A 72,089-nucleotide genomic window follows, 5' to 3' on the forward strand; every position below is an offset into this window, starting at 1 on the left:
TTGTTGAGTCAGTTCACCTATTTCTCTCCATCCCAAGAAGCAAACACTTGTGTGAACTGTGCATTGATTCCTACATATTTGCATATTGCACTTGTTATATTACTCTATGTTGACAATATCCATGAGATACACATGTTATAAGTTGAAAGCAACCGCTGAAACTTCATCTTCCTTTGTGTTGCTTCAATGCTTTTACTATGAATTATTGCTTTATGAGTTAACTCTTATGCAAGAATTATTGATGCTTGTCTTGAAAGTACTATTCATGAAAAGTCTTTGCTTTATGATTCAGTTGTTTACTCATGTCATTACCATTGTCTTGGATTGTTGCTTTCATTACATATGCTTTACAAATAGTTTGATCAAGGTTATGATGGCATGTCACTCCAGAAATTATCTGTGTTATCGTTTTACCTGCTCGGGACGAGCAGAACTAAGCTTGGGGATGCTGATACGTCTCCGACGTATCGATAATTTCTTATGTTCCATGCCACATTATTGATGTTATCTACATGTTTTATGCACACTTTATGTCATATTCGTGCATTTTATGGAACTAACCTATTAACAAGATGCCGAAGTGCCAGTTCCTATTTTCTGCTGTTTTTGGTTTCAGAAATCCTAGTAACGAAATATTCTCGGAATTGGACGAAATCAACGCCCAGGTTCCTATTTTTCCCGGAACCATCCAGAACACCCGAGAGTCGCCAGAGGGAAGCCCTGGGGGCCCCACACCACACCCCGGCGCGGCCAAGGGGGGGGGCGCCCCCTATAGTGTGGGCCCCCCAGAAGCCCTCCTGCGCCGCCTCTTCGCCTATATAATGCCCCCTGGATCGAAAACCACGATACGTTCGACGAAAACCACAGAAACCTTCCAGAGCCGCCGCCATCGCGAGGCCAAGATCTGGGGGACAGGAGTCTCTGTTCCGGCACGCTGCCGGAGCGGGGAAGTGCCCCCGGAAGGCTTCTCCATCGACATCGCTGCCATCTCCACCGCCATCTTCATCACCGCTGCTGCTCCCATGAGGAGGGAGTAGTTCTCCATCGAGGCTCGGGGCTGTACCGGTAGCTATGTGGTTCATCTCTCTCCTATGTACTTCAATACAATAATCTCATGAGCTGCCTTACATGATTGAGATTCATATGATGATGCTTGTAATCTAGATGTCATTATGCTAGTCAAGTGAGTTTTACTTATGTGATCTCCGGAGACTCCTTGTCCCACGTGTGTAAAGGTGACAGTGTGTGCACCGTGTGGGTCTCTTAGGCTATATTTCACAGAATACTTATTCACTGATGAATGGCATAGTGAGGTGCTTATTTATATCTCTTTATGATTGCAATGTGTTTGTATCACAATTTATCTATGTGCTACTCTAGCAATATTATTAAAGTAGTTCTATTCCTCCTGCACGATGTAATGGTGACAGTGTGTGCATCCGTGTTAGTACTTGGTTTATGCTATGATCATGATCTCTTGTAGATTATGAAGTTAACTATTGCTATGATAGTATTGATGTGTACTATTCCTCCTACATATGCATGAAGGTGACAGTGTGCATGCTATGTTAGTACTTGGTTTAGTCTTTTGATCTATCTTACACTATAAGGTTACTTAAATATGAACATTTAATTGTGGAGCTTGTTAACTCCGGCATTGAGGGTTCGTGTAATCCTACGCAATGTGTTCATCATCCAACGAGAGTGTAGAGTATGCATTTATCTATTCTGTTATGTGATCAATGTTGAGAGTGTCCACTAGTGAAAGTGTAATCCCTAGGCCTTGTTCCTAAATACTGCTGAGTTACTGCTGCTTGTTTACTGTTTTACTGCGTTACTACTGCTGCAATACTACCACCATCAACTACACGCCAGCAAGCTATTTTCTGGCACCGTTGCTACTGCTCATATATATTCATACCACCTGTATTTCACTATCTCTTCGCCGAACTAGTGCACCTATTAGGTGTGTTGGGGACACAAGAGACTTCTTGCTTTGTGGTTGCAGGGTTGCATGAGAGGGATATCTTTGACCTCTTCCTCCCTGAGTTCGATAGACCTTGGGTGATCCACTTAAGGGAAAACTTGCTGCTGTTCTACAAACCTCTGCTCTTGGAGGCCCAACACTGTCTACAGGAAAAGGAGGGGGAAGTAGACATCACCCCTTAGATCAAATCATCTCTACCCAAAACAAGGTTTTAACAAAGTCACTTTGAGGTTTATAGCGCTTGACTTGGTGAGCTACTTCAATTCCACCAAGATCAAGTGAAACTTCAGTTACTGTGACTGTTTTACTTTAAAGCGCGAAAATTCCCCAGATTTTCTATGCATGAATGCAATGCACACATCTGTTTCCTCTATTTTTGTAACCCCATTACCTGGGATATTACAGTCTCTACCCCTTAAACTAAACTTCGTCCTCGAAGTTTGATCTCTCTCACGTTTCCGAAGTGTGGTTCTGACTTATGCAGGCTTAAACTTTTCTAGAACTCCGTGGTGATCTCACTGGATATAATTGAATATATCCCTTGTCCAGATTCTTCCTGGAATCCATTAGTGTTTGACATCAAACAACTATTACTTCCTTTACTTCCATGATTTCCTCAAATATTATAAGCTTGTTTCCTTTCTCATTGAATATTCAATGATTGGGACTTCTTCTTGTCCTGACAGTCTTAATTGAGGACTAATTGGATAACATTCTCCTATTTGATAAAATAGGTCTTTGTTTTTCCCTTACTACCAAAACTGCAATAATGGTACTTGGTAAGGTACTTACCATGGAAATGATCATGATGGTTTATTCCTCTAAGAATGGATTAGACTCATTTAGTCCATCCAATCATGGTTTATAATTGGTACCTATAACTACTTTGGGTTATTTAGGTTCCATGAAAGGAATCATTCTATTAGTCTTTGATATTGGTATGTTCAATCTTCTTCGGTCTTTGGCCTTTTTGAACTGTATTTGGTCTATGGTCTTTCCTTCATCCAACTTCTTTATGCTTGACTTCCTTGAGCTTTCGTACTTCTGAGTAATTATTTCTCACTTTCTCAAGTTATAGTCCACTTCTTACTTCCTCGAGGTATGAACCTCGGCTTCTGGTCTGACATCCATCTGAAAGTAATGTCCAAAAATCTTATGAAAATAAGATAGACTTCCTCTCAGTTCAGACCTTCATCATCTATCTTGTTCAAAGTATTGAGTCATAGTACATCCAACTCAATCTTTACTCTACCCCTTAGAGTTTTCTTATGGTCTTCAACTCCTTTTCTTCCAACCATTGGATTTATGGTTAGAATTTTGTTCTATGTCTAGCTTATGGTTTGTACTTCTTCTAAGGTCTTGCGAAGAATTTTGTGGTGTATCCACTCAATTTGTGGACATCCCACATGAATCCTTCGACTAAATGATTATAGGTCATTGCTATTTGGCTAACAAAATTTTATTTGTTAACAACTTCTTGGTACAATTAATCCAATGATGGACTACTTGATACTAATTGTGGATATTTGTTATCTAAAAATGTACTCTATTATAGTTTTTTTATCAACTGGTCGAGACATCTTCTACTCTATCTCGCAGTATTGATCCTATACCAATTGTGGTCTTCTGATATCAACTATGGCCTTCTTATATCTGCTATGGTTTCATATATCATCTTCTTTCCTTCAGGGTTTATTTTGCAAGAACACCATTAGTTGACACTATGAATATAGTATCCTAAGTGATATCCCATGCATTCCCTCTTCCATCTTGACTATGGATCTGCTTCAGCTTCACCATAATCACAAGATTTCTCACCTTCATGCTTCTTCCGTACTAAAGTACTCCTCTGTTGAGGCAAAGCATGAGTTTTGATTGGTTCTATCTTCAGAGTATTGTGGTTACTTCCCACAACTTTGCTTCCTTTCTCTGATGAACCTTCATCTTGTCTTCGGAATCTTCCAGAGTTCGTCACTTCCACACACGGATACCATTACCCTCTAGATCTATAGCATCAAGTAAAAACTTGATATTGCAACATGCATTTGCATATCAAAGTCAAACTTCATGTATGGATCTAGTCAAACAACGAAAATCCAATAAAATCCAAGAAGATTCAGCTTTGTGTTTATAATACACACCATCATAAGCCTGAATATACTAGTTGAGTAAGACATCTCTAAACATCAGGCTGAGATGTGTAGTATATAACACCACATAAGATAGGTTTATATTGTGATACTTAGCACGAATATATTGGATTCTATGATTTGTCTCAACTTTTACCTTAATTGCACAATTGCAATGAGATAAACTTGAAACAAAATGGTTTGGAATGGTTAAGGTTTAACCTAATTTTCTTTGGAAGTACTACTTAACTTTCATTTTATTGAGGATTATCTCACATGATATGTCTAGTTTCTAACATTGCTACTCTGATCACCTAACTATGGAAATATAGCTCATATACTTCCATATGTTCTTACCATGTAACTAGGGTTCTGATGTACTTGACACAGTTCCCATGGTTTTGGAACACAATTCTTACTTACACAGTTCCCATAGTTTTGGAACACAATTCTTACTTTATTGTTTCGCGTCTAACTTCTTATTAAACTCCTCCTAAGTATTTATGATATTCTAGTACATCACATAATGATTCTCAGATGAATCATATATGATTACTACCTCTAATCTGTAAGTAGACATGTTTTATTTCTATCTCTATTCCTTACTTCCCATGATTGACTCATCATGGTCTATATTAGCTCATATGACTCATAGTTATCACTTACTATCAATTGTTTCACATGTCTAGATAATTTTAATTACTCATTGCTTAACTTGGTCTACATCTTCTATTAGGATTTCTTAATTATCTTCATTACTTGATTTACTCCTATTACAGGTCTGGATAACTTTTACTTAATCATAACATATGTTGGTACACATCTTCCAATAGGATAGCTTCCTTATGGTTGTATCCTCTCTTTGGACTACCTTGTATTGTATACCAACTGTGATCTACCCATCTATTGTTTTAAGGACCTAATGGTATGCTACATGTTTGGGATTAACTAACTAATTTCCCTTAGGAAGGATAGGTAGGAATTGTTGACTCAAGTGTGTCAGGATTATTCTCAAGTGAATATTCATCTCAAGTCATAAGAAGATTTGGTTCAACTAAGACAACTTCCTATAGACACTACCAATCCTATAGGTCTCATTTAAAGGGTTTTAATCCTAAGGTCGAAGCATTTGCTCTGATACCAACTGTGGTGACCCGGCATACCACTGCATGGTGTAGTATGCAAGTCTGATATAACACCAATGAAACACCGTTCCACTAGTATTATATCGCTCAGAGAGGTACAACAGAAACATATGCGGGTCCAAGGCATGTCTATAGAATTACAACATTGACTCTGTTACATAAGATCATCACAGCCTCCAACTTTACAATGAGGTAAATCTGCACATAAACTCCAGAAGAACGACTCGTAGTCTAATCCTATCACGACCTCTATTTGTAGAGTATTTGACTAGCTATAGAGGCTATAAATAGATTCTAGCTAAGTAGGAGCTAGGTTTAGGAAGCTAGTCCCATTCAATGGCTAAACTAGGTTTTCTCCTTGTTGGATGTGGTATCTGACTCCTCTGACAGGGTCCTATTTCTTGAAGTAGTTGTTGACTCTTCGGCCTTCGAGTTGCACTGTAGATCCTCTGTCGATGCCTTCATATCTAAGCAGGGGATTTAAGAGTGGGATGAGTACGAGCGTACTCAACAAGTTCATTATAGGAAAGAGGTGTTTAATGCACTAGCTACGGCATTAGACCAGAAAATCTAATACCAATGCAGGTTTTCATAATCATTTCTTCAAGAGGTTGCTTTTATTCAGAAGAACTATGTCCGTCAGCCTTCACCGGTTTACTAGAACTTCATGGAGCTCCTTTCCGGCCGCGTTCGCAGTTCCATATCCCGGAACAGGGAGTGACATGTCACGATTCATTACACTCTGCAGAGGTGTGTTGCTTTACCCATAAGAGATCTTAACCTTGGTGCCAACCGAGTCTAGTTCTCGTCCACACTTCCTTTGGTGTGAGGCCCAGTATAAGGTCATAGCCAATCATATTCCTCCGCTACCTCATACACCCACCCGTTGATGCAAACTCCGACCCTGGGTCCTCGCCGGTGCTCTTATACCAAATAAGGACGGCCCCCGACCACGACAACAGTTCAGGTCTCTACCATGAACTCCTTCGCCGACAGCTGCAACCCATCATAGACCGCAATTACCGTGGGGACTTCATCGGGACCCCCACCCTACCACTTGTCCTCTCTTGGATCAAGGGTCTACGGTAAAGCGCATCCGTTGATGTACAAGAGGTGGAAATACAATTGACTATTCCGTCCAACTCCAGATCTTATGGTTAACACGGGTATTACGGCACAAGAATCACTGGACGACATTTGTTGTTTAATCCTAGATGGATATAAACCCTTGCAATGGAACCTCCACCATATCAACACAATCCATGGTTCCATTGCCCACCACATAGTCATATTCATAGTTATGAAAATAGTGGTTTTGGTTTTTATGCAATAGTGATAATCATAGTACTTTGCAAGTAATTTGATAAAGATACTCAAATGACATGAGCAAGTGATGAACTTGCCTTTCTTGACTGCAAGATTATGCAGGCAAGGTCTTCGATACGCAATAACTCCATATTCTGAAATAGCATCATCGTCCGGTAAGGACGATGTTTAAAAGATTGGCAAGGATGCAGTAGTGCATAAGTATGAGATGCAATCGTTCTAAGCGTGACCTAACCCCGATGATTTACGATCAGTGAGTTGTAATGATTGGTTCAGGGTGTGCTGCACTTTTAGAGTGATTCACAACAAGGTTCTTATTAAGGATTGATTGATTGGTATCATAAACAGGTGTTGTAATATATAATAATAATCACACTAGTAGCACACAACAATAACATTTGGTATATTCCTAACATGTAATGAATAGTGGTTGGTTTTAGCACTACATGGCATGGTTAATGATTAATTATCATCTACTTCAAAAGAATAACTTTTGAAGAACATGTTCTTTAATAAAGAACAAGTATGATAATTAGGTTGGTGGGGTTCTATGGTTGACTATGGTTTCATCTAGTTTCTGGAGTAAGTATCAAATGGATCCTAACAGGGTTGGATTTATTAATAACTAGGGCTTGTATGGTTTTAGTGAAGCCTAAGTCTTAAGCAATTAATGGTTGCTATCATGGTGGTATATCTTAGTGGTAATAGATAGTTATTGTTTATAGGTCCTATTAAGCAGGGTTGATGATGATTCTCTGCTTACTTCAAAAGAATAACTTTTGAAGAACATACTTCTTAAGTAATAAGAAGTATCCCAATTAGGTTTAAGGTTGTCTAGGGTTTGCTATTGGATTTACTAGGTAAGAAATAGTTGACTCCTAAGTAGGATGATTATTAATTATCTTACACTAATAGGGTTTAGGAGAGTATGGTTAGGTAATGCAAGATAATAAGCATGGTTGCTATTTGGGTTCATCACAATGGTGTGATGCTAAGCATGGATGAATAAGGATGATGGTCTTGACAGTAGAAGCTAGGGTTTAAACTTGGTTGATCCTACTTGATCAACTAGGTTTAGTGATATGCATACAAGGAATACTAAATTGCTAGTGATAGGGTTCTACATTTTATGTGGACATAGGTATGTCTTTTAGTTGCTAATGATGGCTCTATGCTTTGAAATAAAGTACCATAATCACATGTTCTAACCTAGGGTTTAGGTTAGAAGCAATTTAGGTTTCATATTGATTATTGGAACTAGGGTTTGGTGCATAGTTGAATTAGGGTTTTAGGGTTCCACATGAAATGATAAGGTTGTAACATCATTTCATAATGAATTAGGGTTCTTGTTTACCCTATGGTTCAATGATTAATAACTTCATGGTAAAGTTGAAGTTATTAGTAACTTGGAAATAAAAATAATATTGAAATTGGCATTCTATTCTTTTTAAACAATTAATAATAAGGTAATTATTAATTAGGGTTTAAATCTCTCTAATAAAGATTTAACAAATAATAAATAAAGAAAATTAGATTTCATGTTTTTCTTTATTTATTTATTGGTTTTTATTTAATTTGGATAGTTTTCCTAATTTCTGAATTTTAATTGTATTAAGAATTAAAATAAAAAACTTAAATAACAAGTATTAAATAATTGAATTTTTATTAAAAATAAAAATTTCATTTTATATTTTTATCGGATAGAGTTTACTTTTCTAAGAATTTTGATATATTATTTACCTTTTTCTGAGTTATAATGAATTTTATATGAATTGGCAAAGTATCAGATATTTCCTGGATTTAAATTTAAATGAAAAACCTAAATCTACCCGGACAGCTCCCACCCACCGAGACTGACTGGTGGGCCTTAGGCCACGCCAGCTGCCACGCAGCTCTGACCAAGTCAAATACTCCGGTGGGGTCCCTGGACACGTCATCCCGCCGGTCAACCATCGCCGGTCGGGTCAGCGATCAACGGCGACGGCGATTCCGGGACTTACAGGATGCGCGAGAGGGTGCGTTAGAATCCTCTCCTCAGGGCGAGTACGATGGTGGTGTCTCCGCCCTCTATTGGTCACCGGAGATAGCTCCGGCGATCCCTACTGCGGCGGCGCACTCCGGCAAGACCACAACTACGAGCTACAGGCGGCCCTGGGATGCAATAGAAGGTGCTATAGATGCGGAAAATCACCCTGATTCTTCCTAGGGGATCGATGGCGTCGATCGAGAGCGGAAACGAGCTCGATTTCCCCTATGCCGGCGATGAACTGCGAAAAGGGAATCGTCAAATTGGGCTTCCCCAATGCTTCCCTGGATGCTATCTTCCTCCTGGAGGCTCTACTCGACACGGCGCATCATCAGAACTGCTCGGTTTGCTCGGGGGTGACCCCTATTGTCGGGTTCATGATGAACTCCGACGAGGTGCCGCGGACGATTTCGAGTGTTACAGGGCATTAGAGGATGTGAGTGGAGAATTAGGAGATCAAGTGCATCACAGCGCTCCTCCGTGTGGCTTTATAGCTCAAGGCTATGCTGGACCTGGCGTTCCACCGGCGGCAGCGGCCCTGATGAAGACGGCGATGTAGGTCCTGTTCTGGGCGTGAATCTTGGCGCATAGGGATATGCTTGAACGCGGTCGACTTGCAGCACACTCCCGGATGACCGTGTGAGCTCGACGTCGTCCAATGCGGTGGCGCGGGACGTGGCCGAGTTCCTCCTGTGCGTTGTCGACGTTGGGGAAGAAGAGGGGCTCGTTTTTCTTCCTCAACGGATCGGTACGAGGTTTGGGTTGGCTTTAGTCTTGGGCTGGGCTTCGCTGGTGGGCTGCTGCTAGGCAGCGCCACGGGCTGCACAACCAGGTAAGGTCTGGTAAGCCTCTCCTTCTCTCTTTTCCATTTTTTTCTGTTTTGTATTTTGTATTTTCTTTTTCCATTTTGAATCTGGTTTAGTTTTGTAGATCTATTCCTGGTTTAATTCATTAAAATATCTCAAGTAATAATTGCCTTGGTGATTTAATTAACATATTATGTTATAGTATTTGGCGTTAACTCTATTGAAAATGAGAAGAAGATATTCTCCATGGATATGAATTATGTTGTTAAATTTTGATGTGTTCATATTATTTTTATATAATTTTGTAAAGTCACCTGGTGATGATTAAGTATTTTCATTTAGTATTTCTATGTAAGAAATAATTCACATAGGAAGCTTTATTACTTAGGTTCTTATTTAAGATGGGAATCCTAGAGATATGAGTTCATGTGGTTAATTATTTCCATGGCTTTGGAACTATAGTTTTATTTTAATCCAGAATTAGAGATATGGTTTTCTTAAACCCTTGGTTTTGAAATATTTAGGGTAGATCCTATTCTTCTCTGGATTTATGTATTAGCTCAAGATGGATATTTGGGAGTATAATTTAAGTTTATTACTTGGAATCATCAAGTAATGCACAAGTTAATTTGAGCTATGGACATAGGTTGTGTATATAATTAACTACCATATTAATTTGGCTAGGATGATTCTCCCTTATCAATCATAGGTGGTTCCTCTCAAAATATGATTAAGATGGCCACAAGTGCTTGGCTTAAACAAGGTCTTGGTATAATGCAATTACTTCTCTACTCAGGATATTGGAAATGGTTTTAGGGTTGCTACTGATATCCCTATGATTTCATGCGGTGAATGATATCTACTTATCCTATTAGGATTTAACTTATCCGCACCTACCTCAAGAGCATGATCATGGATTAGGCATGATCAACTTGTTCTTAATCTCTTCACCTCAAGTTCTTAGGGTTTATGATCATTACTCAATTTATAATGATCAAGGTTTGGCTTCCTAAGTTATCTCTCATGGAATGGTTTCTCACTTCCATGATCAAGCATTGTCTTGATCAACTAGGATATAACACTTCTATTTTACTTTCCTGGATGGGACTACTATGGTTGCCTCAATAATTTATATCCTAGGAGAATACCTGAGATCTTCTACTAAGGTTCTACTTAAACAATGATGATATAATCATCTGGTATATGGAGAGTTCTCTCCCTCAAATCTAGGTGTTGCCTCAACTATATTGAGTGTAACTCCATATCTTGAGTTCTCTCATGTAGGAATGGTTTATTCTAGGGTTTATGGTGTACTCCTAATATCTACTTAGGTATCTAGGCTAAGATTCCACTTGGTTAGCTTAGTTGGATTATTCTCTTCCTCACCTTATCAATTCATGGATATAGTATTACTCCATGTGATATTAGGGTATCTCACCATTCCAAGGGAAATGGTTTACAACCTAATACTTTAGTTCAAAGGTTGTCTTTTATTCATGAATAGGTAGAACTAGGTTTAGTATGACTGGTCTCTCTCATTTGGGAAGGACTTTAATACTAACTTAAGTTTGGGCTCCATAGAGAATGATGTGATCATCAATATCTATGTTTAACATAATTGGGTTCTCTCTCTAGGGATGGTCTGGAATAATATTCTAGGGTTTCTCTTTAAAGGTGATGGTTTGAATATATGGATGTATATCCAAGGTTCAGTTCAAGGTTTATCATTGATCCTCTAATAAGTAGTATAGAACTCTCACTTCTCTAGGTTTGATGCTTACTATTTGGAATAGAGAGGGATATATATTTCTAGAGTTGATCTCCTTGTCATGTTTCCAAGAATGTAGTAAAATGAATACCATGAGGTTCATGGTAGGATCATGGATTAGTTTTAAGACATGGAGAAGATAAGTGAAGAATAGTTTCTCCAGTTATTGTTACTTGATTTCCAATTAAATGGATGTTCATATGTTATGGCAAGGAATATTATGTTGTGATCTTTAATAAGATCAAGTAGTTGATCATTGAGTAAAGTGTTGTTGTGTTGATTATTAGTTCCATTTGGTCTAACCCCTTAGATCAAATCATCTCTACCCAAAACAAGGTTTTAACAAAGTCATTTTGAGGTTTATAGCGCTTGACTTGGTGAGCTACTTCAATTCCACCAAGATCAAGTGAAACTTCAGTTACTGTGACTGTTTTACTTTAAAGCGCGAAAATTCCCCAGATTTTCTATGCATGAATGCAATGCACACATCTGTTTCCTCTATTTTTGTACACGAGAGAGAAGGGGCGCCGCGCCGCCGGCCAGAGAGAAGGGCGCCGCGCGTATACGGAGGGGGCAGCGCTCGTCGCCCCCTTCGTATAGCGCGGTGTTTTTTTGGGATCGAGAGGGGGCGTCGAGGGTTATGTGTCCTCGGCACCGCCACCGCCCTTTCGCCACCGCCTTTTCGCCACCGCCACCGGTCTCTCGGTCACGCGGTCACTGCGTCCCCCCTCTCGCCTCCCTCGTCGCCCTCTCTCTTTATATGTAGAAGAGATGTGATAATGCATATACACAATTAATTTGTTTTTACTACATGTTTTCAGGACTGACATATGGCGGACGATAGAGCTGACCCGATTTTGGACAACTATGATCCGGACCTTGAAGACCATATGTTCGGCATCATAAACGGCGATATTCTATATGTGCCGACCGGACAAGAAGAAGATGATATCTCTTCTTATCTGAACCTTGAGGGTGAAGATGAAGGGCGCCGTCAGTAAGATGATGCCGAAGAAACGTCGATAAACGACGATCTTCAATTGGAAGTAGCAACCACCTCCGGCGCCGAGGTATATATATACATTGAGCCTCTGGTGATACAAACTAACTGATCGATTTGAATAAATATGCGTGTACTAACGCGCGCGACTCTCTTTCTTATTTTAGCCCTCGGCCGGATCGTCGAAACAATCGAGTACGTCGTCAAAGCGTGGCGCAACCAAGACGATGAAACCAGGAGAAACATGCACCATCGAGGTTGTCGAGGAAGCAACCGGCAGGCCGCTGGAGCCCCGCAAGAACGCCACCAAGTTTATCAGCCAATGCGGAGCCGTTGTTAGAGACAACGTCTCGATCACCGTCTAGGAGTGGAATGAGCCAAAGAAGGCACGTCTTGGTTTCACTTTTGTCGATAAGAGAACAAAAAAAGATTGCTTCAACAAGCTTATGGAACATTTCGTTCTACCTCCGGAATACCGCAAATACGATGAGGAGGGTAACAAGATTGAGGAAAACAAGGAGAGGTGCAAGCTAGTCAAACAGTTCGCTCTTTCTAAGATGTCCAACGCATTCCGGAAATACAAGCAAAATCTAGCCCATGACTTTGTCAAGCAGGGCAAGACTCCGGATTTCAAAGGACAATATGAGAAACTGCAACATGATTGGCCAGAATTTTTGAAGCAAAAGAAATCGGAGCAGTTCCTTGAAATATCGAAAAAAATAAGGATAATGCGGCCAAGAAGGAGTACAATCATATTATGGGGCCAGGAGGGTATCGCTTTTGGCTGCCTAGGTGGGAGAAGATGGAGAACAAGCTGAGGGCGCGAGGAATCCGTCCAGGTACGGAGGGATGGGACCCAAGGGCCAAAAGCTGGTGGTACGGGCATGGGGGATCGCTGAACCCGGAGACAGGGGAGTGTGTTTACCAGGGCAAAATAATTAAACCCACCCAAAAGCTTATTGAGGCAATGAGGGATGCTCAAGAGGGGAGGATCAAGTTCAACAGAGAAAACGACGCCCTGACAAAAGCCCTCGGGAATCCTGGACACGGAGGACGTGTACGAGGCATGGGGCACATTCCGTGGAAAGTAGGGTTCCCCCAGAACGATGACCCGTACGGTTACAGAAGCCGTAAGAGAAAGATGGATCGGGAAGCAGATGTTGTGGCGCGGTTGGCATTGGAAATGGATGTCATGAAGAAAACCGTGAGTGTACTAGTAGCCGAAAGAGATGTAGCTCGGGCGCAGCATGAAGATCATCCATTGGATCTCGGAAGCCAGCAGCGGAGAAGCAGCGTGGCTTCCACGGAGGCCCCACCGGCTGGTGCACCGACGATCGAAATTACTGCACCGGAGCCTCTGGTGGTCGAAATTACTGCACCGGAGCCTCCTCGCTACCCCGTGGACGATATAAAGGAGATGAAAGCATGTCATCTGTATTATCCTATCGGGAACATGTCCATGAAGGTAGCCATCGGCAGTGCTTTACCACCTGGAGCACTCCACCACAACAACCCCATTCAAGATGGCTATGCTCGTGTCACGGTGGAGGACATAGTCCAAGGGTTTGAGGACCTGGACATTGACATTGCTACACCTGAAGGGGCGACAAGACTTGGAGATGTCAAGCGCCAGTTCATTCTATGGCAGAAGAAGTTTATCAAGTTTCCAGGCGAGGCGCCAACAAGTCCACCCCCCTACGGTGGTGGTGGTGGCGGCGGTGGCGGCGGTGGTGGTGGTGCTTCACCTACACCTCCTTCACGTCAGCCGATGCCGCCCCCCAATTCACCTCCGGCGGGTAAGCAGCCGCCGCCCCCTAGTCCGCCCCGGGCGGGTAAGCAGACGCCGCCCCCCAATCCACCTCCGGCGAAGAAGCAGAAGCAGCAGTCCTGGATTATTAACCCGGACCCTTACGTACCTAAGAAAACAAAGGTACCGGAGCCATCACTGAAGCCTTTCCCCACGAGGCCTTGGGAACGTAGTGCCGAGGAAGTCGAGGCGGCCGCGACTGCTGATTTAGAGAAATGGAAGGCGGGCTGCAAGAAGAAAAGAGAGCCCGAGCCCAAGCCAGTATTTTCTGATGAGCAAAAGAAGTGGGCTATGTCATTTTTGAACACACCGTCCCAAGCCGCAAAGAATCTGCCTGACGACTATGCACGTGAACTAAAGAATCAGGCACGCATATTCAAGGAGAAGAAAGAGGAGGCCGATAAAGCGGAATTACAAAGTGCACAAAGCGGGAAACGAGTTGTTGCCCAGCTCGGGGAACAAAGTAAACAATCGATTGCCCCGCTTATAGTGACAGCCGCCGGTCCGGATGCCCCGAAATCATAGAAGGCTGCGGCAGCACGAGGGATTGAGCGTAACGAGTGCCAGAGAACAAGCGGCCAACTTAGGTATTACTCTTCGTGAACTGTTAGGCCTTGATGAGGCGCCAATGAAGGAGGTAGTACTTACATATGTGAAGAATGGGCCTCTCGTCGAGCCTGCGCAGGAAGAGGATCTACCTCCACAAATGAAAGGTCTGCTGAACTGGTACAAGGGTTACATAAAACATAAAAACGCCAAAGATTATATTTATGCGGAAGTTGGATATGAGCATCACTTCAAACAATACTCTGTACAAATTCATCTGAGTGAATTGTTCCAGCTTTTCAATCTGCGCGAGCTCGACAAATCTATCATCAGTTGCTACATTCTGTAAGTGATTTATTTCTACCCCATCTCGTTCATATTGCCTGCACTATATATATATGTCCTAACTATATTGTTGTGTCCGCTATTATACATACAGATTGAAGATTAAGGAATGCAGAGTAAGGAGCATCCATGATGTTGGGTTCATTGACCCACACATCGTTAATGGATATACGTTAAAGCATCACCCCGCCGACGTGGAGAAAGACCTGTGGCGGTTTCTTGAAAAGCAGGAACTCAAAAGTGATATTCTATTTCCTTACCATTTTGGGTGAGTGTTTATGTCTTGAGCACATTCTCTTTTGTTTACTCCATGCATGGTATGTGGCCGGCTAATCGATGAGTTATGCATGACGTACGGTGCATGTATCCTTTCCGCAGGTTCCACTGGATTCTGCTAGTAATTAAAGTTGACAAATCAGAATGTCTCGTCCACGACTCTCTGAATATGGATAAGGCGGAGTGGGCCGACATGAGACAAATGATTCAAAAGTAATTGTTTTCATTCATTTGCGCTCTATATCGATCGGCCTATTTCGTTCATTTCCTAATTAAGCTTCAAGTAATTAACTAATAACTCTCTTGTTCATTTAATTTTCTTTGCCTCGTAGGGTTTGGAGACGGTTCGCAGATACAAAGGTCGGTGAATTCAAAAAAGAGCTAAATTTCATGCGGTCAAAGGCTAAGAATGGTGGCGATATGCAGCCACCGGGAACCAATCTGTGTGGATACTATGTTCAGAGATGATCCGGAGATACACCTCTGAGCGCGTTCCGAGTGATCTCAATGCTCAGAGGAATAACCTCCGGATGATGCTTAGTCCAGAAGCTCGCTTCCGACCACTTCAAGAGGAACTAGCTGGATGGTTCAGGAGGGAAGTCCTCGATCCTAAAGGAGAACACCATTGCGAGGATGTAGAACTATACATGCATTAAATTATGTATGGAAACTTGTTCAAACTTGTATATGGTCATCCGATGATATTCAATATATATTGTATATTCCTCTTGAATTCTTTTTGGTTCTAATTTCAAATTTGTTTGAAATTGTACATTCATATGCATGTATATATGTAGTACCGTAGAATATGTGAAACTCCTTCAAAATTACAATAAAGCACAAAAGAAATAAAACAATATACAAATTAAACAGAAAATATGTTTAGGGGGGGCAGGTTTAGGGGGGACCTAATGAAGGAGATATGCCCTAGAGGCAATAATAAAGTGGTTATTATTTATATCTTTATGTTTATGATAAATGTTTATATATCATGCTATAATTGTATTAACCGAAACATTAGTACATGTGTGATATGTAGACAACAAAGAAGTCCCTAGTATGCCTCTTAACTAGCTTGTTGATTAATAGATGATTAGTTTCATAATCATGAACATTGGATGTTATTAATAACAAGGTTATATCATTATATGAATGATGTAATGGACACACCCAATTAAGCATAGCATAAGATCTCGTCATTAAGTTATTTGCTATAAAGCTTTCGATACATAGTTACCTAGTCCTTATGACCATGAGATCATGTAAATCACTTATACCGGAAAGGTACTTTGATTACATCAAACGCCACTGCGTAAATGGGTGGCTATAAAGGTGGGATTAAGTATCCGGAAAGTATGAGTTGAGGCATATGGATCAACAGTGGGATTTGTCCATCCCGATGACGGATAGATATACTCTGGGCCCTCTCGGTGGAATGTCGTCTAATGTCTTGCAAGCATATGAATGAGTTCATAAGAGACCACATACCACGGTACGAGTAAAGAGTACTTGTCAGGAGAAGAGGTTGAACAAGGTATAGAGTGATACCGAAGATCAAACCTCGGACAAGTAAAATATCGCGAGACAAAGGGAATTGGTATCATATGTGAATGGTTCATTCGATCACTAAAGTCATCGTTGAATATGTGGGAGCCATTATGGATCTCCAGATCCCGCTATTGGTTATTGGTCGGAGTAAGTACTCAACCATGTCCGCATAGTTCACGAACCGTAGGGTGACACACTTAAAGTTGGATGTTAAAATGGTAGAACTTGAATATGGAATGGAGTTCGAATATTTGTTCGGAGTCCCGGATGAGATCCCGGACATCACGAGGAGTTCCGGAATGGTCCGGAGAATAAGATTCATATCTAGGATGTCATTTTATATGAATTAAAATGTCGCGGAAGGTTCTATGGAAGGTTCTAGAAAAGTCTGGAAGAAACCACCAAGGAAGGTGGAGTCCACATGGGACTCCACCTCCATGGCCGGCCAACCCTAGTGGGGGAGGAGTCCCAAGTGGACTCCCCCTTAGGGGGCCGGCCACCCCCCCATATGGGAGGTGGAACTCCCACCTCTAGTGGGAGTCCTAGCTTGGCTAGGTTTCCCTCTCATATGGAAGGTTTTTGGTTCGGGTCTTATTCGAAGACTTGGACACCAACACTTGGGGATCCACCTATATAATGAGGGGCATAGGGGAGGGGGCCGGCCACCACAAAGCCACAAGCTGGCCGCCCCCCTTGAGTGGCCGGCCACCCCCTCCCAAACCCTAGCCGCCCCCCTCTCCTCCATATAGCCCGCGTAGCTTAGCGAAGCTCCGCCGGACTTCTCCACCGCCACCGACACCACGCCGTCGTGCTGTCGGATTCAAGAGGAGCTACTACTTCCGCTGCCCGCTGGAACGGGGAGGTGGACGTCGTCTTCATCAACAACCGAACGTGTGACCGAGTACGGAGGTGCTGCCCGTTCGTGGCGCCGGAACCGATCGTGATCAAGATCTTCTACGCGCTTTTGCAAGCGGCAAGTGAACGTCTACCGCAGCAACAAGAGCCTCCTCTTGTAGGCTTTGGAATCTCTTCAAGGGTGAGACTCGATACCCCCTCGTTGCTACCGTCTTCTAGATTGCATCTTGGCTTGGATTGCGTGTTCGCGGTAGGAAAATTTTTGTTTTCTATGCAACGTTATCCTACACCTAAAACCCTAAACCTGCGGCGGCCTTTAGTCGCGGTTGGCCAGAAGAACCGCGACTAAAGGTCCTCCGCCCCGACGGTCGCCTGGCGCCCACGTGGACGGGCCTTTAGTCGCGGTTCGTAAGCAACCGCGACTAAAGGGGGGGCCTTTAGTCGCGCTCATTTGGTCGCGGTTGCGCAACCGCGACTAATGGCAGTTGCGAACCGCGACCAAAGGCCCTTTTTCCACCAGTGGATGCACCTATCTATGGCTCCTCTCTAGAAGAAACAAAAAAGACTATTCATGTGCTTCAATAATTGTGACAACCAAACAAATAAAATAATAATTTTCCTAAATAATTGATCCCCTGAGTTACTTTCTTTTACTTTACTTCCTTTTACCTTTATAATCATTTCTTTACTTGCAGTAGTTTACTTTCTTTATTTACTTTCAGCACTTTACATTTTCTAGTTAATAGTAAAGACAACCTTACACACTCTAGCACATTGCTTGGCACGAAGAGCCACATAAGTGGGTTATAGGGCCTTAGAGAATATATAGTTTACCTTTAGCTTCTAAACATTCAAGAAATGTCATTGACATATACTAGATCACCGTCCTAAACATTCCAGTGGAGGTCCTGATGTAAATTGATAGCATCCGAAGAGCTTGTCTATTGGAGGCATGCCACAAGGTTACCGGAGGAAAATGCAAAGCGAAATGGAAGTGCTTTGCAAGTCTTAAGAGTATGGGAAAATTGGCATCCTCAACCTTGTGAAATTCGATTCGTCTCTCCGAATGATATGGCTTTGGCATCAATGGAACGATGAGTCTAAACCTTGGATCGATCTTGGCAACCCCACTACCGGAAGAAGGCTTATGAGTGACTGGTGTGTTTTCCGCACTTCTGACGGCAATGGTGTTCATAACGTCTCTACATTACAGTCGAGGCGGGGGGGGGGGGGGGGGGTAGAAATGTGCTAATTAAAAACATTGGAAGAACTAAAAAGAAAGGGTCAGGATCCGGTCAGAGCTTCCTTGACATTATGCCTATGAACCATCAAATCATTTTGGAATCTAATTTTCCAATGAACTAGTGAAGCAGGTATTTCTCTGAATATAACATCATTACGAAGCTTCGAAATATTCCAAATAGAGCAGGCCATTATTTCCGTAAATAGGGACCAAGGAACGTAGTTCTTGCAGAAAGAATTCTGTCAGACAAAGAGAGGGATATGTTCCATTGATCATATATAACCAATTCAACCATCTGGGATCAAATCCCCCATTCAAAGACTCTCTTGATTGCACTATGATCCGGTGTATCAAATGCTTTAGCAAAGTCTAACCTGGGAATTACTGTTTCAGCTCCACTTTATTTGCATTGATGAATATATTCATACGTCCACTCCATACAATCTTGGATATTTCTTGAGTGAAGGAAACCATATTGATTAATATGCACTAGCTCAAGGGTTGTTTCTTGCAAATGGTTTGTTAGATATTTTGTGATAAGCTTCAAACAAATATCCAACAATGAAATAGGTCTATAATCTCGCACTCAAGCATAAGACCATATGTGATGGAGAGCCTATAGTTGCGACGAATCATCCTCTGGTGGATCTAAAGCATCCAGGCATGAACCACAACTATGATGGAAGCAATGTCATCAAAAAGCTTCAACCGCTTGCCTAAATATTTTGGTTGGATGTAATAATAGCTTAATTGGATAGAAGTTGAAACAAATTAAAGAAGATACATAACTAAAGTTAGACGCACAAGTGGGTTGTAGGTGCTTACAACCTTGTTTGAAGGCAGTGTAATGCTACCGGAGCTGGAGTCGGAGACAGACGTGAAAAAAAGGATGCTGGAGATGACGAGTGCTCGCCAGTGCGGCGGATAGACCCGCCGCAACTGGCGACAGTGATCTTCTAAGGCGGAGAAGCCCCAGATCTAAATCACCGCCGCCACCACCTTGGTTGTCCGATACGAAAAGTGTGGATATAATTTGTTCTACAGTAGGGCCATAGGGGTGACCTACTAAGTGGGTGGTGATGCTACTTTTCGTGCATAAACGTGGAGCTAAAATTCTGATTTCCATCGTCTCGATCCTTCTCCCTCGTGAACGACGAGGGTGGTGGAATCGAGCGCTGCTCCAAAGCCAATGAGTGCTTTAAACTTCGCGCTAAACAAGAAGGCGATAACGATTCGCAACTAAACTGCTGGTTTTTTTGCATCCTAAAAAGAGAAACAACTTTGTGAGTATCCAAATAGGCTCTGGATGGAAAGGATCCTAGAGATCCTCTGACGTGGGCAACCTTGCCGTGCCTTGACTCGCTCTGGGTACACTGGACCAATCTGGTCCCGCCGACGAGTTTCATTAGTTGCCATGCATTTTACTCTTGGGGAAAACATGTGATTAGTCCCGTTCGTTGTACCCGGACGGTAACCGAGAGGCAGCACGTACTACGCAGCAACCCGCCGTGGCCCTGCTCTGAATCTCACAACCTGCTGCCGAACGTCCCCAGCTTTTGGTTCCAGATTCTTTCACAGGAAAAAAAGATCTTGCTTTCAGATTCATGGAATCAGCAGGGGACTAGGAGCCTCACATCTGGCTTGTCGACGTAAGTACTTGCGTTGGCAATGACACGCGGGGGTCACACGAGAATTACAGTTTCTCCGGCTACCGCCGGCCACGGAATTTCCTCTGTAGCGGAGTGCCCTGCGCCTCAGAAAATTTGGTTGGTGTCCGTCGCGGCCAAGCCAGCCACGACTAGGAGAAAAGGCAAAGGAGGAACAGCGGTTCAACACCACCTCTTCTTCTTCCTCCTCCTGCCACTTGGAATTCTCGGTTGCTTAGGACTACTATATACTGCGCCCGCGGGCGCAGCCCGAGCTGAAGAAGCTTTAATTTAGCTGAGCTCAATCAAGAAAGCTTTCGTTAGCTAGCTGGTCATCTGTTCCATTTCTGTTGCCTTGGCTTGGAGATCATGGCCGGAGTTCAGGTGATGCCGGCGGTGGGCGCCGTCGACGTCGGGCTAGGGAGGAGGCGGCTTGCCGCTGCGTCTGGGTCAGGGGCGGGAATTTTCGTAGGGGACAGCAGGAGGAGGTCTCGCCGGCCGGCGGCCTGCTCAGTCAGGCTCAGGCAGAGCCGGGGAAGGAGGGGCGGCCTCGCCATCGTCTGCAACCTCGGGGGCACGTACGAGGACGACTTTAGCGACGTCGACAAGGTACTCCGTAATTAATTGTATAACCTTTATACTCATCTACACCTTATATATGCACATGCGAGAGCACCTATGGGGAATTTTCATGGAACATCTCTTCACAACAATTTCAATTCCCGGCTGATAGATTCGTCAGAATTTTTTATAATTGTACTGCATATATTCAGGAGTACTAGTTCTTGACATGTAATTTTCCCCTTCCATGTTCATGTTTGTGCAGCAACTGATGAATTACTTCACCTACAAAGCCGTCAGGACCGTGATGACCCAGCTCTACGAGATGAACCCGCCCAGCTACCGCTGGTTCTACAAGTAAGTCAGAGAGAGATACATACATACATACATACACCAATAAGATAATTTCTTCTTTTGAAATCTTTGTACTAATTCAGTTCTTCTTGTTTCCCTGGCAGCTTTGTTGCAGTGAACAAGCCTACTGAGGGCAAGTTCTTCCTGCGCGCTCTTGTAAAGGTAAGCAACTGATGCAGCACAATCTTTAAAAGATAGCATGCATCGTGTTCCTCTTGCAGAGCTACAGATTTAAACATGGCATATATTTCCTCACATGGATATCTGTTTTTTCCTCTTGTCGCTTGCAGGAGAGGCAGGAGCTTGCGGAGCGGGTGATGATAACAAGGCTTCACCTGTACGGGAAATGGATCAAGGTAAATACAGCCCACTAATTTCGGCTATGCGGCCCACTAATTTGCCATCTTAGCCGAAATTAGTGGGCGAACAAAAACACGAAATCCTATTTTATATTCGTATATGCAAAAAATTGGTCCCGGTGGGGCTTGAACCCACGACCGACGGCATATTAGACCGTCGCTCTGACCAACTGAGCTACAGGACCTTTTTATTTAATATAGTGCTAAAACATTTATATTATTTTAATAACAATAGATTTTTCTCATGTTTAATTAACTGACTATCAGAAATGCGACCACGCGAAGATGTACGAGAAGATCTCGGACGAGAACCTGGAGCTGATGCGGGAGCGGCTCATGGAGACCGTCATCTGGCCCACCGACGACACCAGCTCCGAGAAGATCGGCTGATCTCATTCATCCGCGCATGCAGTTCTGCTAAACATAATTAGCTCATCATCAAGCCTCCTAGTTAGGTAGAGAGAGCATTGTGCACCAACATGTCAGATATGTATATATATCTACGATCTAGCGCAGAGCAGAGGATTGTTCGGTCTTTCGGTGAAGATGCTACCAAAGTGTGTATAATGTGCCTGTTCATACATGATCGAATTAGCTTGTTAAATAGTCTTGCACTGGCCTCTGACGAGCAAGGAACTATATAATGCTCATGCGTTCTCTCTGCCTCTCTCTACAGCTAAGACACTGCATGCCCCCTGTTTATACTAGCGTCAGATTTGAGAGTTTTGCTTCACACGGACAATTTATCCATATAAGCGAACACTACGTTTTCTGAAAAATAAGAAGAAATTAAGACAACATACGGCATATCGTTGAATAACGACATGTACAATAATGCAGGGTGCTTAGACATATGTGTAGTAAAATAAAATAAACATACTTCCATTCGATTATATTAAACAACTCACGCATCGCCCAGAATTGATACAAGAATCAACCAGCGAAAAACAGAAAGAAAAAAAAAAGATAACTACACATCAAAGTAGCCACCTATTGTGCCGCCAGCAGCCTGGCACAAGATATCCTGAGCGACCGTCTGGAGCCGTGTACATCTAGAAGTCATAGCATCCCGCTGCTCCTCCGGTGACAGTAGAGCACACAGCTGAACCCAATGTGACATCATATGGATAACCTACAAAAAGTGAAAAGATTGTTTTTTGTTAAAAATAACATCATTCCTCACCCTCCATAGACCAACATAAGGCAGAGACCCTAATACGGATGAAAGGTTTAGATTGTCTATCGACTCCATTTAACCAATTACCAAACATATTCGTAATATTGGTTGGAGGTGGAAGATTATACGTTAAATTAACCGTGCGCCAAAGAATTTTAGCTAAAGGGCAATTTATGAAGAGGTGTTCAATAGTCTCCTGCTCTCCACAAAAAACACATTGCGTACACCCATTCCATCGTCGTTTAACTAAATTGTCCTTGGTAAGCAAAATCTTATTACTGAGAAACCACATAAATATTTTAATCTTAAGAGGGACTTTTACTTTCCATAGATATTTTCTCAAAAAAGGTGTGTGGTCATTCATAAGATCCTCATACATAGATTTCACCGTAAACAATTCATTGTTTGTCAACTTCCATACAAAACGATCTTTGTCTCCATTTAAATTAACCATCATAAGTTTTTGGCATAACTATAACCATAAAGTTCAATTGTTACCCACTAACAGCCATCTAAAACTGATATTCAGAGGTGTTTGGGCTACATGGAAGCAAGTTATTTACATGGGGACCTCCGTGCGAGGTCAGACATATAAAAAAGGAACGGTAACTGGTGATAGTTATTTTTTGCTCAAGCACTATTGTTTACTTATACATGAAAAATGCCTAACTAGACACCGCTCCTGTAGATATTAATCATTCATACGAACATTTTTGCTCAAGAGAATATTTGGTTCGTTTTTATTAGCATCTTGGATTGTAGATGGCCTAAGATGGTTCTTGATGAGATGGTTGGGTTTCTGCAACCGCTTTTCGTGACATGAGAAGATTTCCATGTCAAGAAATATTATATTGTTTATTTTTACGCACCCATATATAGCAATTAGTTTCAAATGTTCGAGAAAATATAAGACATCATCTAGAGAGTTTAGGCAGGGCAAAAAAGGAGAGAACTAAGAATAGAAAACAAGAATATACAGCGACCTATACGAAGATCAGGGACAACTAGCAGCATGAAATCATGATGCAGAAGCCGGGGTTAAACTCCCCATTTCGAAAAAAAAATTAGCAGCATGAAAAATATTGGTAATCTAACCAACAACACAGATAAAACAACAAAGAAATCGTCCGCAACAAGCATTACGACAAGGAGCAAGCTGATGGGATTCCTTGCTCTTTTTGTGTGTGTGTGTGTGTGTGTGTGTGTGTGTGTGTGTGTGTGTGTGTGTGTGTGTTTTGGCATTTCTTGCTCTTTTCATTGTTTTCATCTTGCGATGGCTGATGGGATTAGCAACATAGAACACATTTACGATCACCCAATTACGAAGTGATGTTTCATGTTCTCAAAGCATTCTTCCGGTACAGGGGAGTAGCAAAATCTCATAGCCTAAGGATTGATATATTTGACATTGGAAAGCTACAACAATTAAATGACATGGTTGTATTGCTTTACTTAGTTAGGTCTTGTCCATCATGTCATTCTTCCAATAACATGACCCCATTTTTAGTTGAGAACACATGTCTATGATTAGGAAACCTTAATCATCATCAACCAACAAACTAGTCTAGTACATGCTTACTAGGGACACAGTAATATTTACAAACCACAAAAATATTAATATTTTCGCTTAATACACTTCTAGCATGCAGTATATACATTTATCATGAACAAGGAAATATGATAATAACTTCCTGCTTAACAAGGGCATATTTCTAACAACAACAACATCTTGAAGCATTTATATCGCCACCCAAACTAGCCTCATTTCTCCAAATCAGCATATCGTAGCGCCTAGTTTGCTCCATCCGAAGAGTACTTCAAATCCGGCAATCGACATTTTCTAGTCTATTTTTATGAAGACATGCCAAGTAGTTAAAATACTTTAACATAAAAAATTAGCTCAGCAAACCGTATAATCCATTATGTGTTGAAACATGCTCTATTGCGAATTTTCCAAATGATCCTACAAATGGCACTTAGCATGTACTTTATAATCTCATGTCAAACATGATCTATTATGAAATATCTTTTTTCACTTGATCACCCAAGCTCGGTCCAGATTAATTCTGGATGCAGGGCAAACTAAAATGTATTTTATACTAAACTTTCATACGTATTATAAATATTCTCATAAAGCTTGTTCTCATGGGTACAATTTTCTATTATTTGGGCCACATATTTAACCCATAATTAACAAAACTTTTATTTGTTGTATATTTTCATTTATACCACTAAATTTAGTTTGGCCGTGTTTCTGTAATAAACCTTCTTGCTTGACTTTATGGTAGCATAAATTATATTGTATAAATATGTATTTGTGTGCATGTACGTTTGTTTGTGTATATATTTTAATATCCTCAAATATTATTACAGGGATCATGTAAGATTATATTATTAGGTAAGTATAATTATAGAAAATTTCTTCATTATAAATAGAACCATTGACATATAAGCAAATGTACCTTGCAAGTTCAATAATAAGTTCGCATCATGTGCATATCTGCACTTGGCATTGAAATACCATTTTATTTACTCCCTATGTTTCTAGATATAAGGTGTATTTTGTTTTTGAGGAAAAATCTAGAATAAAGGGCGTATTGCATTGCACCACTCGTCAAGAAAAAATTTGAAATATGTTTAGTACCTCATGCAAACTTTCTATTTTCTCACATCAATTAACCAAGTGTAATCCGATCCAAAACTGGTGTAATTTTTCCTATATGTGTTTTAGTCGTAGATCCTAGTTAGCATATGTATGATTATTATTATTATATGCTCGTCTTGAACGCACTTGGTTTCATGTGTTGTATAAAAGAACTTCTGCAAATTTCTCAAATAAAATTTTGTGGACAAAATGAAACATGAAATCTACTTAGAAATTTTAGGGCGTCCATTAGAAAACTTGCACTTTAACTAAACCCACTATTTTCGACCAGGTTTGCCTTTTCCTGTATAGTGTAAGTCATCGGTCCATTGTATGGACCTGCTAATGAAAATTGGGGATTTTTTCACAGATTCAATAATCTATTGGAAGAAAATGACAATAGTGCAGTTGTTGGCTTGTTGCTGGTTCAAAAAATAGGTGCACTTGCAAACTAAGAGATTTTTTATAACATACCTAGGGTTAATCCATCTAAATACAGAGATTTATTACTCGGGAATCATTTATCACTGCATCTATTTATTCATGTGTAATAGAAGCTTCAAGAAAAGACGTATCAATATCATTGTGCAGCAGTCCCGTCGAAAATTGCCAATAGGTGTAGAGGAGTCAATCTTCCCTAATCTCACCTTGTAAGCATGAAGCAGCAAATCAGCTTTCTCTGCATGTTCACTTGCAATTTGGCCATCTGTCTTGGCTAAAGATTCAATATGATTTCTCTTTCTCTAGCTAGTTGTCATGGTATGGAACTCCAGAGTTACCCATTTAATTTTACGCCGCTGCTTCCAATATGCTAATTTTTGATTCAGGAGCACTACCAAGTGGTTCTTCAGAGCTAATAGAAACCCTCTCTCCATGTCAGATAAATCTAAATTCTCAATGACATCCATAAGGACAATTGATGAGGGGATTGAGATCTCCAGTGTCTTCCTTGATAGAGGATAGTTTCCTAGGCCATTTATTTAAAACCTTCCTCAACAACTTAAATTTAGTTATATCCTCTTAGTTGCATCTGCATAGTGTGGGAGTGAGTCCATGCAGTTTCAATCAGTGGCAGAAAAATTTCCATGTCTAGCAATTTGTTCTCAAACCTGAACAAAGAGAATCTAGGAACGGACATCTCAATTGAGAGGACACATTAAACATTGTCTGAAATTGTCATTGCTACAGGAAGAGCCATTGTATTTTAAAAATTAGTCGACCATCAAGCCTCTGAAGTAGATGATTATTTTGCATATTACTCCAAGTGAACCTTCTGCCTTTAAGAGGAATATCTACCAAACCAATGTCACTAATGGCTTCATTTAACAGTAACATATCATTGACATTGCCCTCTGGCCTATTCCTGTCTTGTGGTGACCTGATGAGATTAAAAAACCTTAGTAGTAGCCAATTTTCATCTGCGGAGATGTGAATATTGTGTATCCATTGAAGATACTCTAATTGCTGATCATTCTGATATGGCGCATAGATATTTGTCGAAGTCCAATATATATCAGACTTGGTGGAGTGCAATTCTAACGAAAGAGCATATCTATTATGAAACACTTGTAACAATTCTGAGGAGGGTATGTGGCAACAGCTCATATGTAACAAATATCTTAAGAACAAAACTCTAGCTCAAGTAGAGGTTAAACCAACTGATTCACCGTTTTGGAAGGGTCTTATGCATGTGAAAGAGGAATTCTTCAAGAGAGGTTTTTTCAAAGTAGGGGATGGGAAATCTGTGAGGTTCTGGGAAGATGTGTGGTTGGGGGATACGCCATTGTCCAACCAATATCCGGCTTTGTATAATATTACTCAACATAAAAATGTGTTAGTTTCCACTGTGCTTGCTTCTCAACCTATCAATGTTACGTTTCGAAGAAGTTTGAATGATAGTAAGTGGTTGCAATGGTTACATCTTTGCCAACGTTTAATTACAATAAATTTGACTTCTGAGGCGGATAAGTTTATTTGAAAACTAAACGACTCGGGTATTTTTTCAGTCAAGTCTATGAATCTTGACTGGATGAATGGGCATACTATTTACCTGCGCAAATATTTATGGAGGTTAAAGATTCCATTGAAAATTAAAATCTTCATGTGGTTCCTCAATAGTAAGGTTTTGTTAACTAAGGATAATTTGGTTAAACGGAAGTGGAAGGGTTGTCAAAAATGTTGTTTTTGTGATTCCATGGAAACCGTTAATCATTTATTTGTTTTTTGCCCATTTGCGAAGATAATATGGCGTATGGTATATCTTACTTACAACATTCCCCCGCCAGCGAATATTACTAATATGTTTGGTAGATGGCTGAATGGAGTGGGGAAAAAGGACAAACAAAAGATTCGAATAGGAGTTTCAGCCCTGTGTTGGGCTATTTGGAGGACTAGGAATGATATGATCTTTAACAATCAAAGTGGAACTAATTTTTTGCAGGTTATCCGGCGAGCTGCTCATTCAATTCAACAATGGGTTTTCCTACTCCCAATGGACCAGCGGGAGGATATGGTTATTGGATGCAACCGGATGTTACTGGTTGCTCAGGACTTCTATTTTCAGGCTACTGGGTGGCGACATCATAATAGAATAGCAAATGCTTAGCTTTTCTGTTTGCCATATTTTCATTTGGTTGATTCATGTTTCGACCTTAGCTTTCCCGTGATTGTAATAAGTGACTTTGGATACTTTGTGTTTTGATACTTAACTTTTTAATAAAGCAAGCCGTGTGCATCTATTGATGCAGAGGCTGGGGCTGTGCTCCTTTATCGAAAAAATTATGAAACACTTGTATGACCAGTAAAAACTGTGTTGTCCCAAACAGTGATAATGCTTCCTGATCGACCAATAGATGGCACAAAAGCAAATGTGCCAAAGTTTCTTTGGCAGAACGGTCTAAGCAAAATCAAATCCACATGCTCTCTCTTAAACTCTTGGAAACAGACAACATGACAACCACTCTGAGGAATTTTTTCAAATGTAAGCGTCCACTCGGTTGGATTTTTTAATCAATTAATCCTCTTACGTTCAAATTTAGAACTTTCAAGCAGATTTTATGCTTTGTGATAGTTTTAAGGCAGGAAAACACAGTGACAGTTCACAGGCAAGCAACCAGTTCTTGACATAGCAGTGCATACATGGCACTACTATATATAAGGTCCATAACAGATAACTTGAGCAGTTCAAGCAGCATATAAAAAACATGTTTACAATTATCCATAAAGTACTGGAAACGTACAAGAAAATAAAAGGACCAAAAGGATTCCTGATACTGAACTGGAAAAATAAATGCACCAATGGCATTACTTCTATCGTGCTCTTCTTCTGTGATTTATTATCATCTTTCTTTCTAGGACTAGGAGAGGCTGTTGCTTCTTGCATGCTGGTTGAGCTGGCACATCATCAGTGTGTGCATCTTCACTTCTTCAGGCTCTGTCATTTTGAATTTCTCACATAAACTCCTTACCACAGATTTCTTGATGTGAGGAGGAGAGGAGGCACAGGCTAGACATATATAATGCGTAATTAAACTGACTAACACCGTAATTTTTTCAGAAAATACATGCATGCATGAATTTTTTGTATTGTTTCGCAGCTCAACAATGCACCTAGCAGAAGTTTCAAAAAAACATGCTAAGAAGACAGAACTAAAATTATGATTTGGGCGTTAGTATGATCACCTTTAAGGTAAGGAAAAGTTCCCGGCGTAGCATTAATTTCGCCAAACTCCAGGCTCGCTTGCCAGCTGAAGGCGTACCCTGTAGCTACAGACACAGAAAGCATGTGGTGATCAAGTTCCCCGAATTTTACTGAGTCGATTGTACGGTTTCAAAGATCAATTACCAGATCAAAACGTGACAAATTAATGGAGTACTACCATCTAGTACTTGTAATCCAAGTTAATGGTACATATGCATGGATCGAACGGCTTCGATCAATTAGTAGCCGCCATGGCCTAATTAGAGCTTGTGTACCTTCGGTCAGTACTTGCGTACGTGCAAACGACGCGCAATGTGTCACGTCCAAGTTAGATTAATTAGCTTCAACCAGACTACCAACACTCCAACAGCCTCTGCTGGTGATACAAACGTACAGCAGCACGACGTGCGCTACCTAAACCTTTTGCTAACTGAATGCCTTTTCGTGTTCTGGAAATAAAAATGGCTGAGTGGCTGGTTGATGGATGCACATGTGCCATCTGATGAATCAACAGGTCCATGGATTGCACTGCATTGTGTACGTTACCAACGAAACGTTGAGGAAGATGAAGAAGAAGAACGTGCATCAGTGCATTGAGCACGGAGTTACCTGGGAGGGAGATTGAACGAGCGAGATTTTTGCCGTGGGAAACATATGCAACTCTCTGCGAATTGTGCCACATTTATCTCCTGGCCTTACATGGAGAGACCAAACACGCATAGCATGGTGATGCAAACTGCAGCAATGCGCCAATCTGGAGCTAGCACTTCGCACCCAAAAACACGCGTACGTCGAGCTGCCTAACTCCTCCTCAGCCAAGCACCTATAAATACGCCTCGCCGGTGCCCATCGATCCATCACTCACACCCAACTCTTCTTCTCCCATCGAAAACAAAGTAAATCACAAGGCTTCTCCAGTTCATTCTCAGTCCAAATTAATGGCGTCGGCAACGACTGCTAAGCTCTTGTGGTCTCCCCTAATCGCGCTGCTCTTGCTGTCCGTCTGCGATGCTAGTTCAGTGAAAGAGCCTGAGGGCACCTCCGTTGTGTTCAGCATCGAAAACTATGGGGCCCGGGGCGACGGGAAGCATGACGACACGCAGGCCCTGGACAAGGCGTGGAGCGCGGCGTGCTCCTCTTCCCGGCCGGCCGCCCTGCTCGTTCCGAAGGGCAAGAACTACTTGCTCAAGTCCACCACTCTTTCTGGCCCATGCAAGTCCACCGTCGTCTTCATGGTAAAAGGCACGCTGGTGGCCCCTCCGAGCCGGTCTGACTGGAGTGAAGACAACATCAGCCACTGGATCATGTTCCAAGGAATCTCCGGTCTCACAGTCACCGGTGGTGGTGTTATCAACGGCAACGGCGAGGTTTGGTGGAAGAACTCATGCAAGACAAACGAAGCTCTACCGTGCACACAGGCTCCGACTGCTTTGACGTTTCACCTATGCGATAATCTGAAGGTGGACTACCTCAAAATTGTCAATAGCCAACAGATCCACATGTCGGTGGAGGATTGCACCGATGTGCAATTAACCCGTCTATCTATCACGGCGCCCGGCACGAGCCCGAACACCGATGGCATCCACATCACACGCTCTAAAGATGTGCAAGTTAGAGACTGCGTCATCAAGACCGGAGATGACTGCATGTCAATTGAGGATGGAACTCACAATCTTCATGTGACTAAAGTCGTGTGTGGTCCCGGACATGGCATCAGCATTGGAAGCTTGGGAGACGACAACTCCAGAGCCGAGGTTTCTGGTATTACAATTGACTCGGTACAGTTATATGACACAACTAACGGTGCCCGAATCAAGACATGGCAGGGTGGAAGTGGGTTCGCGAAGGATATCATATTTCAGAACATTATCATGGACAACGTGCAAAACCCAATTATTATTGATCAGAACTACTGCGACTCTGCTAAGCCATGCAAGGATCAAGAATCGGCAGTGGAGATCAGCAACATCATCTTCAAGAACATTAGAGGGACTACCACTTCCAACGATGCCATCAAGTTGAGTTGCAACAAAAATGCCCCGTGCTCCGATATTTTCCTGGAGAACATCGAGTTGAAATTAGAGGGTAGCAAGGGTGACACCGAAAGCACATGCCAGAATGCAAAATGGAGAAAATCTGGAAATGTTGTGCCATCGCCTTGCAAAGGCAACAAGTAGATGTGCTAACCATAGTATAAGTTTGCGTGAAAATGTATATAGAATGTGCATGAATCAAGGAAGAACTAGCCATTTTGTAGATACATGGGTCACATGTTTTTATTTAGTGGTTATGCTAACATCATTCAATTCATTGGATCTATGAGTGTATTTGTCATTAATCAATATATTGAAATGCAAATTTACTTCGCACTTCAAGCATATTTTCGATTTGATGCAGCGAGATATTTCTAAACTAAATGTAGTCAATATCATCATATCTTGCTCTATAAAACAAGAGAAAAATTCTACAAGTAAAAAACAATCATTGTGCAACTAGGAGCACTAGTGATCCGAGATGGGTAATTGGTGTTCGAGTAAGTCTACCCGGGTTGTTCGGTCATGTCTATGCTCTTATGAACATATATAGCATCGTACATTAAGTGTTGGTACCAACTCGGGCTATATCATGCTAGCTATTGGCATAGTAGATAAGCCTCTAGTGTAGGAACCCATCATGTGGTGAATACAAGAACTAAGGGAAAAACCAAGAAGATACCTCTAGTCTAGGTCTCGTGAACATTTTCCATTCATTTTTTTGGGTTGGATGCTTGACAATTCAAAAAGTGGGAGATTATTTTTTACTGGCCTAAATTGTCATAATTAATGTGACGGAAAAAGGCACATTATCTATAATAAAGAAAATATAAGCTAACCAGAGGCAGGTTCCCTCATGACCTAAAATTATCCTTGTTGGTTTTGCCAGTTGTAGTTTGGATGAAAGGGAAAAAAAATGTGTTTCTCAAGAAACTCCACTTAGTATTGTCTACCACAAGAAGTTAATTTTTTTCATGTTTGCAATGAGATGATATTTGAATTAAATTTCATGGACTATGTTTTACCCTTTAAGGGAAAATAATCAAGTGATTTTTTTCAATTGTTGATTTTGGCGTGTGACAAAAAAAGCACTTTTCAATGCTTGAAATAAGCTGAGTTGATCCGGGTAAATCAGGCCAAGGTGGGTTGGCCAAGGTAATAATATCTTTTGCTAACCGGTTAATCCCTTTATTCCAAAGTATAAGACCTAATTTTACTGCCTAACACCGTAAATTTCTCATAAAATAAATACATGCATGATTTTTTTTATTGTTCCAGATCTCAACAATGCACTTAGCAAAAGTTTTTTAAAAAATTGTTCAAAATTTATTACTCCCTCCATCTATAAATAGATGTCTGCGACTTGTCTAAATTTGGATGTATCTAGACACTAAATGGTATCTAGATATATCCAAATTTAACAAATCTCAGACATCAATTCATAGACAGAGGCAGTAGGATTTATAAGTTCGCCCGGCCTCGTCAATTCATGTCATTTTTGCAACAAAAAAAAAATATTACCATGCCATAAAGAAATTTTGGTTCTGCTAAATCTAAATTTTCTGAGAGTCCAATTCGACACGTAGAGCATCGAAGTAGAGATAACTGAAATTATGATTTGGGCGTTACTATGATCACCTTTAATGTAAGGAAAAGTTCCAGGTGTGGCATTTCGCCAAACTCGAGGCTCGCTTGCCAGCCGAAGGCATACCCAGTTCGGTAAAACGCTTGTGCAAGCTACGGACGCAGGACGCATGTGGTGATCAAGTTCCCCGAATTACCAGACCAAACCGTGATCAATTAACGTAGTACTAGTACCATCTAGTACGTACTAGTCATCCAAGTTAATGGTACATACGTATGCATGGATCGAACGGCTTCGATCAATTTAGTAGCCGCCCTGTCCTAGCTTGTGTCAGTATGTGCAAACGACGGGCAACGTGTCACGTCCACGTTAACTGCCGTGGAGGATGAGCAAGCTTAATTCAACCAGACTACCAACAGCATCTGCTGGTGATGCGAACGAACGCCTGCACGCGATACCTAAACCTTTTGATTAACTGCCTTTTCCTGTTCAGGACGAAGTGGTTTGTACTACAGAGATCTATGGAAATAAAGAGGGCGAGTGATTGGTGATCGCTGCGTCAATCGATCTGCCAATGATCAGCCACACTGAAGATGGATGCACACAGGTCCATGCATGGATTGCCGTTCCCATTGTCTACATTACCAAACGTTTAGGAAGTAGAAGCACGTGCATCAGTGTATTGTGCATGGAGTTACCTGGGAGGAAGATCGAACGAGCGAGATTTCTGTCGTGAGAAACATGCATCACTTTGAGAATTGTGCCACATTTATCTCCTGGACTTACATGGAGACAAAGCATGGTGAGGCAAATTGCATCAGAGCACTTCGATCGCACCCAAACACACGCGTCGAGCTGCCTAACTCATCCCAAGCCAAGCAACATACGCCGCACCTATATATACGCCTCGCCGGTGCCCCTTGGCAGTCATCCATCCATCACTCGCCCAACTCTTCTCCTCCCATCGAAACCAAAGTAAATCACAAGGCTTCTCCGGTTCATTCTCACTCCAAATTAATGGCGTCGTCAACGAGTGCTAAGCTCGTGTGGTCTCCCCTGCTCGCGCTGCTCTTGCTGTCCGTCTGCGATGCTAGCTCAGTGGAACAGCCTGAGGACACCTCCGTTGTGTTTAGCATCGAAAACTATGGCGCTCGGGGCGACGGGAAGCACGACGACACGCAGGCCTTGGCAAAGGCGTGGAGCGCGGCGTGCTCCTCTTCCCGGCCAGTCGTGCTGCTCGTTCCTAAGGGCAAGAGCTACCTCACCAAGTCCACCACTCTTTCTGGCCCATGCAAATCCACAGTCGTCTTCACCGTAAAAGGCACGCTGGTAGCTCCTCCGAGCCGGTCAGACTGGACTGAAAACAACATCAGGCACTGGATCATGTTCCAAGGAATATCCGGTCTCACTGTCACCGGTGGCGGCACAATCAACGGCAATGGCCAGATTTGGTGGAAGAACTCATGCAAGACCAATGAAGCTTTGCCATGCACACAGGCTCCCACTGCTTTGACATTTCACCTATGCGACAATCTGAAGGTGGACAACCTGAAAATTGTCGACAGCCAACAGATCCATATGTCGATAGAGGATTGCACCGACGTGCAATTAACCCGCATGTCTATCACGGCGCCCAGCACAAGCCCGAACACCGATGGCATCCACATCACGCGCTCCAAAGATGTGCAAGTTAGAGAGTGTATCATCAAGACCGGAGATGACTGTATGTCGATTGAGGATGGAACTCAGAATCTTCATGTCACCAAAGTCGTGTGTGGTCCCGGACATGGCATCAGCATTGGAAGTTTGGGAGATGACAACTCTAGAGCGGAGGTTTCCGGCATTACAATTGACTCGGTGCAATTATATGGCACGACCAACGGTGCCCGAATCAAGACATGGCAGGGCGGAAGTGGGTTCGCGAAGAATATCATATTTCAGAACATTATCATGGACAATGTTCAAAATCCAATTATTATTGACCAGAACTACTGCGACTCAGCTAAGCCATGCAAGAACCAAGAATCAGCAGTGGAGATTAGCAATATCGTGTTCAAGAACATTAGAGGGACTACCACTTCCAAGGATGCCATCAAGTTGAGTTGCAGCAAAAATGCACCGTGCTCTGGTATAACCCTTGAGAACATTGAATTGAAGTTAGAGGGTGGCAATGGTGACACCGAAAGCACCTGCCAGAATGCAAAATGGACAGAATCTGGAAATGTTGTTCCATCACCTTGCAAAGGCAACAACTAGATAGGTGATAGTAGACTTTTGTATGAAACATGTAGATAAAAATGTGCATGGATCGAAAAAGAACTAGGAATTTAATGGATACATAGGTCAAAGATTTTTTTTCCTGAGGGTTTATGCTAACATCATTCAATAAAGTGCATATGTGAGTGTATTTATCATTTGTCAATTTATTTGAAGTAATTATTTTCATAAATGTCGACTTACTATTGCGACAAGTTTTTGAACTAAATGTATTAGATGTCATCATATCCTCCTCCATAAAGTGATAAAACTAGAAAGCTCAATTATTATTTGAGCTTTAGGGGTAGCGCCGAATCCATCTCCCTATGACCTCGGCTCCTCCGGTAAAACTCCATAAGAACAAATATAATCAAATAGGTTATATCTTATGTTTTCTCATGCAAACCATCGTTGCGTGGCAACACCTTGCTCAGTCTCCATAACTAGCCGGCTCTACCACTGCTAACATTGTGTATGGAAAATATAACTTACTGATGGTCCAATATCGAAGAATATTGTGTTAGTTTTGATATAGGACTCACTGATAACTTAAAGTACAACAATAGCACATATTTCATAGGTACTCTTGTGCCACTTCTACCAACTCATGGGACCCCTTCGAGGGGGGGGGGGGGGGGATTAGTTGTACTTTGATAGACTGAGGGCGATGTCGATGGTGTTTCCATTCTTGAAGGGGTTGCTTCGCACGAGGCGCTTTCGGGTGCTTGGAACGTGGTGGATCAAAGACCGAGGGCGCAACGGTTACGGGTCATCATCGTTTTCTTCGCTTCGCCATTGCCTTCTTTTCTTTTCTTTTTTATCATGTTGTTGATGTTGTCCCAGCATTTTCTTTTGTTTCGAACTATTGTATCGGTATGGTTGTTATATTAAAATATAGCAGGGCGAAAGCCTACTTCGAGAAAAATATGTGTCCCAAGGTTTTCATATATTAACAAAAGGTTCCCACGTAACTTAGTTCGGCGATGTCCTCATCGCCTATTTACTCTTTGGAATCGTTGTGTGTGGATGTTAAGTCGCCAAGTTGTTTATTCATTATAAAATATTGTTTAATTAGTCGCCACGAAGCTGCTTCTCCCAACACAACTTGAAGTTTGAAATTTGACATGAATAAAAAAGGGACAAGTATGCCTCTTGAAGTTGCTCGGCATAAAAAAAAAATCCAAGCAGTCTACTTAAATGCACTCATGGAGTCATGGGAAACATCAATAACGAGTTGTCCACTGTTAGAGCCTCCTTGGATTGTATGATTCTCATAAGAATTTTGTAAGATTTATATCGTAAGGATTTTTTCCTACGGAATGCCCTTGAGCTACCAAATGCATATGCAATCCATTCTTATGCCCCTATTCCATAGGAATGTCAACATGAGCTCAAACCTCATTTTACCTCAAAGAAGTCCAATACACTTACACTATCTCTCTCTGTACTCTCTCCTCAATCCTATGAAATTCCTGTGTTTGATTCATGTGCACCATCCAAAGACACATCAAAATATTCATGTGTTTCCAAATCCTATATGAATTCACCATATGTGGTAGCTCAATCCTTTGTTTTTTTTTCTGTTCCTACGTTTCTAAATTCCTGCAATCCAAAGAGGCCCTAACGCGAACTATCATCCTCATATGATTCAACCAGCATCCAAGTGGCATGTTTACACTTTACACCAATCACTTAATTCACAAATCGAAATCACAAACAAGATGTCAGTAAAACTGAACGTTATATCTTCACAGCTAGACAAATTCCTAACCACAAAATTCCTTTCTCCAACAAGCTTCCGGAATCGATGAATCTGATGAAAATGAATAGAACTGTCAGGCAAAGCAGCGCTGGTAGCATCGCTGCTGTCACACTCCAAACGAGCCGGCAGATGTGACCATTGAAGGGCAAGTTGCAAACCCTCCTGGAGGTCGGCCTCCAAACAATCAAAGAGGACATGGCACGGCAGAAATAATAGCTCCATTGTGATATATAGCACAGGACTCTGTACATAAACCCAAAGTTCCATTTGTCAGGAGTAGTTTTTTTGGCGAAAGCACATCTGCTCACACTAATTGCATCTCAAAAAATAGACTGCTTCGAAGCTGCTCCCACCTCTCCCCCTCAGGTACATGGTCCCCACGGCACCTTCCTTGCCAGCACTCCGGCTTGGTGTTCAGACACCGTTGTCGGTACATTAATCGCTGACAAACCAACAAACAGTTCAACAGGGTTCTAAGTTCTAACCTCTTCTGAGATAGGAAACCTGAGAAACGGCCAACATAGAGAACATTCAGTATGCCGCTCTTGCCGAAGAGACTGAACAAACTGTAAGAAATCTCCGGTCGTCTCTAGTACTAACTACAATAGCTTACCTGCCCAGCGGATACAGAAGGAACTCCATTTGTCGACGCTGCTGCACCTTCTTGATGGTCACCACCGAATACTGGAAAGTTGAGAAAATCTTTCTATTCACAATTACGAATTATAATAAGAGCAGCCGAGTATTTGGCGCACATCAATGTTTCCATCAAAGCATGTAGCGAATCATGATTTCCTACTTTCCTTCATAAAGAATACATGTCTGTTACTGGTGGCCTCTTTTGTGTGTACTGTGTTCATTCAGGTTAGAAGAGCCGTTGTGTTAAGCATAACTATGCTCTTTTTTTCACTGCCAGGTGCACTCATGAACCTAGCTAACATCTGCTTTCCCTTTCTCTAGAGTAATCGTGCTCTGTCCAAAACACCAATACTGGCAGCGTCGGTCATACCACACCTCAACTCCAGACTCCCATCACCGGCAACCACAAGCAGCAAGCAAGTTTTCTAAAGATTTTTAGAAATGATAATCTTGAGCATAATTTCCAAACTTGTTTTGCAGTCAACTACCTAAATGAACGTCTTTGTTTTGAGGCAGACACGTTTAAAGTTACTGTTTCAAACTGTGAAAATCACAATGGATTCATCCAACTATTATGCCATCAGACACCATATCTTCACCCCATATCTATCTCCATCCCGGCTCCAGAAACCATCTCCTTCCTCTCACTCCTTCGTGTCCTTCGGCGTCCTTTCTTTCTCTCTTCACGGCAGGCGAGACAGCGGCACCAACCTCCAATAGCGAGTGCAAGGTTGCAGCTTCCATCTTTGATCCGCATCTAGCTGCACAGAGAGCAATCAGAGACAAAAATTCCATGCCTCAATTGCCGCCGTGAAGGATATTGATCACTTCAGTTAAAACCGAGACCAAAACGAATTTGTGGGAGACCGAATACCTCACATAGTTGTTTTCTAGAGCAGAATGCCCAGCCCTAACTGGCACGGCTACAACAGACGAAAGTAGAATCGAAGAATTTTGTTTTCAATGTTCAGCAGGTTGGCATCGGCTCCATTGCAATATTTCTCACCATGTGGTTATTAACTTATTATGCAATATATATGCAAGGCTGTATTGCTCATGCTAGGACCGCACGTGCTACGCTGAACTTGAGGAGAAAACCTACATTTCTCACCAGTACAGAAGTTTCAGCCAATGTGCAGGCAGGAAATAGAGCAAGTACTCGATTATATGAAAGCCAGGTATAGTTATTTACCTTCAGCAATGCTTAGTAAGTTATCCTAAAAGCAGTGGAAATAAATCTTTGATGTGAGAGAATCACTGAGGAGAAAGGCCATAATGGCGTCATGATAAAATTTAGATAAAATCCATGTCATCACCGGTAATTTATCACCTCTAAGAATAAATATTCTGTCAAACCAGATTTTTTTTTGCAAGTTACCTGTTGATGCTGCCATGCAACTTTTTACACAGAATCCTTGAATCCTTCTCTGCAGAATCGGAAACTCTTTAATTAGCTTAAAATTCATGGATATGAGCATCTGTATCCTGTGAGTGATTAAGAGATGTCAAATATGATCATCAATGTATGATAAGAGTTTTTTTATATGTTGTGCTAACCAGACTTAAAGCCTTGAAGAAATGAATACATATATGTCAGGCAATGCAACAATCTGTCCCAAACAGTAAGAAACTGTCACAACGGAATGTAAAGCACATGAAGTCACAAACCAAGCCCAGATTGACGCATATGAAGTCAAGAAACAGCCACACAGTCAAATATTAATGCATGTCTGTGTGAACATAGAAAAATGGATAGTGAAGGAATATGATCCTATAATGTCCCAGAGCTTAAATACCTAAACTAAAGTGCTTAGAAATTTGAGCCATATATGAACATGTACCAGTTGGTTATCATTGATAGTTCTATGGGAAGAAAGATTAATTAGACTTCGTTACTTACCTTTTAGTGTTATCTCGTGTCACTACTGCAGGTCTCATGGTTTGATCAAGAAAAGACGTTGCTATAAAGAATTCCTCTCATGAGAAAATCAAACATTATGTACTGTACAACAATTGCTTGATGCAGGATAAGGATTATTAACATCGATTGGACAAGTTCCAAACAAATAAGCTACTCCCTCCGTTCCTTTTTAATTGACTCAGATTTAGTACAAACTTGTACTAAATTCGAGTCAATTAAAAAAGAACGGAGGGAGTATAATATGTTACTAATTAACCATAATCATATCCAAAGCACACATTTTTTTCAGAGCGGGCCAACTCCTGAACCAACCTGAGGAAAACTGTGTAGAAAACTTGCATATCTATCTATACCTACTAATAAAGGAAGTAAGGTTTCTCCCCAAAATTTTCGTCCGTTTTTCAATTACCCTTTGTTTTCAGTTGAATTTACGGACAATGCCACCGCTCATGTTATGTATCGGTTCGTTTGGTCGTTGAAAAGAAAACGAGTTCGATCTCTCCGTCGTCGCGTTCGATCTCTCTGTAGCGTGGTTGTCCTGGGCTCCAGCAGCCCAAACGGTTCCCTGCAGGCTGCATGCATGGGCTTCTCATATGGGATGGTCATCTTATTATGGGCTTTCTGCTGCTGGACGTATGCATTAATTGTTCCGACGGCTGCCGACGGGGGCGCACAAAGAGATCCCCTCGGTGTTGAGATCGGAGAGATCCTAGACGGGCCCCGCGCGGGGGCGCTCGGCGGCGGCCGTTCCTCTGAAATCCACGCGCTGCAGAGAGGAGTTGGAAGGAGAAAATGCATGTTCCGTCGTGCATGAGTAAATTTCTCCTTTCGTCTCCTCAAGTACAAGGGACATGTCATAATTAAAGCTGCACATTGCATGTGGATTGTGGGATGCAGATGCATCGCAAAGATGAGTTCAGAGGGGCAGCAGCTTTTGATATAGGGATGGGATGGAACGTGCATAAGATAAACCTGCTGCATGATTAAAACTGCAGAACATTCAGTGAGCAGGATAGGGATCGTTCGCAGTTGAGCTCAACATTTTTCATGCACGCTGAGCCCATGCATATTAGGCAGGTAAGCTAGGTGACCCACGGTTACTAACAAAGTATACATGGAAAAAATAAGATGCAAAATTTATGAAAATTTAGGTTATTGGTGATATACTTTCTAATCGAGTTGTGACTTAACGTGACGCCGTAGCAACACACGGGTATTTGTGCTAGTACTTCATCAAGTATTAACACAAGCAGGCAACGTGCCCTGCGCTTACCATGTTAGGAGCACAAATATGCAAGTTGAAATTGGAATCACCATGATAGTGAGAGATATGGCAGTTACGGCATCATCAGCAACTGAGAAGTTTGATAGCTTTTGAAAATGATAAAAAAAAAATATGCACAAGAATGGTACAGGTGGTCATGCCACCTGGCTTAGAGCTGCTTTTCTCACATTAAACGACTAAAGGAAAAAACTAGCTCAACAAAAATTAGGAAACTATAGTACAAACGCAGGGGAGACTAGGGGCACAAGAGGAGGCAAGGAGGGTGCAGGAGGAGCACGGGGTGGAGACCGGAGTGAGGCAGAGTAGCAGCATTAGTCAGGGTGAAGAGGGAGCGGGGCGGGAGGAGGCAGCACGCCAGCACGTGAAGAGCGAGCGAGAGAAGCTAGGGTTTGTACGGTGCACCATCTTAAACTATGTAGGAGAACTGCAAGAATAGAAAGCAAGATTCCACAGTGGACCAACTGCTGTTTTATGAACATGCTGTAGAAAAAGCAACAAACCTTGAGAAAATGAAGCTTCTTGGGTTTGCATGCACAGCTTAGCAAAGAGATATTAAATATCAAAGAATGCAAATCTAGATGACAAAACACCTTGAGAATCACATGTGCAGCAGATATTAGTCCAGTCTTAAGAAACAACTAAGAGAGTCAGGGTTCAAGGAAGTATTATGGTGGCGAAAACTTAATCTTGACTTCATTTAAAATATTAATCAAGAAAACAGCTACACAAAGTTCAGATGAAGAAAACTTGGTCAAACAGGGTCACACTCACAAGCTTCAAATATAACAGCAGGACAAGGATAGAGTGCACAACCCTAAGCCTGTTCTCAGAAGCTCTACACATGCTTATCAACGGAAGAAGAAACTAAGCATCCAAGTATGTTGCACTGATGCAGAATATGAAGGGCATCATACATCTGGTGGATTGACAAGATGACCAAACAATAGAGCACTCTGCTCTACGTCATTTAATGGCAAGCAGTCTAGGACGCCTGATCATACTGATATTTAGCGACTGCTTGCCGTAGTTCATAATCAAACTGATCTGTCCACCTGATCTAAGAATATTTTTTCTACAAATACATTGCCAACAAATTCGAAATATATTTTTTTATTAGTGAACCTTACAAGTACTCCCTCTGTTTCATACTACTCCACATATAAGGGTTGGTCAAAGTCAAACTTTACCAAATTTGACTAATTTTATGTAAAAGTATATTTTTATTTAGAAAATAAAAATAATATCATTAGTACCATAATGCAATGTACTGTCACATCATTTACATTTGATTATGTATATATTGATATTTTATCTTGGATAATTGATCAAAGATTACAAAGCTTGAGTTTGACCAAACCTTATATGCAGAGTAATATGATACGGAGGGAGTATTGAAGAAGATAAGCATGGTGCCAAATAATTGCTGCTAGACCATTAACTATTTCCACAATGACATTAGTATCCAGCAGTCCTGATTTCCATAGAACAACATAACAGCTTAGTACATTTTTCAACAAACAAAACAGCTTTAGAAGTTCAAGAAAATCTGAAGAGGGCAGGTAGAAAATGTTCAGCTGTACCTTAAACTTAAACTCTGATTGATCTGTCTGCAGCACAAACTTGCACTAGATGTGCAACTGGACAGCATGATGAAGTTACTGAGAAAGAATCCACGTGGTTTTTATACCCTTACGCAGTCCATTAAATATAAAGATGTACAGGCCAAGAATTCAGCTATCTACTCTCTCCTCGCTAACTACAGAAGCTAGAAGCATCTTATGATCTTAGACTTCAGAAGGTCAAACACCAGAATTAAAGGACAGGAGGATATTCAATTCCAGTATAATATCGATAATAGTGTTCTTATCATTTTGTACAAAGTTCAAACACCATGTACTTAAATACAATGTAAAAGGTTCGGTTTGTAGGAAATAAACAATGTGTAAGGCTGGAGCATGCTGATATGAAGCCGTATCTTGTTTACTGAACTACCTAGTAAATCAATCTGTTGACAATGTATAAGGCTTGGATGCTCAAGAGTCAAGACTGCATGCTCACAAATTTGTTGCAAATGAACATTGATTACCACAAGTTGCTCTTTTGTCTTTTCACAAATCGACATGAAAGAAAACCTCAGATTTACATAGCTGGTGGAAATAGCATATAATGGGAACTTAATAAAAGGGTATAAACAATTGCATATTCTTGATGATGATCAATGAACAAAACTGCCCTCTCCCCTGGAAATTACACTTCTGAACCCGCAAAAAGAATGATGCTCCAACGCTCATGGTACAATACAGAAAAAGAAACCCCCCAAAAATGAAAAGAAACACACTATCTCGCACTAGTATGCTCTTTAATCTTACATAAGGTACGAAACTGAAAACTCTTGGCCAAGACCTTCCCTGTTAAAGCAATGCTTCCAAATATTCATCAACATATGCCAAGCATGGCCAATGGTCTGTTCTTATCCTGACCAGTGTGGAGGAGTAGCCTACTTCCATTAAGAAGAGGAGGTGGTACCTAGGTGGCAGGAATATCAGAACACGCACGACACCCATATCTCTCTTGCTTATATGAGCATACCTTGCCAGACCAATCCCGATTTCGTCATCATCAATGTGCTGAAGCTGGAGATTGTTCTCCATGGAGTATGGGACCAATGCATCAGCACCAACAGTACCATTTGAGTCACTTTCTTCCCATACAACATTTTTAATGACTCCATTACCCCTTAGAATGGTGATGAGTGAATTCCCAGCGACACCGACAACAAAAGGAGCAAGGTATCTCTCAACAGCTCCAATCAAAACCTTTGGAGTCACCTCAAGAAGCTTAACAGAGCGGGTTCCACTAATTGCAGCTAACCCTTTCCCTCCACTCAAAGGGAAGGTCTCACGGCCTGTGTTAGAGGAACTGTTACAGGCCTCCCATAGAGCATGAAACAGGTCCTGGTAATATTCAGCTATACCATCTTCCGGAGTATCGGGAGGTAAGCTAGCCTTCAAAAACATGTCCTCGATGCCAACTGTAATCGGTTGAAGAGAACCAGATACAACTTGGCAGTTCTCTGTATTTGCTGCGATGTCAACATCAATAAGACCAGGTGACGGCTCTCGAGGCTCCAATTCTATCAGCACCGATGCACGGTAACTTGATTCTTCCTGGTGGCAGTTATCTACAGGAACAATGTCCACACCGGAACTTGGAGGCTCACCCAAAAGGAAAGGCACGTGACATGAGGGAATCTTCCCAAACTGTGCACTGGATGAGAAGGTAATTGTCACTGCATAAAGGGCAGGCAACTCATCTTCCCCTTCAGGACATGAAACAGCTGAATCAGATCCCCAAGCAGTGTTAAATGGCTCGGAATCAAATCTAAACGTGCAATGTATTTTGATCTTGAAACCAGATGAGTGCAGGTAGTCAGGAATGCATGAAAAGTGCCTTCTAAGGATTTCCAAAGTTTCAGCCCCCCTTGAATCCATCACGCGTAGTGTTTCCTGTGTATAGCCAATTCTCTCCATGGTAGGTTGTGGTGGCTTTTCTTGCTCTGGGGGAGTGGCAGTCACATCCTGTATACTTAAAATGTGGCCAGATGCTCTGCTCTGGACACTGAAATTAGGCAATGTGAGGGCCCATGACTGCTTCACAACCAACGGCACAACTCTCTCGAGATGAATGTATGATGCCAAACTAGGCATGCTATTAGGATCTTGAGAAGGATGTGGTGATGGGACATCAAACATGGAACCCGGATGCGAGGGTGTGGGCTGCTCTCCAATTTCCATGAGATTCCTCAGTTTTTTGCCAGGAATGCAAGATAACATCCGCAAACATATCCTAGGCGAATCATTTAAAGAGGTAAGAATGCAATAAAGAAACAGATAATACAAACCAATTTCCAAGTAATGTCAGAATTCTACTTGCGTGATTAATAAGAAGACGAAGATACCTTGCGTGGTCCCTGATCTCTAGGTCTGGGAATGACTCGATGGTGCGCACAAGTAGGTGGGAGAGGGGAAGGAATATATGGGAGCTGTGATGGTGCTTCAGCATGATGCGACAAATACCCACAACCTTGCTGCCCTGAGACCAGGACTTGAGTTCTGTGTCGGGGTCATGCGTCTTGGCAAGAGAAACCATCTGCTTGGTGAGCAATTCGATTAGGCGGAGCTGAGGGACTGCCTCATTCTGTGCAATTTTCTCAAAAAGAGGGTAGTAAGACGCAAGCTGGTAGCCGGGTTCAAGCCTCGGAAGCAGGGACTCATCAATGGTTCGAAGCAACTGTTCCCCCACCCACCGATGTGTGGTGCATACTAGCAGGCGGTTGATGAAATCAGCGATCACTGGGACTAAACTCCGATGTTCGGATGCCATATCAACCAACATAGCCTGCAAAAAGAAAGACACAAACACTTAAGAATCACTAAATTTAACTTCAGTGGGATGGAATGAGGGTCCTTTGCAAGTTGATGTGTGTGCCTATCATTGACTTTCTCGATAAATTCTACCTGAAAATGGTGGAAGGTAGTAGAATTCAGGAGCTCACCAGCTCCGGCGCCACCTGTGTCATTGGCGCTGTGAGGGGCAGCACCAACCAAAACCATGTGCAGCGCTCGGAATGCAACACCCGTCTCAGTACTCCATGCCGGGAGCCACCTGAAGGCCGAAACGCTGACTAGGCCATCGTCGATGAGCTCAGTTGTCTGCTGGCCTCCTCCAACCTTATCAGTGTCAACGCTAGCAGCAGCAAACCCAAGGCAATCCAGCTTCTTGGCCTTGAGAGCGAGGGGGTCGAACATTCCAGGGTAGAACCATCGGGCGAGTCCAGGCACCGAAACTCTGAACCTCTCGGAACCAAGCAGCCAATGCAGAGCCAGCAACCGCACCAGGAGCGGCCGGTGCGCCTCGCAGGCGGCCAGCGCAAGGCGGCGCGCCATCTTGCGCTCATCATCAGCCCCGAACGCTGCGGGAAACTGCACGAAGAGCATGAGCAGCGAGTGCAGCAGCAGCGGGCTGGACGAGTACCCCATCCCGCCAAACTGCACCTTGACCTGCGCCGCGATGGCTGGCGCCCACTTGAGCACCGCGGATGCGACCTCCGCGACGACCGCTGCGACCTCCATGGCCGCGGCGGGGGTCAGCACCTGCGGCCGCTCCATGATCAGGGCCAGCACCTTCCGTATCTCCCTCACGTTCTGCTCGGACGGGCGGGCGGGCGTGGAGGCGGGTGGCGAGGAGGAGAGGAGGTGAGCCGGCACGGAGAAGGGGGTGGGCGGGCCGGAGACGGCGAGGATGGAGGCGGGGGATCCGAGCCTGCCGAGGCGGACGACGGCGCGGGCGGCGGAGGCGAGCAGGAGGATGTAGGACTGCGCGGCGGGGGAGCGCTCGGCGGAGGCGAGCGCGTAGGCGTGGCCGAGCACGTCGGCGAGGAGGCCCGGCAGGGCGTGGTCGAGGGCCCGCAGCGCGTCGCAGGCGAGGGCGCGCGCGGCGCGGTCGGTGGCGTGGTTGGGGCGGTTGGCGGCGGCGAGGAGCGCGTCGACGAGGCCGGCGAGCGGCGGGGCCTCGTGGTCCGGGGACGCGAGGGGCGCGGAGAGGGCGGAGGCGAAGGCGGAGGTGACGGTGAGGAGGAGGTGGTCGTGGAGGGGATGGTCCGGGGGGAAGGAGAGGAGGGAGGAGAGGAGGAGAGGGAGGGCGGAGGTGGGGGGCGGGAGGAGGTGGTCGTCGATGAGGGAGAGGAGGAGGGGCTTGAGGTGGGAGGGGAGGTCGCGGCGGGGCAGGGAGGAGAGAGCGAGGTCGAGGAGCGGGAGGTGGAGCCAGCGGTCGCGGCGGGGCGGCGGGGAGGAGAAGTCGTCGAGGAGGTGCTCCCACTCCTGCGCGGAGAGGGGCGGCGGCGGCGACGGGCGGGGCTGCTCCATCGCTCAGCCGGCGATGGGGGAGACCGACGACGACGACGACGACGAGATGCGGTGGTGTCGGAATCGAATGGGAGATGCGGAAGTGGAGATGTGGGCTTTTGGTTGGGTTGGTGCGGCTTTCACTTGGGCTCCTGCAGCATCTTACTACTAGTGGACTGGGCCAAGTAATGAGTACTCCGTACATGATAAAGCATTCTATCTCCCACTTTGCGGTTTCTTCTCACTTCTACTCAACTTGTTATATTTCTCCATCTTCCCTCTACTACTGAGTGATGCTGACCCTGTCTACAAAATGATGATGCCATGCAACAATGTTTCACTGAACAGATATTTTTCAAAAGTATTTAAATGAAAAAAGGTTGTGTCAACTGCAAACATGGAAGGTGAAAAGGGTTAAGAGCTCTAATTGTCAAAGTTAGCAAGATTTTTGGTTCTCCCGTACGACGGCGAGAGTTGATAAGTTTTAGTCCTAGTAATAAAAATCAAAACCATTTCTATTTCGTTCTGTGGTTTCCGCCTTCTACCGAATTTCGTGGTTCATACAATTATCTATGGCAATCTACGTCGAAATCACCAATAAAAAGTAGGCTTAGAGAGAACTACATGGGAGAGCGGGTTGTCTTAATTCTTTCCCTTTTTTCAAGATTTGTTTTTTTTCAAAATGAAAGATCTTGAGAACTGTTCGTCCAGATTACGACCCGTTTCACTTTTGAGATCACCTCGTCGAGATCTTCAAAACTAGATCATATATTGATAGTTAGATTCCGGAAGTGCTTGGCTTTCAAGTGCACTTCAGGTTCCTAACGCACGTTGTACTTGGGGTTTCAGCACAGTTGTACTTCGGTGCCTTCCGGGTTTCACTATGGGACTGCTTGGTGTACTTTTTGTTTCAATATAATTGTACTTGGTGTCCTTGGAGTTTCACTACAGATGTACTTTGATTTCAGTACAACTATGTATACTTCGGGTTACATTATGAATGTACTTATACTTCGGTGTATTGCGATATAATTGTACTTTGGTGTACGTGACCAGGTGCGTCGCCGACGTGGCTGAAAAGTAAAAGTACATGACGAGGTTCATGTTTATATATAATTCACGTGGTTCTGAAGATTAAAAAATAGTGCAAGACCGATAGGGAGGCCATATAGTTGAGGTGTAGTAAAGTTGAGCTGGCCAATATCCGTGGAATTCATTCAAATGGTTATTCGTTGCCCATGGAAATTTTGATGTAACTCATGTGATTTTGAGTCGGTCATCATTTGGCGGCACAACTATATCTAGTATAATGATGACTTATAAAGAGGTAGTTATATATCATGCATTGATATTTTTCGAAATTTGGTGGTTTAGTTCTGGTGATATCGGTGACCGGCGAATATAAGCATGCCACGTGTGAGCCCAGACATGGAGCCCAAACACTGCGAAGGTAGCATTAGAGTCGTTTGTGGTATATTTTATGTATACTTTCATAGCCGTATTTTCACTCCGAATAATTCTGAATGAACTGGACGGGCTGCTCGACAAACTGCAAAGTGAGGTCACCAAGTCGTGAAGGAATGGAAACTCCACTTATCGTCTCACTTCTTTTTTCAAAATGGAGAGGTGTGACCCCGATCTCTGCTTCAAATAGACGCATATGACCTTTATTGCATTTGTCTCACTTCTCCTATGGTTGAATCCGATCCGATTTGATTCGGATATATATGTATACGTTGAGATTGATTTCAGAGATAGGTTATAAGCAATGCATTGTTGGATAATTAGGCACAATTTTCATGATTAATTCCAGAATATAAAACATAATGACAGCAACTACTAACATGTGAAACTCGAACATACTAGATGTATTAATCAACATGAGTAGCAGCAGCGCAAACGGTAAAGCATCCATCGCTAAACAGATCGAGATATGTCGCGCGTACCGATTTGGTGGAGGTGGCGGTGGAGGTGTAGCAGATGATGTCGCAGCAGTAATGTTGTTGATGACAACGTTGTTGACGACAGGGATGACGGGTCGAAGCAGACGGCGTAAGACGGCGGTAGGCAGCACCGCCCGACTTGGACAGAAGGCGACCCGTGATGAAGAGCTTGAGCAGTCGCGCAGAGCGCTTCCCAAAAAACCTAATTCACCCTCTCCCGTACAGGCTCGCAAGGACGAGCGGTTCCGGAGACATGCTCTCCCGTTCATCGATGCACGTCGGCACGAGCGATGAGTAGGCTACGATGGCGGCGCAAGCAGAGAGGGGTGGAAACCCTAACTCGTGTATTCAGTATGTTTCTGCGGTAGCCGGGCAAGAGATTATATAGTCTCGGGAAACCCTAGGCAACGTGGGCCACGCCCACGTCGCACGAAAGTTTCGAGTCGGCTACAGATAGCCCACGATCAGGGAGCGACCCGAACCGACTAACTGCGACGCGTCCGTCTAGGACGACGAGCGAGCGAGGAGGAGGAGGAGCGCGCGTGTAGCACTTCTATTCTCACTCACTTACTAGTTGTGGAACAACCCACCTTATAAGGTGGTCTAACTTCCTTCCAACTTTCCATGTGGGACTAAACTTCTCACATCTTGCCACTCCCTAGTGAGCTGCCACCAACTTGGGCTCAAACTCACAAGGCTGTCACTAAGTGGGCTTTGAGATTTATATGGAAAATCTGAAATCTAGTATGGGCCACCAAATGTGGGCCCAATATTTCAACAATCCCCCACCAGATCTCAAAAACCCATTTAGAGATTTACCAATACTCACTGCTTGTTTATATACCAGTGTTTCAGCGGAGACTGTTAAGTTGAACTTCCACCTAGAATCTTAAGCTACATCCATTCACACTTGAACAATGGACTAAGCCTTGAATTGCAAGTTTTGCGTGAACAAGGTTTCACTCAAAGTCATGACCAGTACATGGCTGCCAGTAGCCTACCCCGCGGGTGAAGCATATGCGTCATACTTCGTGGTCTCTTCATGAGTTTACTAGAGATCACCCAAATCTCATAGATTGCAACGTTTAACAATCGAACTCATATAGGTGTGTTATTTCAAGAATGCTCTGTAGGACAGCATCATTGCTAAAATAGCCAACATAAACACATTAATGCTTGTTGTCAACCTGCCTTACAGCAATTGAGAGTTGTTCATCACATAGAAAGGGTTACATAATACTCAATTAAACCACTAGTTTGTTCTTCCCAGGTCCTAATTCACGGGATCTCTGATCACAAAGGTTGGGTTACCACTATGGCGTAACATCAACAGGTCTCAAACCCATCTCACTCGATGCACTTTCTATCACATTACGTGATAGTCCCTTTGTAAAGGGATCTGCCATGTTTTTGTCTGTTTGAATATATGTAACAGTTATTACTCCGGAGTTTCGCAATTTCCTGACAGACTTCAAACGTCTCTTGACGTGTCTTGATGATTTTGCGTTATCCTTAGAATTGTTCACTTTGACAATTACAGTTTGATTGTCACAATTCAAAAGGATTGCCAGAACAGGTTTTTCAACCACAGACAAGTCCATCAAGAGCTCACGCAACCATTCAGATTCAACAGTGGTTGTGTCTACAGTAGTAAGTTCTGCTTCCATAGTTGACCTCGTCAATATGGTTTGCTTGCAAGATCTCCATGACACTGCGCCACCTCCAAAGGTAAATACATACCCACTTGTGGCGTACAGATCAGCTACATCTGAGATCCAATTCGAATCACTATATCCTTCAAGCACAGCTGGATGCCCTGAATAGTGAATCCCATAAATCATTGTACTACATAGGTAGCGCATGACCCTATCAAGTGCATGTCAATGATCAGTACCCAGGTTTTACATGAACCTACTCAACTTGCTAACAGCAAAAGAGATGTCCGGTCTAGTCGCGCTCGCTAAGTACATGAGTGAGCCAACAATCTGAGAGTATCTCAGTTGATCTACGGCAATCCTCCGGTTCTTGCGTAATGTCACACTGGGATCATAAGGTGTTGGAAAAGACTTGCTATCAATATAGCCGAACCGGCTCAAGATCTTCTCAACATAATGGGATTGTGTTAGAGTAATCCCACTCTCGTTCTTAATAAGCTTGATGTTCAGAATGGTAAGTGGGGCCCTTTCTCCGACCCAAGGAAGAAGATCACAGGCGGGAGTCCCCTCTAGGAGTTAATGGTATTTCATAACTAATGGATTGAGCAGCAGCTGGTAGACCACCTGAAAAATAATATTTATTATTTGAGCTATATCCTGCCATCAGAAGACCAATAGGAGCAATACTTGAAATGGCAATCCATAAAAAAACACCAATACTAAGATCGGCTAAAACAAAATGATATGCCAAAGGGATAACTAATCAGCTTCTCTCAGATCTTTCATATCAAAGCACTTTGACAAGAAAGACTTGACCTCGTGTATTACTTTCATGTTTGTACCAAATATCAGAATATCATCCACATACAAACATAGTATAACACCTTCGCCCCCACCATGGCGATAGTAAACGCACTTGTCAGCCCCATTGACAACAAAGTCTACAGAAGTCAAAGTTCTGTCAAACTTCTCATGCCATTGCTTAGGTGCTTGTTTGAGGCCATATAAAGATTTTAGCAACTTGCACACATTTCTTTCTTCACCTTTTACTACGAACCCAGCAGGCTGATCCATATATATTTTCTCTTCCAACTCTCTATTAAGAAAAGCTGTCTTTACGTACATTTGATGAACGATAAGACTATAGGAGGCAGCCATGGACAGTAGTACTCGAATGGTGGTAAGTCTAGCGACAGGTGAATAGGTGTCGAAGTAATCTTCGCCTTCTCTCTGTGTGTAGCCTTTAGCTACAAGCCGCGCCTTGTACTTCTCAATAGTACCATCAGGTCTTAGCTTCTTTTTGAACACCCATTTGCAGCCCACAGACTTGCATCCATGGGGTCGTTCTGATAGCTCCCAAGTTCCATTAGAAAGAATCGAGTCCATCTCTTTATGGACAGCTTCTTTCCAGTCATCTGCATCTGGAGATGCATATGCCTCTGCAATGGACGTGGGAGTATCATCCACAAGGTTCACAATGAAATCATCTCCAAAGGATTTTTCAATCCTTCGTCTCTTGCTCCGTTTAGGAGCTTCATTGTCATCCTTCTCAGTAACATTCTCATGTGATTGTTCAAAATACTCATTAGATGTACTAGACTCAGGAATTATCTCAGTAGAAATTCTAGCAATGCTATGCATATCTTTCATAGGAAACATATTCTCAAAAAATATTGCATCACGAGATTCCATAATAGTATCAACATGCATATCAGGTACCTCGGATTGAACTACTAAAAATCTATATCCTACACTCCGCGAAGCATAACCAAGAAAGATACAATCCACTGTCTTTGGTCTAAGTTTGCGCTTCTTAGTAATTGGAATATTGACTTTCGCCAAACATCCCCATGTGCGCAAATACGAAAGTGATGGTTTTCTCCCAGCCTACTCCTCGTAAGGGGTTTTGTCTTTATTCTTGTTAGGAACTCTATTCAGGACATGACATGAAGTCAACAAAGCCTCCCCCCACCATGTCTTTGATAAACCAGCAGTGGCTAACATGGAATTCACCAAGTCAGTCAGCATGCGGTTTTTCCTCTCGGCAATCCCGCTTGATTGGGGTGAATAGGGAGGCGTCCTCTCATGAATAATGCCATGTTCCTCACAGAATTCATCAAAGATTTTAGGAAAATATTCGCCACCACGATCCGACCTAAGACGCTTGATCTTTCTCTCTAGTTGATTTTCAACTTCGGCCTTATAAATTTTAAAGTAGTCTAAAGCTTCATCTTTAGTTCGCAACAAATAAACATAGGAAAATCTAGTCGCATCATCAATCAATATCATGAAATATCTCTTTCCACCTTTTGTCAACACACCATTCATCTCGCATAGATCAGAATGTATGAGTTCTAGAGGTGCCAAGTTTCTCTCCTCGGCCGCCTTGTGAGGCTTCCGAGGTTGCTTTGATTGCACACAACTATGGCACTTAGAACCTTTGGCAATGGTGAAATTCCGAATTAAACTTAAACTGGATAGTCGAGACATTAAACCAAAATTAATGTGACATAAACGAGAATATCAAACACTGGTATCATCACTAACATTGCCACAAATATGCCGCCTGCAGGCGGAGGAGGAGGACCCCCTGTACTTGCAGGCGGTGACCGCGTCCATGAAGGATGCCGCCGACAAGGCTCGGGCGGAGGAAGACGAGGCGGCATAGGCCATCGCCGCCATGGAGGAGATGGAGGCATGGGAGGCCGCCGGCAATGCGACAATCGTCATCCTCGACGAGTAGGTCGCTTCGTAGAAGTCGCGATCCAGTAGGATCGCGCAATTTTGTAAAATCCTATCTATGATCGTATCTATGAACGTGATGAACTATCGAAAAAAAAAAATTTGGGGTTTGCAATTTTCAAAAATACGGGGTCTGTTAGACGGAATGGTTCTTGCGTGAGCATTTTTTTGATAGGACCTTCTACTCGCGTTTTACGGGGCAGAAAAATAGGGGGTCTGTTAGACATGCTCTAACTCATGTAAACTTTGACAAATGACTTACCAGAAAAATAGCACAATTGCAATGCTTTAAGAGAAGAAAATCCATGCTAACCGTACAAAGTCTTACAATAATCCAGGAGGTAATAGTTTATACTAGCGAAATGAAAATGTCTAGAGGTTTTCACTCATAGCGAAGAACCATCCTGAAGTGCAACCCTTGGTGCAGCAAGCTCGTCAGTGAAACTAGGCTAGTTTTGTTGCTCGTCATGTTATAGACGCAGTATCTGCCTATCTGGGAATATCACTTTTCTTGTAGACGGGTTGCTCGAATTACCCGTACCCACTCGGTGCCTAGAACAAACACACGGTTAGCTCCACGAAACCTCCAGACCCAATGCTCCGCCTGCCTCGTCGCAAATGCCATGGAACAATTCCTGTTGAGGAAGAGGACTTGGTCGATCTCCCAGGTCTTTCACCTCCAACCACCGGGCCTTGCCAATATCCGCCTCAAACACCCACATATCTATTGCCTGCTGATCAACCCTCCTTCTCCACTGCACAATGAGTAGCTTTTGCTTGCCGTCCGATACAACCAGGTAGCGGTTGGTAATCATAGCTGGCTGAGCCTCCATATCATGATAGACGATAGGAATCAGATGGTGGTTCATGTCTCCGAACAATTCATGGAAGAAGAGCTCTTCCCAACGGGAGAGAGTGAAGAGCTTTCCGTCGTAAAACGCAATGCCCATGTAGACATAGGCCGAGGGTTGGACACGAAATAACCACACAATTCGTTAACACATTTCATACAAGGAAACAAGCTCTACAACAAGAGGAAGAACTTAGGACCAACGGCCCTACTGGCCACAAACAAGTATACCTTTCTATCAATTATGTCGTTTCAAAACTGTCCGAATATACATTCATTCTTCAGCTAAAAAATCGTTGTCCTTGGTCAGGTATGGATTAAACTGTGCGAGTACACATTCATTCTTCAGCTAAATAAATCATTGTCCTTAGTCAGGCACGGATTACAAAAAAAATGGAAATAGATACCATGACAAAATATTGATTGAATACTTATCTTTGATGCAAGTTCAAAAATTTGAGCTATGGTGACTACAGGAACCAACGATCCAGGGAGTTCGCTCAGGAGGATGTGTTCTGTCCATAACTTTCCTGACAACAGCAATGTCAAATATTACCACCTATCTACCACTATGGCAATCAGTATATTAACAACATATCGATCTACTACTACAACAAGTAGTTCTAGGAGTTCCAGGGAAATATCTAGCTACGAAGAAGCAGCACTTGATTACTCTAATTTAAGTACCACCATAATTATCGCAAGTACGTGCTTCTGTTAGTTTACCTACCATGTCTACTGGGATTAACCAATCAGTGGAACTACTGTATTGCTCAGACCTCACGAGCCAATGCATTCCTCCATATAAGGAACCAACAGATAGAGTTTAACAAAGACACAAGCTACAGGTCTATATACTACCAACAGATCATCCGCCTCTTTGTCAGTACAGAACAACATGTTCTATGGATGGTAAACTGTTATCTCTATAGGAAGCCTTTGCATCTCCAGCTACTCTACATAGTGCTCCCCCCTAGCCATCTATTTGACCATTCATACAACACCTGAACACCAGCCTATCATTAGCATGTTAAATATGAATTACAGAAATGACGTCTACATTCATTCTTTGATATAAGACAAAGAAAATAATATCTTAAAAAAGACAGAAGTTTGATAAAATGGTACTTTCCTCATTTTTTCTTAGCATTACAATCATCATACGGGCGCGATGATGTCGCCGCGCCATAGCTTCCTAGTACAATAATGATCACTCATGTAAACTTTGAGAAATGACTTGACAGAAACCTAGTACAAGAATAGCAATGCTTTAAGAGAAGAAAATCCTACAAAGTCTTACAATAATAATCCAAGAGGTGATAGTAAATACTAGTAGCGAAATTAAAATGGCTAGCTACCTAGAGGTTTTCACTTGTAGGGAAGAACCATCCTGAAGTGCGAGTCTTGGTGAAGCGAGCTCGGCGGAGTGAAACTAGGCTAGTTTTGCCGCTGGCCATGTCATAGACGCAATACCTGGGAATATCTCTTTTCTTGAAGAGTGGCTGCCGTGCCCACTCGGTGCCTAGAACAAACACACGGTTACCTCCTCGGAACCTCGGGCCCCAATGCTCCGTCTGGCTCGCCGGAAATGCCATGGAGCAACTCCTGCCGAGGAAGATGACTTGGCCTCCTAGGTCTTTCACCTCCAGCCACCGGGCCTTGCCAAAATCCGCCTCGAACACCCACATATCTATTGCCCGCTGATCATCAGCCATCCTCCTTCTCCACCGCACCATGAGTAGCTTTTGCTTGTCGGCCGACACAACCAGGTAGCGGTTGGTAATGATAAACGGATGAGCCTCCATATCATGATCGACGGTAGGAATCAGATGGTGGATCATGTAGTCTCGGTCGTCGGTGAATAATTCCAGACAGAAGAGGTCTTCCCGACGGGAGAGAGCGAAGAGCTTTCCATCGTAAAACACAATGTCCGTGTAGGCATGGGCCGGGGGCTGGAGGCGAAATGAGCACAGAATCAGAGAATCGCGAAGCTCCGCTGGACGGAAAGATGCTAGGTATGAGACCGGACGGAAGAAGCCGCTGCAAGGGTGTCGGAACAGGGCAAATACGTGATGAGACGAGCACAGGACTATCTTCATTTCCATGCCACTACCAGTGAATATGGAGGGCGGCTGCTCCCTAATTGCCCACGCCATGGCCGTGGAGAAGTTGAAACATGGGAGCTCAATTGGATTGGCGGAGACAGGGGCTCGGAGGAAGCACCGGCCAGAACCCTTGTGGTAGTACAAGAGCCATCTGCCGAATGAGGCGCCGGCGCGGTAGCCCTTGGCTGCGGGGAAGCGGCGCACCTTGCCGTCGACGAGTCTCTGGTAGGTGCCGTGGTCGAGGTTGATGCACGGCACGGGTGGCGGCAGTGGTTTCTGCAGCCCTGCAGCGAGCCGCCACTGACTGGAGACGGCGGCGAAGCTGAGGCGATCTTCGTGGGACGGAAGACAGGAGAAGATGCGGCCGGCGATCTCCGGCGGCAGGTCCGGCCAAGGCGCCGTCGTCTGTGGCTTGCAGATGCAGCCACCCATGATCCCCGCGTCCAAGGAATGGGATGGGATCCACGAGGAGAACGTTGCTCACGTACCTAGATCTACGGCCGGATAGTTTGTTAGGGAATACAGCCTCGAAATTATGTGGAGGTTGGAGAGAAATCAGGACCCGTAAAAAATCATGGGAGGCAAGCAATCAATCCCTAAGTCTAGCATTATTGTATTTACACCGAACGGAATTCATCGACATAATTCCGTTTCGTAAGCGCCTATCCCGTAAACATCTTCATTTTTTATAAGGGTAGCGCTGAGTGTCCCCCGGGGGATCTAATCCCCGATCCCCCGGATGCTCAACCGTTCGATGGGAGCAAAATAAGCGGTTCGATCAAAAAGAAAAAGAAAACAGTCAAAGTTATTTTCTCCTTTTCCACATGGGTGGACCCCACTCCAGGTCGCTTTCTTTCTCTCGTCCTTGCTTTTGTCACCGCGTGCACACGAAAAAATACAATCCTTGCAGCAGCTCCGGCGAACAATCGCTCGCTGAAAAATGCTGGCACAACTCCGACGAACTTGGACTCGCAGCAACACCGCCTCCATTTGTGGCACCGCCGGCCAACCTTGGCAGCAGCACCGCCGGACGCGAGTAGCTCTGGTGGCTAGCAGTATCAGCAGCTCCGCCCGCCCTGTGTAGCACTGTTGCTTCTTCAACCCTTGCAGCAGCTGGTGGACGGTTGTGGCAGCTCCGCCGCCCGCCCCTTGTAGCACTGAATCGACGGTCGACCATCGCAGCATCGGCGCTTGCCATTGATACCAACAAGTTTTACAACAGCGAAGCTTCTCGTTGCCGCTTGTAGCAGCACCGCTGCCAGCGGCGGCTTGTAGCAGGGGCGCCGGTCACTTGTAGCAGCGTGGTCCGGCGAATGTAGCATCGGTGGCGTCGACCGCTTGTACAAAGCGGCCGGGCGATTGTAGCATCGCCGGTGGCACCATGTAGCAGCGGCGTCGGTCGCGTGTAGCAGAGCGGCCGGGCGATTGTAGCACCGCATGCGGCGGCGTCGACCGCTTGTAGCAGAGCGGCCGAGCGATTGTAGCATCGCCGGCGGCGGCTTGTAGCAACGGCGGCGTCGACCGCTTGTAGCAGAGCGGCCGGGCAATTGTAGCATCGCCGGCTGCGACTTGTAGCAGTGGCGTCGGTCGCGTGTAGCAGAGCGGCCGGGTGATTGTAGCACCGCCGTCGGCGGCATCGACCGCTTTTAGCAGAGCGGCCAGGCGATTGTAGCATCGCCGGCGGAGGCTTGTAGCAGCGGCGTCGGTCGCGTTTAGCATAGCGGCCGGACGATTGTACCATATAGGTGCTGGGACTCCGGCGGCGCACGGAGCTGCTGGGGGGTCGACGGCGTGAGGAGAAGGTGGGTGGCCGGGGGCGCGCAGAGGTGGTAGGGGGCGGTGGCGCACGGAGGAGGTTGGGGCCCAGCGGCGCACGGAGGAGGTGGGGCGCCCGGCGGCGGGTGGAGCACGGGGAACGCCGGCAAGGGAGAGCAGGAGCATGTGCCGGTCGAGAGAGCGGTGCGAGACGAGCGGCGCAGAGAAGTTCTGGTGATTTGGGGAAGAAGATGGAAGAGATAAGATGCGGGACCCACGGTACACGCGTCCAGCGCTAGAGGTGGAGGATCCGAGCGTTGTTCCCGGGGGGAAAGTCAGCGTTTTCCTTTTTATAAAGGAAGCATGCAGATTCCATACCTGATTTTTTTCTGATAACTGATTTGATTACGTTCGTTATGGAATTTACCAACTACTAGTTAAATGTCCGTGCTTCGCCACGGCTCAATAAACTGATCCACCTAAAAGAATTAATTGTAAAACACAAAATTTATGCTTAATTAGTTATGCGTTAAATATGTGAAATGCCATATACAACTCATTTTGGTTGTATGATTGGTTACTACTGAAAAATAACATGAAACTTCCCTAGAGCCTATATAGCACAAATATCAGTGTGGTTGCTACAGGTTCATTTTCTATTATGTGGATGAATCTGGCGTGAGATGAGGCTGACTCCATCTAAGCCAAGCGATCTGAAAGTTGTTGTTGATGACCAGCTTGGGGAGGACGATGGCGCTCAGCTTGTTGCAATGTCGCCTCTTCTTAGACGCCGAGTATGAGTTGGTACTACGTGTCCGCTTGCGCGGGAGGGGGGGGGAGGGGGGCCCAAGCGGCACCACGTGATTTTTTTTTGGGTTTTGCATTGTTTCAATATAAACATAATTTACATAGGGAATAAAGTAAAATATAAAAAATATAATACTAAAAGGTGCATGTAACGCCTGCTACCCTAGCCTACTCCTCGTCATCGTCGAGCACCACAAATTCGGGTATATGTCACATAACCTTTAGAAGCACGTGTCAAATAACCTTTACAAACAAACTGATTTACACATGAATTATTTGGAGCTTCCGTTCGCTGGCATTGTTGCCAAGCTTCCAAACAGCTCGCTTGGGCAGCACAACACCGGCACCTCCAGCCAGCTTTCCTATCCCTATTATTATTTTTTTCATAAAAACATATTTTATGCAAAGTTGGAACTTGTCAATTTTAGAGAAATTTCGCCTGCCAACAATCTCTGCTCACTTTCTCGAGTCCTTTGTTACCAACCCGCCATTGAGCAACCAGATGGTACTCCTCACACTCATTGACCCTGTCAATCTATGTCAAATATCGAAAAAAGAAGATACACATGAACTCTCTAGACTTAATAGGTTACATGAGTTTTTGCTTTAAAATAGAGATAAATTTTATACGTGAATTTTCTTTGTAATAAGATAGTTTGTTAAGGTTTCAAAAAAAAGATAGTTTGTTAAGAGGACGGATTTGTTCGGTAGAGGCAAGGATATTTAACCTTCAGTCCTTCACTGTGTACAAATTAACATATATTTTTTCATCGGAGATGTGACAAAATATTAAGTGCATGATAGTTAGAACACCCTGTAAACATCCGATTTAAATATAAATGCTTCCTTTGAGCATACAGAAACGCACGGGCATTCTGTTTCGTACCGGATCAAAGAGAATCCTCTGTACTTTAGAGCAAAGTATTAAACCTATGGCAACAAAGAAACCCAGAATGCTTACCAACCCAAAAGGATGGTCATCTAAAAAAAAGAGCACAAGGATGACACCACACCATGATTGCTCGTCTCCATCCCTGTGCATTAGAGACACCACTGCACCATCATGCATTACACCTATAGTATCAGATTGAGCGGAAGAGTGATGAAGAGGGGAAACATGTAGAGCAATATCTCTGTCTCTTGATCATATGCATGTTCAGAGCCACCTTCAAAACCACGTCCAACTCCATGTATTGTCACACCGGTAATCCATCGTTTGGTATCCATGATGTGGAGAATAGTACCACACCATCGTATGACCGAAGGTTGACAGAAGGCACAGACAACTACAAAAGTTCAGATTTGTGGACACCCAAGAAAGCGAAGCTTCCTCCGGTACGCTGCGCATGCAGAGCCTGAGCTGATTGTTCTTGGACAAACATCCTCGGAGTGACTGCTCATACTCTAGTGTGTTCCCATGGAGGCCTTGCTGCTTGTGACGGTAAAGCACACGTCCGTTGGGAACCCCAAGAGGAAGGTATGATGCGTACAGCGGCAAGTTTTTCCCTCGGTAAGAAACCAATGTTATCGAACCAGTAGGATCCAAGAAGCACGTTGAAGGTTGATGGCGGCGGAGTGTAGTGCGGCGCAACACCAGGGATTCCGGCGCCAACGTGAAACCTGCACAACACAACCAAGATACTTTGCCCCAACTTAACAGTGAGGTTGTCAATCTCACCGGCTTGCTGTAACAAAGGATTAGATGTATAGTGTGGATGATGATGTTTGCAGAAAACAGTAGAACGAGTATTGCAGTAGATTGTATTTGATGTAAAAGAATGGACCGGGGTCCACAGTTCACTAGTGGTGTCTCTCCCATAAGAAAATAGCATGTTGGGTGAACAAATTGCAGTTGGGCAATTGACAAATAAAGATAGCATGACAATGCACATACATGTTATGATGGGTAGTGTGAAATTCAATTGGGCATTACGACAAAGTACATAGACCGCTATCCAGCATGCATCTATGCCTAAAAAGTTCACCTTCAGGTTATCATCCGAACCCCTTCCAGTATTAAGTTGCAAACAACAGACAATTGCATTAAGTATGGTGTGTAATATAATCAACAAATACATCCTTAGACATAGCATTGATGTTTTATCCCTAGTGGCAACAGCACATCCACAACTTTAGAACTTTCTGTCACTATCCCAGATTTAATGGAGGCATGAACCCACTATCGAGCATAAATACTCCCTCTTGGAGTTACACGTAACGACTTGGCCAGAGCATCTACTAATAACGGAGAGCATGCAAGATCATAAACAACACATAGATAATAGATTGATAATCAACATAACATAGCATTCATTATTCATCGGATCCCAACAAACGCAACATGTAGCATTACAAATAGATGATCTTGATCATGTTAGGCAGCTCACAAGATCCAACAATGATAGCACAATTAGGAGAAGACGACCATCTAGCTACCGCTCTGGAATCATAGTCCAGGGGTGAACTACTCACACATCACTTCGGAGGCGACCATGGCGGTGAAGAGTCCTCCGGGAGATGATTCCCCTCTCCGGCAGGGTGCCGGAGGCGATCTCCTGAATCCCCCGAGATGGGATTGGCGGCGGCGGCGTCTCTGGAAGGTTTTCCGTATCGTGGCTCTCGGTACTGGAACTATTATCGATGAAGGCTTCTTATAGGCGAAGAGGTAGGTTTAGGGGCGACGCGAGGGACCCACACAGTAGGGCCGTGCGGCCAGGACCTGGGCCGCGCCGCCCTAGCGTGGCGTCGCCTCGTCGCCCCACTTCGTTTCCCTTTCGTACTTCTGGAAGCTTCGTGGAAAAATAAGATCCTGGGCGTTGATTTCGTCCAATTCCGAGAATATTTCCTTACTAGGATTTCTGAAACCAAAAACAAAGAAACAAAGAATCGGCTCTTCGGCATCTTGTTAATAGGTTAGTGCCGGAAAATGCATAAATATGACATAAAGTATGTATAAAACATGTGAGTATCATCAATAAAGTAGCATGGAACATAAGAAATTATAGATACATTTGAGACGTATCAAGCATCCCCAAGCTTAGTTCCTACTCGTCCCGAGTAGGTAAACGATAACAAAGATAATTTCTGAAGTGACATGCTATCATAATCTTGATCAATACTATTGTAAAGTACATGAGCTGAGATCAAATCATTCAAAGCAAGTATCTATATTGATATAAGAGATGATAATGCAAGAGTTAAACAAGCTAGAAGTTTTCATGAACTATTGCTTTAAAGACATGAAACCGTACAAAGTTCATTAAAGATGTGTTAAGTATTCAGCGTAGAAGTTTGATACGTCTCCGACGTATCGATAATTTCTTATGTTCCATGCCATATTATTGATGATATCTACATGTTTTATGCATACTTTATGTCATATTTATGCATTTTCCGGCACTAACCTATTAACGAGATGCCGAAGAGGCAGTTGCTGTTTTCTGCTGTTTTTGGCTTCAGAAATCCTAGTAAGGAAATATTCTCGGAATTGGACGAAATCAATGCCCAGGATCTTATTTTTTCACGAAGCTTCCAGAAGACCGGGGATGATACGAAGTGGGGTGACGAGGCGGCCAGACGCTAGGGCGGCGCGGCCCAAGCCCTGGCCGCGCCGGCCTAGTGTGTGGGCCCCTCGCGTCGCCCCTAAACCTACCTCTCCGACTATAAGAAGCCTTCATCAATAATAGTTCCAGTACCGAGAGCCACGATACGGAAAACCTTCCGCCGCCGCCAATCCCATCTCGGGGGATTCAGGAGATCGCCTCCGGCACCCTGCCGGAGAGGGGAATCATCTACCGGAGGACTCTTCACCGCCATGGTCGCCTCCGGAGTGATGAGTGAGTAGTTCACCCCTGGACTATGGGTCCATAGCAGTAGCTAGATGGTCGTCTTCTCCTAATTGTGCTTCATTGTTGGATCTTGTGAGCTGCCTAACATGATCAAGATCATCTATCTGTAATGCTACATGTTGTGTTTGTTGGGATCCGATGAATAGAGAATACTATGCTATGTTGATTATCAATCTATTATCTATGTGTTGTTTATGATCTTGCATGCTCTCCGTTATTAGTAGAGGCTCTGGCCAAGTTTTTGCTAGTAACTCCAAGAGGGAGTATTTATGCTCGATAGTGGGTTCATGCCTCCATTAAATCTGGGACAGTGACAGAAAGTTCTAAGGTTGTGGATGTGTTGTTGCCACTAGGGATAAAACATCGATGCTATGTCCAAGGATGTAGTTGTTGATTACATTACGCACCATACTTAATGCAATTGTCTGTTGTTTGCAACTTAATACTGGAAGGGGTTCGGATGATAACCTGAAGGTGGACTTTTTAGGCATAGATGCATGCTGGATAGCGGTCTATGTACTTTGTCGTGCCCAATTAAATCTCACTATACTCATCATATCATGTATATGCATGATCATGCCCTCTTTATTTGTCAATTGCCCAACTGTAATTTGTTCACCCAACATGCTTATTCTTATCGGAGAGACGCCTCTAGTGAACTGTGGACCCCGGTCCATTCTTTTAATCGAATACAATCTACTGCAATACTTATTCTACTGTTTTGTGCAAACAATCATCATCCACACTATACATCAAATCCTTTGTTACAGCAAGCCGGTGAGATTGACAACCTCACTGTCACGTTGGGGCAAAGTAATTTGGTTGTGTTATGCATGTTCCACGTTGGCACCGGAATCCCTGGTGTTGCGCCGCACTACACTCCGCCGCCATCAAACTTCAACGTGCTTCTTGGCTCCTACTGGTTCGATAAACCTTGGTTTCTTACTGAGGGAAAACTTGCCACTGTACACATCACACCTTCCTCTTGGGGTTCCCAACGGATGCGTGTTGTACGCGTATCAAGCTCTTTTTCTGGCGCCGTTGCCGGGGATCTAAAGAGAAGTTACACCCCAGAGATTGCCAACTCCCACGGCAACAACTCTTTTTCTGGCGCCGTTGCCGGGGAGATCAAGACACGCTGCAAGGGGAGTCTCCACTTCCAATCTCTTTACTTTGTTTTTGTCTTGCTTTATTTTATTTACTTTCTTGTTTGCTGCACTAAATCAAAACACACAAAAAATTAGTTGCTAGCTTTACTTTATTTACTGTCTTGTTTGCATTCTCCATATTAAAAACACAAAAAAATTAGTTACTTGCATTTACTTTATCTAGTTTGCTTTATTTACTACTGCTAAAATGGGTACTCCTGAAAATACTAAGTTGTGTGACTTCACAACCACAAATAATAATGATTTCTTACGCACACCTATTGCTCCACCTGCTACTACAGCAGAATTCTTTGAAATTAAACCTGCTTTACTGAATCTTGTTATGCGAGAGCAATTTTCTGGTGTTAGTTCTGATGATGTTGCTGCCCATCTTAATAATTTTGTTGAATTATGTGAAATGCAAAAGTATAAGGATGTAGATGGTGACATTATAAAATTAAAATTGTTTCCTTCCTCATTAAGAGGAAGAGCTAAAGATTGGTTGCTATCTCTGCCTAAGAATAGTATTGATTCATTGACTAAATGCAAGGATGCTTTTATTGGTAGATATTATCCTCCTGCTAAAATTATATCTTTGAGAAGTAGCATAATGAATTTTAAACAATTGGATAATGAGCATGTTGCACAAGCTTGGGAAAGAATGAAATCTTTGGTTAAAAACTGCCCAACCCATGGACTGACTACTTGGATGATCATCTAAACCTTTTATGCAGGACTGAATTTTTCTTCGCGGAACCTATTGGATTCAGCTGCTGGAGGTACCTTTATGTCCATCACTCTAGTCGACACAACAAAGCTTCTTGATAATATGATGATTAATTACTCTGAATGGCACACGGAAAGAGCTCCACAAGGTAAGAAGGTAAATTCTGTCGAAGAAACCTCTTCCTTGAGTGATAAGATTGATGCTATTATGTCTATGCTTGTGAATGGTAGGACAAATGTTGATCCTAATAATGTTCTGTTAGCTTCATTGATTGCTCAAGAAGAACATGTTGATGTGAACTTCATTAAAAATAATAATTTCAACAACAATGCTTACCGGAACAATTCTAGTAACAACTATAGGCCATATCCTTATAATAATGGTCGGTTATGGTAATTCTTATGGGAATTCTTACAAAAATAATAGGAACACACCCCCTGGACTTGAAGCTATGCTTAAAGAATTTATTAGTACACAAACTGCTTTTAACAAATCTGTTGAAGAAAAGCTTGGGAAAATCGATATACTTGCTTCTAAAGTCGATAGTCTTGCTGCTGATGTTGATCTTTTGAAATCGAAAGTTATTCCTAATGAAAATAATAATAATAAAATTGTTACTACAGCAAATGCCATCCAAGTTAGAATTAATGAGAATATAAGATTGATGGCCGAATTGCGTGCTAGGTGGGAAAAAGAAGAAAATGCTAAAGAAGATAATATAGCTAAAGTTTGGACTTTTACCACCACTAGTAATGCTAATGCTCCACATGTTGCTGCACCTCCTACTATTAATGGTAAAATAATTGGTGTTGGCAATGTTTCCACTTCTAATGCAAAGCGTGAAAAACTGCCTGAAACTGCTAAAACTACTGAAACTGCCTGTGATAAAACTGCTGAAATTTTTTCCAACATTGGGGACAATGATCCCATTGCTTTAGATCATAATGGTTTAGATTTTGATGATTGCCATATCTCTGAAGTTATAAAGTTCTTACAAAAACTTTCTAAAAGTCCTAATGCTAGTGCTATAAATTTGGCCTTTACAAAACATATTACAAATGCTCTCATAAAAGCTAGAGAAGAGAAATTAAATCGTGAAGCTTCTATTCCTAGGAAGTTATAGGATGGTTGGGAGCCCATCATTAAGATGAAGGTCAATGACTTTGATTGTAATGCTTTATGTGATCTTGGTGCAAGTATTTCCGTTATGCCTAGGAAAATCTATAATATGCTTGACTTGCCACCATTGAAAAATTGTTATTTGGATGTTAATCTTGCTGATAATTCTACAAAGAAACCTTTGGGGAGAGTTGATAATTTTCGCATTACCGTTAACAATAACCGTGTCCTGTTGATTTTGTTGTCTTGTATATTGAATGCAATGCATCTTGTCCCATTATATTGGGAAGACCTTTTCTTCGAACTGTTGGTGCTATCATTGATATGAAGGAAGGTAATATTAAATATCAATTTCCTCTCAAGAAAGGTATGGAACACTTCCCTAGAAAGAGAATGAAGTTACCTTTTGATTCTATCATTAGAACAACTTATGATATTGATGCTTCGTCTCTTGATAATACTTGATACACACTTTCTGCGCCTAGCTGAAAGGGGTTAAAGAAAAGCGCTTGTGGGAGACAACCCATGATTTTACTACTGCACTTTTATTTTTATTTTTGAGTCTTGGAAGTTGTTACTACTGTATCAACCTCTCTTTATCTTATTTTGTTGCATTTTTGTGCCAAGTAAAGTCTTTGATAGTAAGGTTCATACTAGATTTGGATTACTGCGCAGAAACAGATTTCTTTGCTGTCACGAATCTGAGCCTAATTCTCTGTAGGTAACTCAGAAAATTATGCCAATTTACGTGAGTGATCCTCAGATATGTACGCAACTTTCATTAAATTTGAGCATTTTCATTTGAGCAAGTCTGTTGCCTCTTAGAAATTCATCTTTACGAACTGTTCTGTTTTGACAGATTCTGCCTTTTATTTCGCATTGCCTGTTTTGCTATGCTTGATGTATTTTTCGATTCCATTAACTTTCAGTACCTTTGTGCAATGTCCAGAAGTGTTAAGAATGATTATATCACCTCTGAACATGTGAATTTTAATTATGCACTAACCCTCTAATGAGTTGTTTTGAGTTTGGTGTGGAGGAAGTTTTCAAGGATCAAGAGAGGAAGATGATACAATATGATCAAGGAGAGTGAAAGCTCTAAGCTTGGGGATGCCCCGGTGGTTCACCCCTGCATATTTCAAGAAGACTCAAGCGTCTAAGCTTGGGGATGCCCAAGGCATCCCCTTCTTCATCGACAACATTATCAGGTTCCTCTAGTGAAACTATATTTTTATTCAATCACATCTTATGTACTTTGCTTGGAGCGTCGGTTTGTTTTTGTTTTGTTTGAATAAAATGGATCCTAGCATTCTTTGTGTGAGAGAGAGACACGCTCCGCTGTTGCATATGGACAAATATGTTCTTAGGCTTTACTCATAATGTTCATGGCGAAGGTTGAATCTTCTTCGTTAAATTGTTATATGGTTGGAAACGGGAAATGCTACATATAGTAATTGGTAGAATGTCTTGAATAATTTGATACTTGGCAATTGTTGTGCTCATGTTTAAGCTCTTGCATCATATACTTTGCACCTATTAATGAAGAAATACATAGAGCTTGCTAAAATTTGGTTTGCATAATTGGTCTCTCTAAGGTCTAGATAATTTCTAGTAAGGGTCGAACAATAAGGAAGACGGTGTAGAGTCTTATAATGTTTACAATATGTCTTTTATGTGAGTTTTGCTGTACCGCTTCATACTTTTGTTTGTTTCAAATAACCTTGCTAGCCTAAACCTTGTATCGAGAGGGAATACTTCTCATGCATCCAAAATTCTTGAGCCAACCACTATGCCATTTGTGTCCACCATACCTACCCACTACATGGTATTTCTCCGCCATTCCAAAGTAAATTGCTTGAGTGCTACCTTTAAAATTCTATCCTCTACCTTTGCAATATATAGCTCATGGGACAAATAGCTTAAAAACTATTGTGGTATTGAATATGTACTTATGCATCTTATCTCTTATTAAGTTGCTTGTTGTGCGATAACCATGTTCCTGGGGACGCCATCAACTACTCTTTGTTGAATATCAAGTGAGTTGCTATGCATATCCGTCTTGTCTGAAGTAAGGGAGATTTACCATGAGTTGAATGGTTTGAGCATGCATACTGTTAGAGAAGAACATTGGGCCGCTAACTAAAGCCATGATCCATGGTGGAAGTTTCAGTTTTGGACAAATATCCTCAATCTCATATGAGAAAAGTAATAATTGTTGAATGCTTAAGCATTAAAGAGGAGTCCATTATCTGTTGTCTATGTTGTCCCGGTATGGATGTCTAAGTTGAGAATAATCAAAAGCGAGAAATCCAATGCGAGCTTTCTCCTTAGACCTTTGTACAGGCGGCATAGAGGTACCCCTTTGTGACACTTGGTTAAAACATATGTATTGCGGTGATAATCCAGGTAATCCGAGCTAATTAGGACAAGGTGCGGGCACTATTAGTATACTATGCATGAGGCTTGCAACTTGTAGGACATAATTTACATGATGCATATGCTTTATTACTACCGTTGACAAAATTGTTTCTTGTTTTCAAAACCAAAGCTCTAGAACAAATATAGCAATCAATGCTTCCCTCTGTGAAGGGCCTTTCTTTTACTTTTATGTTGAGTCAGTTCACCTATCTCTCTCCATCTCAAGAAGCAAACACTTGTGTGAACTGTGCATTTATTCCTACATACTTGCATATTGCACTTGTTATATTACTTTACATTGACAATATCCATGAGATATACATGTTATAAGTTGAAAGTAACCACTGAAACTTAATCTTCCTTTGTGTTGCTTCAATACCTTTACTTTGATTTATTGCTTTATGAGTTAACTCTTATGCAAGACTTATTGATGCTTGTCTTGAAAGTACTATTCATGAAAAGTCTTTGCTATATGATTCATTTGTTTACTCATGTCATTTACCATTGCTTTGATCGCTGCATTCATTACATGTGCTTACAATAGTATGATCAAGATTATGATGGCATGTCACCCCAGAAATTATCTTTGTTATCGTTTACCTACTCGGGACGAGCAGGAACTAAGCTTGGGGATGCTGATACGTCTCCGACGTATCGATAATTTCTTATGTTCCATGCCACATTATTGATGATATCTACATGTTTTATGCATACTTTATGTCATATTTATGCATTTTCCGGCACTAACCTATTAACGAGATGCCGAAAAGCCAGTTGCTGTTTTCTGCTGTTTTTGGTTTCAAAAATCCTAGTAAGGAAATATTCTCGGAATTGGACAAAATCAACTCCCAGGATCTTATTTTTCCACGAAGCTTCCAGAAGACCGGGGATGATACGAAGTGGGGCGACGAGGCGGCCAGACGCTAGGGCGGCGCGGCCCAAGCCCTGGCCGCGCCGGCCTAGTGTGTGGGCCCCTCGCGTCGCACGTAAACCTACCTCTCCGACTATAAGAAGCCTTCGTCGATAATAGTTCCAGTACCGAGAGCCACGATACGGAAAACCTTCCAGAGACGCCGCCGCCGCCAATCCCATCTCGGGGGATTCAGGAGATCGCCTCCGGCACCCTGCCGGAGAGGGGAATCATCTCCCGGAGGACTCTTCACCGCCATGGTTGCCTCCGGAGTGATGAGTGAGTAGTTCACCCCTGGACTATGGGTCCATAGCAGTAGCTAGATGGTCATCTTCTCCTAATTGTGCTTCATTGTTGGATCTTGTGAGCTGCCTAACATGATCAAGATCATCTATCTGTAATGCTACATGTTGTGTTTGTTGGGATCCGATGAATAGAGAATACTATGCTATGTTGATTATCAATCTATTATCTATGTGTTGTTTATGATCTTGCATGCTCTCCGTTATTACTAGAGGCTCTGGCCAAGTTTTTGCTACTAACTCCAAGAGGGAGTATTTATGCTCGATAGTGGGTTCATGCCTCCATTAACTGGGGGATGTGAGAAAGTTCTAAGGTTGTGGATGTGTTGTTGCCACTAGGGATAAAACATCGATGCTATGTCCAAGGATGTAGTTGTTGATTACATTACGCACCATACTTAATGCAATTGTCTGTTGTTTGCAACTTAATACTGGAAGGGGTTCGGATGATAACCTGAAGGTGGACTTTTTAGGCATAGATGCATGCTAGATAGCGGTCTATGTACTTTGTCGTAATGCCCAATTAAATCTCACTATACTCATCATATCATGTATATGCATGGTCATGCCCTCTTTATTTGTCAATTGCCCAACTGTAATTTGTTCACCCAACATGCTTATTCTTATCGGAGAGACGCCTCTAGTGAACTGTGGACCCCGGTCCATTCGTTTAATCGAATACAATCTACTGCAATACTTGTTCTACTGTTTTCTGCAAACAATCATCATCCACACTATACATCTAATCCTTTGTTACAGCAAGCCGGTGAGATTGACAACCTCACTGTCACGTTGGGGCAAAGTAATTTGGTTGTGTTGTGCAGGTTCCACGTTGGCGCCTGATACGTCTCCGACGTATCGATAATTTCTTATGATCCATGCCACATTATTGATGATATCTACATGTTTTATGCACACTTTATATCGTTTTTATGCGTTTTTCGGAACTAACATATTGACGAGATGCCGAAGGGCCAGTTGCTGTTTTCTGCTGTTTTTGGTTTCAGAAATCCTAGTAAGGAAATATTCTCGGAATCGGACGAAATCAACGCCCAGCATCTTAGAATCCCCGGAAGCGTCCAGAACACCCGAGAGAGGCCAGAGGGGGGCCACAGGCCCACCAGATGGTAGGCCGGCGCGGCCTGGGGGTGGCCCGCGCCCCCCTAGTGTGTCGTCGCCTCGTTGGCCTTCTGACGCCGCCTCTTCGCCTATAAGAAGCCCCTCGACCTAAAACCTCGATACGAAAAAGCCACAGTACGAGAAACCTTCCAGAGCCGCCGCCATCGCGAAGCCAAGATCTGGGGGACAGGAGTCTCTGTTCTGGCACGCCGCCGGGACGGGGAAGTGCCCCCGGAAGGCTTCTCCATCGACACCGCTGCCATCTCCACCGCCATCTTCATCAACGCTGCTGTCTCCCATGAGGAGGGAGTAGTTCTCCATCGAGGCTAAGGGCTATACCGGTAGCTATGTGGTTAATCTCTCTTCCTATGTACTTCAATACAATAATCTCATGAGCTGTCTTACATGATTGAGATTCATATGATGATGCTTGTAATCTAGATGTCATTATGCTAGTCAAGTGGATTTTACTTATGTTATCTCCGGAGACTCCTTGTCCCACGTGTGTAAAGGTGACAGTGTGTGCACCGTGTGGGTCTCTTAGGCTATATTTCACAGAATACTTATTCACTGTTACGAATGGCATAGTGAAGTGCTTATTTATATCTCTTTATGATTGCAATGTGTTTTGTATCACAATTTATCTGTGTGCTACTCTAGTGATGTTATTAAAGTAGTTTATTCCTCCTGCACGGTGTAATGGTGCAGTGTGTGCATCGTGTAGTACTTGGCGTAGGCTATGATCGTGATCTCTTGTAGATTATGAGGTTAACTATTGCTATGATAGTATTGATGTGATCTATGCCTCCTTTCGTAGTGTGAAGGTGACAGTGTGCATGCTATGTTAGTACTTGGTTTGGTTATGTTGATCTGTCATGCACTCTAAGGTTATTTAAATATGAACATTGAATATTGTGGAGCTTGTTAACTCCGGCATTGAGGGTTCGTGTAATCCTACACAGTTAGTGGTGTTCATCATCCAACAAGAGAGTGTAGAGTCTAGCATCTATTTATTTATTCTGTTATGTGATCAATGTTGAGAGTGTCCACTAGTGAAAGTATGATCCCTAGGCCTTGTTCCTAAATACTGCTATCGCTGCTTGTTTACTGTTTTACTGCATTTGTACTGTCTGAAATATTACCACCATCAATCACACGCCAGTCCTGGACAGCAAAGCACTTATCTGGTGCCGTTGCTACTGCTCATATTTATTCATACCACTTGTATTTTACTATCTCTTCGCCGAACTAGTGCACCTATTAGGTGTGTTGGGGACACAAGAGACTTCTTGCTTTGTGGTTGCATGGTTGCATGAGAGGGATATCTTTGACCTCTTCCTCCCTGAGTTCAATAAATCTTGGGTGATCCACTTAAGGGAAACTTGCTGCTGTTCTACAAACCTCTGGTCTTGGAGGCCCAACACTGTCTACAAGAATAGAAGCACCCGTAGACATCAAGTACTTTTCTGGCGCTGTTGCCGGGGAGGAAAGGTAAAAGGCACTCATACTCCGGTTCCAGGTAATAGTACTTTTCTGGCGCCATTGTGTTTGTGCTCGAAGCTATTTCCTTTAGATCCTGCAATTGCATCTTTTTGTTTCTTGTTTACACTAGTAAGGCATAATGGACAACAATGAGCTTCTTACTCTATTTCCTGATTTAAGACATGGATGGTTTGATCCGAAAATTTAAAAACCCATGGAACATATTAGTATGAACACTTTGAACACCGTTGTTGCTAATGATATGGAAAATTCTAAGCTTGGGGAAGCTGGTTTTGATGAGCATGATCTTTTTAGTCCCCCAAGCATTGAGGAGAAAATTTTCTTTGATGATACTTTACCTCCTATTTATGATGATTATAATGATAGTAGCCTTTTGGTGCCACCTGTTATGGAGGATAAATTTGATTATGACTACAATATGCCTCCTATATTTGATGATGAGAATAATAATAATAGCTACTTTGTTGAATTTGCTCCCACTATTACTAATAAAATTGATTATGCTT

At 42.9% G+C, this 72,089-nt stretch overlaps 5 protein-coding genes, 1 long non-coding RNA gene and 1 other non-coding gene across 7 annotated transcripts; 3 read left to right on the forward strand and 4 right to left on the reverse strand.

Annotated features, from left to right (window-relative positions):
* The first annotated feature begins 20,629 nt into the window (after positions 1–20,629).
* Positions 20,630–22,337, forward strand: LOC127292239 (chaperonin-like RbcX protein 2, chloroplastic). Its single transcript, XM_051321597.2, has 5 exons — positions 20,630–21,062; positions 21,280–21,371; positions 21,473–21,530; positions 21,659–21,724; positions 21,995–22,337. Exons 1-5 carry the CDS (start codon positions 20,823–20,825, stop codon positions 22,115–22,117), a joined length of 579 nt encoding a protein of 192 aa, XP_051177557.1. The 5' UTR covers positions 20,630–20,822; the 3' UTR covers positions 22,118–22,337.
* On the reverse strand, positions 21,839–21,912 carry TRNAI-AAU (transfer RNA isoleucine (anticodon AAU)). The gene has a single exon. It is a non-coding gene; the product is annotated as a tRNA-Ile (tRNA).
* Positions 22,338–30,125: 7,788 nt separating the features above from the next.
* On the forward strand, positions 30,126–31,483 carry LOC127348317 (polygalacturonase-like). The gene has a single exon (XM_051374382.1). It carries the CDS (start codon positions 30,187–30,189, stop codon positions 31,423–31,425), a length of 1,239 nt encoding a protein of 412 aa, XP_051230342.1. The 5' UTR covers positions 30,126–30,186; the 3' UTR covers positions 31,426–31,483.
* A 2,334-nt stretch (positions 31,484–33,817) lies between these two features.
* LOC127348318 (polygalacturonase-like) lies at positions 33,818–35,251 on the forward strand. Its single transcript, XM_051374383.2, has one exon. The coding sequence runs from the start codon at positions 33,884–33,886 to the stop codon at positions 35,120–35,122; it is 1,239 nt and encodes a 412-aa protein (XP_051230343.1). The 5' UTR covers positions 33,818–33,883; the 3' UTR covers positions 35,123–35,251.
* Positions 35,252–36,769: 1,518 nt separating this feature from the next.
* LOC127292241 (uncharacterized) lies at positions 36,770–39,591 on the reverse strand. The gene is made up of 3 exons (XR_007845048.2): positions 37,498–39,591; positions 37,238–37,388; positions 36,770–37,127 (listed from the first exon to the last, which is right to left on the reverse strand). It is a non-coding gene; the product is annotated as an uncharacterized lncRNA (long non-coding RNA).
* Positions 39,592–42,917: 3,326 nt separating this feature from the next.
* LOC127292242 (uncharacterized) lies at positions 42,918–46,719 on the reverse strand. Its single transcript, XM_051321598.2, has 3 exons — positions 45,247–46,719; positions 44,688–45,127; positions 42,918–44,575 (listed from the first exon to the last, which is right to left on the reverse strand). The coding sequence occupies exons 1-3, from the start codon at positions 46,651–46,653 to the stop codon at positions 43,141–43,143; spliced, it is 3,282 nt and encodes a 1,093-aa protein (XP_051177558.1). The 5' UTR covers positions 46,654–46,719; the 3' UTR covers positions 42,918–43,140.
* Positions 46,720–55,180: 8,461 nt separating this feature from the next.
* On the reverse strand, positions 55,181–56,359 carry LOC139838908 (uncharacterized). Its single transcript, XM_071828928.1, has one exon. The coding sequence runs from the start codon at positions 56,357–56,359 to the stop codon at positions 55,181–55,183; it is 1,179 nt and encodes a 392-aa protein (XP_071685029.1).
* Positions 56,360–72,089: the final 15,730 nt, after the last annotated feature.

The sequence above is a fragment of the Lolium perenne genome, chromosome 4 (assembly GCF_019359855.2).
Source record: "Lolium perenne isolate Kyuss_39 chromosome 4, Kyuss_2.0, whole genome shotgun sequence".
NCBI classification, from domain to species: Eukaryota; Viridiplantae; Streptophyta; class Magnoliopsida; order Poales; family Poaceae; genus Lolium; species Lolium perenne.

Excerpts from the sequence above, each read along its gene's own strand:
- LOC127348318 (XM_051374383.2), top strand. The coding sequence starts at position 33,884 with ATGGCGTCGTCAACGAGTGCTAAGCTCGTGTGGTCTCCCCTGCTCGCG.
- LOC127292242 (XM_051321598.2), bottom strand. The coding sequence starts at position 46,653 with ATGGAGCAGCCCCGCCCGTCGCCGCCGCCGCCCCTCTCCGCGCAGGAG. Across the intron at positions 45,128-45,246 it reads CTACCTTCCACCATTTTCAG|GCTATGTTGGTTGATATGGC; the intron begins GTAGAATTTATC and ends TTCTTTTTGCAG. Across the intron at positions 44,576-44,687 it reads GAGATCAGGGACCACGCAAG|GATATGTTTGCGGATGTTAT; the intron begins GTATCTTCGTCT and ends TGATTCGCCTAG.
- LOC127292239 (XM_051321597.2), top strand. The coding sequence starts at position 20,823 with ATGGCCGGAGTTCAGGTGATGCCGGCGGTGGGCGCCGTCGACGTCGGG. Across the intron at positions 21,372-21,472 it reads AGCTACCGCTGGTTCTACAA|CTTTGTTGCAGTGAACAAGC; the intron begins GTAAGTCAGAGA and ends TTTCCCTGGCAG. Across the intron at positions 21,725-21,994 it reads TGTACGGGAAATGGATCAAG|AAATGCGACCACGCGAAGAT; the intron begins GTAAATACAGCC and ends ACTGACTATCAG.
- LOC139838908 (XM_071828928.1), bottom strand. The coding sequence starts at position 56,359 with ATGGGTGGCTGCATCTGCAAGCCACAGACGACGGCGCCTTGGCCGGAC.
- LOC127348317 (XM_051374382.1), top strand. The coding sequence starts at position 30,187 with ATGGCGTCGGCAACGACTGCTAAGCTCTTGTGGTCTCCCCTAATCGCG.